General features: G+C 42.4%; 1 protein-coding gene and 1 long non-coding RNA gene across 4 annotated transcripts; both read right to left on the bottom strand.

The window, feature by feature from the left end:
• Positions 1-16,040: 16,040 nt before the first annotated feature.
• Positions 16,041-53,604, bottom strand: TSC22D2 (TSC22 domain family member 2). Of its 3 annotated transcripts, XM_083739424.1 has the most exons (4): positions 50,573-53,604; positions 35,211-35,282; positions 20,702-20,753; positions 16,041-17,704 (listed from the first exon to the last, which is right to left on the bottom strand). In XM_083739424.1, exons 1-4 carry the CDS (start codon positions 52,525-52,527, stop codon positions 17,453-17,455), a joined length of 2,331 nt encoding a protein of 776 aa, XP_083595550.1. In that variant the 5' UTR covers positions 52,528-53,604; the 3' UTR covers positions 16,041-17,452. The 3 variants fall into 3 exon arrangements, 2 of the variants coding, with proteins under 2 accessions (XP_083595550.1, XP_083595551.1); XM_083739425.1 differs by lacking the exon at positions 35,211-35,282 and having other exon boundaries at positions 50,573-53,566; XR_014564333.1 differs by lacking the exons at positions 35,211-35,282; positions 50,573-53,604 and adding an exon at positions 20,950-21,177 and having other exon boundaries at positions 17,619-17,704.
• Positions 40,440-49,866, bottom strand: LOC310845159. The gene is made up of 2 exons (XR_014564527.1): positions 43,507-49,866; positions 40,440-43,454 (listed from the first exon to the last, which is right to left on the bottom strand). It is a non-coding gene; the product is annotated as an uncharacterized lncRNA (long non-coding RNA).
• Positions 53,605-64,813: the final 11,209 nt, after the last annotated feature.

Here is a 64,813-nt window from a genome sequence, read left to right as displayed (position 1 = left end):
CTCATGTATCTTTGCAAGTTGCTTGCTCGGCAGTTGCGAATGCAGTGTGGAGATGGCACAATGGGGTAAATGACATCTAAGCTGCTGTGGAACTTTCAAGATCACAGGAATCCTAAACTAAGAATGTTGACAACTCTTACGCCATGTGTCTTTCAGAACTTGCTAAAACGATGCTGTCCAGTAACCGCTGTCCACTTTGTTAGTGAGGATCAGCAGAGAGAGATCCCTTCTATCCACCAAAGTTCTTTCTTGCCTTCTCTTACCTTGAGATATGACTCTGGGAGGGATGGGGTCTTAACTTAACCTGCCATAACTTAGGGTAACTATCCTCTGGTAAGCTGGCAGGTCCTTCTGAGTTGCTGCTGCCGCAATGAATGAAGCATTTAGTAGTTGAGGGGCAATAATCAAAGGAGCATGTGGGAAGGTCGTACAAAGGACCTGTGAGCTGGCAATCTGACTGCGCTGCTACCTCTCTGACACCCCTCAGATGTGTCCCTATTTGAAATGTCTCCCTGTCTTTTCTGTTGTGCCATCAAAAGCTTGATTACAGTCATGGAAGTCGAGCAGCTTAGTTCCTGAATGTTTTTGCTCCCTAACGTCGCAAACCCAGAAGTGACTGTTCCGGTTTGCAAACGATTTTTGGAAGCCGAACATCTGATGGGGCTTCTGCGGCTTCCGATTGGCTGCAGGACCTTCCTGCAGCCAATTGGAAGCTGCGCTTTGGTTTTCGAACGTTTTGGAAATCGAACGGACTTTCAGAACAGATTCCATTCAACTTCCAAGGTACGACTGTATTAGCAATGGTTGTGTGATACAGGTGAATTTGAACACCTATTTGTAGAGGGATTTCTAGACGTTCCTTATTGCTGAATTGCTGCTTGCCCTAGGGGCTCTTTCAGTAGTGACTGGTGGGTTGCCTGTTGTGTATGGCTCGGGGGTGAGGTCTTGGAGATGTTTCCCTATTGCTGGGTGTGGAATGGGTCAGTCTATGCATGGCTATCGGGACATTGTTGGCATGCTACTCTGTGATTGGTTTGTGCCAGTGGTGTTGCCTTGGGCGCTGGGGGAATGAGTAGCATTGTAGCTCTGGTTTTTATAGTTCTAACTCTTCCCCCTCCTCCAGACTGGTGCTGGAAGTACATAGGGATCCTGACTAAATTATACTGGTGTAGCTAGGGTCACAGGAATGCTATGTTACCCTGCAGTTACTTGGAAATAAGTTCTACTGGATCTAATTACTTGTCTTATCTAGTTATTAATTACTAGTCGTCTTCTTTGGAGATAACTCGTAGCTGAGTAAGATTGTCTTCCATGAACATGGTTTTGGCAGTGAGTCCGTAAGTGACTGTGGAGACCAATTCTGGATCCACACGTCCTCCCACAGTGGGGACATAGGTTTCCGGCAGGGAGTTTATCACGGTGCCAAGCATGCCTTCCTCTTAGCACATTTTTCCTTTTCGTCCTGAGTTCAAGCGTCTTCAAAGCCCATAACACCTTTGGTAAAGGCTGTTCTCCAATTGGAGCGCTCGCAGGTCAGTGTTTCCCAGTTGTCGGTGTTTATACTACATTTTTAAAGAGTCTTTAAACTTCTTTTGTTGACCACCAGCATTACACTTTCCATTTTTAAGTTCGGAATAGAGTAGTTGCTTTGGAAGATGATCAGGTATGCACACAACGTGACCAGTCCAACAAAGTTGATGTTGAAGGATCATTGCTTTGACACTGGTGGTCTTTGCTTCTTCCAGTATGGGCAGTTATCCTTCCACAAGTGCCAACATTGATGCTGAAATCCAGCATCGCCTCAGCTCTGCGAGTGCGGCTTTCTCCTGATTGAAGTGCAGAGTGTTTGAGGACCCGGACATTCTCAGGGAAACCAAAATGCTTGTTTACAAAGCTATTGTACTACCAGCCTTACTGTATGCTTATGAAACATGGACCATTTATAAACGCCATCTCCAGCTCCTTGAAAGATTCTGTCAACTGTGTCTCTGGAAATTTTTATTACTGGTGCTCCACCCATCTGGTTAGGTTGCCCCAGCCACTCTGAGCAGCTCATAAAAAACAGTGAAACATCAGATATTAAAAACTTCCTGATACAGGGCTGTCTTCAGATGTCTACGGAAGGTCAAATAGTTGTTTAGCCTTTAGACATCGGATGGGAGGACGTCCCGCAGGACAGGCGCCACTACCGAGAAGGCCCTTTGCCTGGTTCCCTGTAACGTCACATCTTGCAATGAGGGAACCACCAGAAGGCCCTCAGAGCTGGACCTCGGTACCTGGGCTGAACAATAGGGCCATTTAGGACTTTAAAGGTTAGCAGCAATACTTTGAATTGTGCTCAGAAACATGCTGGGGCGTAATAAGCACCTTGTCCCAAAAGATTTATTACATGCCTTCAGCATGTAACAAAAGTGAGGATTAAGGCTTGTGAAATCCTAAGAGTGAGTGCCTCATCTGTCTGCAGGAGTATTGGCATTGTGATCTTGGACCATATTCAAACAGAGAAGGAGAAGAAATTACAACCAGAAACTGAAGGGTCTGTTGGTTTTATGTCTGATCTCAGTAAAGTGGGTTCGCTTAAGATAAAGTCCTATTTTAGTTTTCTGCTATGTCTGTTGAATGATACGGGGAATTTTGTTATTGAGATTGCCCACAGTCAATGAATAGTCTTGAAAGTATAGTCGTACCTTGGTTTTCGAACCGAATCCATTCCGGAACTCTGTTCGACTTCCGAAAGCATTCGAAAACCAAGGTGCAGCTTCCTATTGGCTGCAGGAGCTTCCTGCACTCAATCAGAAGCCATGTCGGACATTCGGCTTCAAAAAAGTTCACAAACCGAAACACTCCTGGGTTTGCGGCGTACAGGAAGCCAAAACATGAGTTGCAAGGCGTTCGAAAACCAAGGTACGACTGTTTTATGAGGTTTTATGAGCCTTGGACAAGAGACTATTTCAGCTACTCTGATCTCCTTGAAGGAAGAGGGTTCAAGTGTAAATCATATTCCCCCTACATCCCAGTAATCAATTTTTAAAAATAAACTCAATCATATTCTCCCACACCACAGCAAACAAAATATTATTTAGGAAAAAAACATGCAGTTATGCTAGCCGGCAATGGCTCCAACCTGATAAGCAAACCAGTTGAGCTTGAATAGTTATTTTGATTGGACAATGTCACCCCTTCTAAACCTTTAAAGTAATATTTGTTGAAACTTGCCCTTTCCAAGTGAGATGAAATACTTTGAGCAAGCTTCTCCAGCGTTCCTTCTCAACTCAGAAGGCACGGTTAAATTTCTGTTCCATACAGGGTCAAACAGTATCAAATGCATGACATGCAAGTATTAAGGGATAGTAACTTATTGCATCAGTTAATACCAAGATATACCCTGATGGTTAATAAATCAGAAACATATTTTGATTAAACAGGTAGAGCATTTTACCGTATTTTTTGCCCTATTGGACGCACTTTTTCCCCTCCAAAAATGAAGGGGAAATCTGTGTGCGTCCTATGGGGCGAATACAGGCTTTCGCTGAAGCTTGGAGAGCGAGAGGGGTCGGTGCGCACTGACCCCTCTTGCTCCCCAGGCTTCAGGAAGCTATCAGCAAGCCCGGGGAGCCCGCAGGAGTTCCTGCAGGGCACCCTAGGCTGTGGATAGCAGCCTGCTGCTGGGAGCACGGGGCGCGCTGAAGCAGAGCGCCTCGCACTTTGGGCAGACATCAGCCAGCCCCACAAGCTTGGGGGACAGCGGGGAGGTGCAGCGTCGCCATCCCGCTGTTCCCCGACCTGGTTTTTTTGGGGGGGAAATAAAGGAAAAAATATTTTCCTTTATTCCCCCCCCCCAAAAAAAAAACCTAGGTGCGTCCTATGGGACGAAAAATACGGTATATTGTAGTTCAGTACTGAATTGGCAGAAATATGTCCCACACTATATAAATCTTTGCCTTTTACTTCTTTTCACATCAATATAGAACTAGTATTTTTAAAATCCTAAATTTATTGAGGGTAGCCGTTAAATTTCATGCCCAATATTGATTTTTACGTTTATTAGGTAGCCTGGCAAGTACATGACCTTATCTTCAGGTGGAAATTCCTAATACCATTTAAAAGCCTCAATCATAACTAATTTTTCGGCCCATAGGACGCTCCGTCCCATAGGACGCACCTAGTTTTTTGGGGGGGAAATAAAGGAATTCCCCCCCCCCAAACCAGGTCGGGGAAACCGAAACAGGTTGAGGAACAGCGAGATGGCGGCGCTGCGCCTCCCTGCTGTCCCCCGAGCTTGTGGGGCTAGCCGATGTTGGCCCAGTGCGTGGGGCGCTCTGCTTCAGGGCGCCTCTCGCGCCAGGCGGCAGGCTGCTATCCGCAGTGTGGGGAGCCCTGCGGGGAACTCCTGCAGGGCTCCCCACGCTGTGGATGTGTGCCCGGCGCCAGGGGCGCTCTGCTTCAGGGCACCCCTCGCGCCAGGCGGCAGGCTGCTATCCACAGCCTAGACAGCCCTGCAGGAACTTCCGCAGGGCTGCCTAGGCTGCGGATGTCTTCCTGAAACCTGGAGAGCGAGAGGGGCCGTGCGCACCGACCCCTCTCACTCTCCAAGCTTCAGCGAAAGCCTGCATTCGCCCCATAGGGCGCACTCAGATTTCCCCTTCATTTTTGGAGGGGAAAAAGTGTGCCCTATAGGGCGAAAAATACGGTAAATAAATAAGCAGTGAAGCAAAGTACAATCTATCCTGAAAAGATGCAAACAGCTTTTCACGTATGCACCTGTTAAGTTTCAAAGTCAAAAATGCCATTGAATGCTTTGTAATGAATTAGTGTGCTTATGTGGTTTCCAGTAACTGGTATTCAGAAGCATACTACCTTGACATGAGCCAGCAGGGTTAGGAACCATTGGGCGCCTTATTCTCCATGGAGCTGTTGAGTTTTCTTTTACAGTCATCAAGGTTGTTGGCCATTACTGCTTCTTGTGATGCAGATTCCATAGTTTAACAATGTCTAGTAGGGCTGGGAAACACCTGGTTTCCAACACTGTGATATATCACCAGCTAAATGCTGCGATATACTGATATATCAAAATGTCTAAAATAAGGGTGGATTTTGTCTGGCTTCACAGTGTTTCCCACATTGTGATTTTTGCATAGCATGCGCACGCACAGATCATGATTCGCAATATATTGCCGGGTGAAACTGATATCATGATATGGACTTCAAACTGGTTTTGGATGGCATAACGATATATTGCCCAGCCCTAATGTGAAGGAGTACTTTCTTTGTCCGAATCTTCATTGAATGCTCCTGATTTCTAGTATTATGAGACATTTGACAGAGTGCCTTAGACCCCTACTTTGCTCCTGCTGGCATATGGGATGAGGGAGACTAAAAGCAGGTTGTGGGCACTTGAATACAATGGAACAAACCCTCCCCAACCCCAATAGTTACTGCACTTTCCAGATCTCATATTTGAGCCTGCCCACCATCCAATTATTCAGCATCCAGTGTGCACTCTGGGCATAGCGTGTTAGGTAATTTGTGTGTGGAAATGGCCACAGCACATAATAGCCAAATGCTTCCCGTTCGCATTCGAAGCCCCAGCCTGCTCACTAGAATTTTCCTTGCTAGTGGCTCCTGCTTCTTGAAAAAAACCTCAGGCAGTGCTTGTCTTTAGCAGTGAGAGGAGGAAGCTGTGGGTGGTTTCTTCCCTCCAGCAGGATCAGGATAAGAAACGAGACCAGCAGGATGGCAGAGGGAGAAGAAATAGTAACTGAGAAGAAATGGGTGTATTCTACCCTTGTTTACTTTGGGAGTGAGGACAGTGGCAAGTCAGTCAAAGAGAATCTGATGCCCTTAATTCTATCCCTCTCTTATTCTGTTTTCCCCATGTGCATGTTTATTTAAATTATTTAAATTAAATTTTGCCACAAAGGGAGACAGGGGTGTGTGTGTGTTCCTGGTTGTTTGCTTTTCTAACTTCTCCTATAAATGCTTATCAGCACAAGGAGAAATCATTCAGACAGGTTATTCTCTCTCTCTCTCTCTCTCTCTCTCTCTCTTTCTCTCTCTCACACACACACACACTTGCTAAACTACAAAGCAAGAAGCAAGGCTTGGTTTGAATAAGATGTTTTTCCTGAAGCATGTGCATTACCAATTAGGGAGTGGAAAAGTTTACAGGAGCTTTATAAAAGCATTTACCTGAGAGTAAGCCTAGTTGAACTTGGTGAGGTTTACTTATGTGTAGACACGTATATAATCAACTGGTTATGGTCCCATAGAATTAAAATGGCAATGCAATGGAATAAAATACAATATAAGAAATAAAAGAAGCAATGAAAATGCAATCAAAAATCAATGAGAAATCCACAGAAATGTGGTGGACCACCTGAATGAAGATTGTTGACCAGCTTGGGCACTCCCATCATGGTGTATTCTGATTCACTACTTGAACCTAATTATGGACCTTGAGCTTGTTTGGAGCTTCTGTCGGGAGTGCAGCTATCTTGACTGAAGAACGGTACAGTCCTTCTATCTGGGATGATGGGCCTCTTCCACTGAGCATGCAGGTTTGGGAGGGGCGGGTGGCACCAGCCTAGCCAGTCAGATCAGCTGAATCTACCCTGGTGATCAGTGGGGTGGCAGATGTTACAGTCAGATCACCCTCACATCCACTTGAACCTAATTATTAGACTCAGATAAAGACTTGTGACTTGGTTGATACGAGCCCTTAAAATCACACTGAAATCCTGATAGGGACTAGTGTTTAATCATTTTTAACATCCACCAGGGTGCAGTCTGGGAGCTGTACAACAAAATCCCAAACTCTATTTGGGATCCACAGTAACACAAACCCTGAACAAAATTTATGTTGACCAACAGTGCCCCCTGCTGGCTAGATCAGCTACGTAATGGGGACACAAATCATCATGCAGCATAATCGGGAGAATAAATATCCAAGGCTGAACAAATCTTAACCGCTGCAACATTTTCAGCTCTTTGCACAACTGATGCTTACAGATTTGTCTCTGGTGCTTGGGGAGTTGAAACAGGTAGATAAATATTGCTACCGTTAAGCTTTGGCAAAGCAGCAACTAGAACAGCTAAAATTTCAGACAATCAAAATAATTGTATCATGTGTAACGCAGAGCCTACCCATGGAATGTATCCCTTGGGGTGGATTTGGGGCTGTGGGGATGGTGCACACAAGGGGGCGCCATCTCAAAACCCAGTAAGTGAGGTGCTGGGCTCTGATGGGGTCCTGGAGTCCTTCTGCCTGTTTCACATAGCCTAGTGAATGCTTTCTCAGCTTTTGGAAGGAGGTAGGTGGGATGCGGGTGACACTGGGTTAAACCACAGAGCCTAGGACTTGCCGATCGGAAGGTCGGCAGTTCGAATCCCTTGACGGGGTGAACTCCCATTGCTCGGTCCCAGCTCCTGCCAACCTAGCAGTTCGAAAGCACATCAAAGTGCAAATAGATCAATAGTAGATCCAGCGGGAAGGTAAACGGCGTTTCCGTGCGCTGCTCTGGTTCGGCAGAAGCGGCTTAGTCATGCTGGCCACATGACCCGGAAGCTGTACGCCGGCTCCCTTGGCCGATAAAGCGAGATAAATGCCGCAACCCCAGAGTCGGCCACGACTGGACCTAATGGTCAGGGGTCCCTTTACCTTTACCTTTAGGAGAGCTTCACAACTCCACCAGAGCCCTTGCCCCTCCTTCCCAAAGCCAGGAGCCTCTTTACCTGCCTTGGGGAAGGCTGGGAGAGGAGCGCCAAATTTTGGCCTGGCACAGGGTGCCGTAGTACCCATGTCCGTCACTGTTCCCTTTGGAGTGGGGTGTGTGTGTGTAGCATTTGAGCTTAAATAAGACCTGAATCTCTCTCCCTAGGGAACTCTATACACTTAATGCACTGCACTGACAATTCACTGGAGCGGGCAGAGATGAAACACTTGTCACTTCAGTCACATCATGTGCCTCAAAAACAGGTGCAGTGCAGTGTTCAGTTGATCAGTTGGTTAATTGACTTAAAACTCATTTTGTTTATTTATTTATTTCAATTGGTGTACTGCCCTTCCTCCAAAGATCACAACATAAAAACACAAAATACAGAATAAAACAAAAACAAGCCAAAACAAAATAAAAAAAATTCCTTCCAGTAGCACCTTAGAGACCAACTAAGTTTGTTATTGGTATGAGCTATCATGTGCATGTGCACGTCAAAGTGCAAGTAGATAAATAGGTACCACTCTGGCGGGAAGGTAAACGGCGTTTCCGTGCGCTACTCTGGTTTGCCAGAAGTGGCTTAGTCATGCTGGCCACATGACCCGGAAACTGTACGTCAGCTCCCTCAGCCAATAAAGCGAGATGAGCGCCACAACCCCGGAGTCGGTCACAACTGGACCTAATGGTCAGGGGTCCCTTTACCCTTTACCTTTAAGGTGATACAGGAAGGAATTTTTTTTATTTTGTTTCAACATTGGCAGACCAATATGCCTACCTACCTATAACAAAAACAAGCCAATAACTGCTCCCTCAAAGACATTTAAAAGGCCCTGGAATGTTGATTGGTCAAAGGTCTGATTATAGAGAATTGTTTTTATTTATTTATTAAGTAATCGAGAAAGTGCCCTCATTCTCTCTCTCTAATATTTATACTGGTCTGCTGGCAAACCGTCATGACAGTCTGAGCCACTAGGAGGTGCAAAAGGCACACAGACTGAGCCAGAAACATAGCCCAGAGCCTGAATGAGTCATCTCAGAAGTGGGAGCACCACCGTGACTTGCAGGAGAAAAACTCTCCTCCCTTTTTTTCCCTTTCACCCTGACACCAAGGGAGTCTTTTTCTGTCAGGGGAGGGAGGAGATATTGTTACCCTTTTGGAAGCTGAGGAAGTTGGAACATGTGGTCTTGAGAGGGAAATTGAGGCAGGGAGAGGGGAGATGTCACAGATAGGTAAATTCTAGGAGAGGGAATTTGAGACTGGGAGACGGGAGGCTGGGAACCAACCCCTCCAGTTAAGTAGATATTTGCAGGCGCTCGTTCTGTGAGTACAGAATGTGACCCAATGGGTTGCTTTAGAGCCTGCATTTCACCAGGTTTCTCTCAACCAGCAGCTCTGGCCAAGTAACTGAAGATCTTGGCACTGAGAGAGGAGGAGGAGGAGGGGGACTGATTACACAAGAGGGAGCATTCAAGAATCATCTTAACCCAACGAACCTGCGCATTACTAGATCCTGTTGCAGCTATATTTAAATTAAGAGTGTGGGGAAGTACAGAGGAAGTGCAAATACTGTTTCTCAGAAAATTGATGCAAGAACCCGCAGGCGTGGAAGGCAGCGTCGGATGAAGATCATTCGAGGTTTTTTTTTTGAATGGCATGGAAGTAAAGAACATTTGCTACTTTTTCCTAATGAGGCGGATCCAGTTGAAACTCGTGAGGAGACATACCAGCTTTCTCCTTTTCACTTGTGTTCTGAACAGAGAGAACAGGGGAAAAGAATGGAGGAGGCCTGCCTGTCTTACACGTTAAAAGGTTGTTCTAGGCCTAAGGCAAGCATTTGGTTAATCCCATCAAGTAATACCCCACAAAGTTGTTCTGTTAGCATAATAAATTTAGGCTGGGTCCCCATAGCCCCTAAATCTGTTCAGGGGTTTCCCCCAACTCTCCAGAGCAAATTTGGAGAGGACATGGGAGGCGATGACAGTACCACTGTGCAACTGCAAATCCTTGCATTAAAGCACTTACTTTGTTGGGTACTGCCCTTGTACTTTGCACTTCCTTGAAAGAACTTGGGGCACTACCCTATCTCATTTTTAACATGCAGCTCCTCTATCATTAGGAAGATAGTGGCTTTTTCAAACCCAGCCAGTAAGATCCATGACGTAGTGGGGATTTGACTTTGCAACACTCTCATCCTAGCCCAACAGTTTTATCCTGCTCAGTATTCAAGGCGAAGGTAATAGATGCCATAATGACGTGTTAAAAAAAACTGCTTGTTTTAAACCCTTCTGGCCAGCAGGTGGCGATACAGCACAAGGCAGCGTTCCCAAGTTAATCATTCTCAGAAAGGAAAAGTTTCACAAGAACCCATTACCCGGTATGCTGCAAGGCTCCAGAATTAGATTTGTGCATTTCGTACCATTAAAAAAAAAAAGTGGTCTATAGGAAACGGCAACAACATCTATATGACTCAGATCTCTAAGTTCTGGAAATCGCTGCTGTACTTAACAACTGGGGTGTTGCGGGGCTATTAATGACTATATGGAAATGCTGTGTCCAAAGGCATTTATGCCACTAAATCACAGTTGCTGGGAAGCAGGAGGGGGAAAGGACTATTGACTCTGTGCCCTGTTTGTAGGCGTCCCAGAAGCATCTGGTGGGTCACTGAAAAACAGGATGAACTAAATTGGGAAAGGGGAGCTGTGTTCTAGATTTTGTCAAGACTCCGAACATCTCTGATCACTGGTTTCCCCATCCCTGGACTATGTGGGCCTAAACACTATTCCAGCAGCATTCTCCACTCCCTGGGGCAATCTTGTATCAGATCATGGCATCTGTTGATTTATCAGTTTTATTATGCTAGGGCTTCATCTGTTGACATTGGTGGAAAAACGGGTTTCATTGTTGACAATTGCAAACGTTCATCAGTATGTTTAATAAACTATTCTTCTATTTTCGCATTGATTTTTTTACAAGGCTGCTGAACTTTTCCACTGTTTTGGTGAGCTGAGTGAATTAGATGTATTATAGCAACAGCGGGTGTGGGGAAAACTCAAGTTCAAATTCCTGCTTGACCCTGAAAAAACAAGTCACTCTCCACCCACCTTACTCCTTAAAGGTAAAGGGACCCCTGACTGTTAGGTCCAGTAGTGGACGACTCTGGGGTAGCGGCATTCATCTCGCTTTATTGGCCGAGGGAGCCGACGTTTGTCCGCAGACAGCTTCCAGGTCATGTGGCCAGCATGACTAAGCCGCTTTCTGATGAAACCAGAGCAGCGCACGGAAACACTGTTTACCTTCCCACCGGAGTGGTACCTATTTATCTACTTGCACTGGCATGCTTTTGAACTGCTAGGCGGGCAGGAGCTGGAACCGAGCAACGGGAGCTCACCCCGTTGTGGGGATTCGAACCGCCAACCTTCTAATCGGCAAGCCCTAGGCTCAGTGGTTTAGACCACAGCGCCACCCGCGTACCTACCTTACTCCATATAGGAGACTAAATTGATGCTCTGAGCTCAAGGTGGGGCAACATATATGTGATGTGTAAGCAGTGAGATTCGTTCAGATTCTAACACAATACTGAAGGGGCCTTTTAAAGGCCTACATGGTACATTAACTTGAGAAGCAAGTTTAATTTATCCTTCGCCCATGTCTGAAAAGTTTCTGCAGTGGGGATGCCATTGATTCAAAGCACTTTTGCCTTTATTAAATGCTTGGCCATTCAATTCCAGTGGAGGATCCTAGGCTCCCCCACCTGTGAGCTTTCGAAGAATCATCAAAATTTGAATTGGGGCAAAAATTCAGGAAGAGGCAGGGAAATAGTAGTGAAGCAGAACCCCCTAATATGTTTCTTCATGCATTTGCCTGGCATGGGGCCTATCTGCCTAATCCTAGTTCTCTCTCTCTCTCTCTCTCTCTCTCTCTCTCTCTCTCCCCTCCCTCCTCCCTTTTGGTTTGGTTTGGCTCCTTTCTTGCATGTGCAGGCACCTATGTGGTATTGCTGAATAGTGCTAAAAAAAGACCCAACTGGCAGGCAGACCCAATAAGCAGGGAGCAGCTGGCATGGCTCCTCTGCAAGCATTCATAGCGTTGAAAACCCTCCTCCACCCCCCTGTTCAAAAGGTTTTGTTTTCTTTGTTAGCGGCTATCATGTGATGCAAACACAGACTGCAGCAGTTGATTGACTAAGCTGGTGCTGTCACACAGAAAACAAAGAGGAGGCTTTGCAGGATAGGATAGGGAGCTGCTGGCTGATATAGCCTGTAAAGACTAGCAACAGCACATATAAACAAACAATGGTGTGTTTGGCCCCCGTCCCCTAACTCCACTCTCACCGACAGACCCAAGCAAAGAAACTTTGCAAACATTCCCGGCCTGCAATGTAAATCTTCAAATTTTTTATTTCTCTTATTCCTGTCTCCCACCTCCACTTTCGCTGGGTTGACGACAAGGACTCAGAAGCAATTTCGGCCTGATCTTAAGGAGTTGCAGTAGCATGGAAGAAACAAACCCTTCAAACATTATTTTTTTTAAATGAGAACAGGAAAAGAGCAAGGGGGAAGGGAGGGGGGGGGGGACACAGGCAATTCCTACAAAGTCCCGGCAACTCAGTGACAACTTCATTGTTTGTATTTCCACCAGCCGTTCAGCCACAAAATGGACCCCTGCAGCATCTCACACACACAAAATAAAGAGGCTCTGCAGCTTTCAAAAACGCTAACAGAACGTGGACCATGCAGGCCTCTAGAAAGGAAGGCATTCCAGAATGAGTGCCAAAACAGAAAATGTGCTTCTCTTTGTTGCCACCAGCTGGATCTCAGATGGTTGCAGCACTCTTGGACCACAGACCCATCCGATGATCCAAGAGCACAGGGGAGGGTTTTAAGATACAATTCCAGATTCAGAAGCCCCAGTGTCTGTAGTCTGAGCCGCTGATGTCACCAGCTGCCTAAGTTCTTCAAACTTATTGGAAACACCTATCTTCTATCTGCTGCGGGATGAAAAAGCAGCAGCTGGCCTGAGAACAAGTGGGACTCAAATGCACAACATCTGGAGGGATTAAGTTGGCCATCATAATCGGTTGGCCGTGAAATGTGAATGTTCCACAATCCAAACCCAGCTTGAACTCCTCGTTGTGATGGACCAAGCCCTATTCTTCAGTCACTTGCTATAATAAATGGCTTTACGAGCTGCCGAAGAAATAGAGCGAAACAATGGAAAGACTACGTTTGGGGGAAGAATGTAGCTCAGTTGTAGAGTACCTGCAATGTTTTCAAAAGATTCCAGGTTCAACCCTAGGAATCTTCAGGCTGGGAATATCCCATACGAAGCCCCTGAAGAGATGCTGCAGTGTCAACAAAACTGGCCAAGACTGACCAATTCTGATTTGGTATAAGGCAACTTCCTAGATTCCTAAACACCATGGAAATTCCAGGGAATAAATGTTTGTGGCAACCTGAAGAACTTGAGGAGGAAGTGCACAGTACAGACCAATGATTAAATAATCATAACCTGTATTTTCAATTTTTATGATCAATTTGCCTAAACATCTTTGGAGTCTCACTAAATCAGTCAGATGTTGCCCACTTTGAGTTGTAGCCAAGGATACTTCTACTCAGAGTAGACCCATTGAAATGAATGGATCTAAATTAGTCGTGCTCCGAGTAGAACCTAGCTGGATGCAACCCTTGGGTTTTGGCAGGAGAAAACTGGCAGTTCCAGCTAATTGTCATATTGCAGCATGACAAGCTAAACTATTTGCCAGATCTGTCAAAGAGTTTCACCCAACTGTGAAAACAAAATGACGGGAGTATTTTAAATGTTATCATCTGCCATTTCATGCCATCATGCTTGTTTTCAGTATGTTCCTTTTCCTGGGTGATCTCAGCAATGCCTTTGACCTACAGAAGCTGTTCTGCTTTCCTCATTTCCTTTCTGAATCTTCCATTATACAAATGGGCTAAAATGATTATCCCTAAAATGGGTTATGTCCACACACACACATTCTTCCTGCTATTAAAATCTGCTATGCAACATACAAGACACGTTAGCAATTCTAATGTGCAGGAAGTTTTCTGTGAAACTTGGGATGTCATATTTAATCTAAAATGAACTTTGAGGATCTGTTTTTTTTTTAAATCCACTAAATAATAATGAATTAAACACTATAAAGATGAGTTACCATTCAAAAGTTCCACCAAGAAGAAATACTACAATGTATTGCTGTTTGATTTTCCAGGATTTCAGTTCTTTTTTGTTCAATGTGCTCTTAGCAATAGGCAGGAGAGGAGAGGAGCCTTGCCAATAACTCCTATTCCTCAACATGGCTTAACCTTCCCATATACTTACCCCTAAAGTCATTCCCCTCCACAGTATTCTCATCCAGGGATAGATACACCAATTCTTCATACACTAAGCTGTCCAGCAGGTTTAACCCTATCAAACACTCCAGATCGCCATAATTATTCATAGAGGTTAAGGTTGTCAATCGCTACTATGATGGCTTTGATATGTCAGCTGGCAATACACAGCACACAGACCGAATATAGTTAAGCCATTGAAGCATCCTGTAATTTGTCCCTGAATTCACAAGAATTGTAATTTCTCTCTCTCTCTCTCTCACACACACAAAATCCTTTGGCAAGCCAGACTTGGCCGTGTGTCTTGTTGCCTATCCAGAACTAAATAACTCACACATAAAATTATAAAGTTGTTTCACTGTGGTCATTTGATGCTGTCCAGAATGGCAGAAGCCATTATAGTTCAGATCCTAAGGCTCTATATTTACCACTCTATATACTACCACAGCTATGGGCCCTTGTTAGGGGAATAGACCACTGAAGGATTAAGCAAAGTCATAGCGATATATTTTCTAGGCCGTGGGCTTAGTTGGCTTGTTAAAACATTATAATCGCCACTGTTGCTTACAGGAATGAAGTGTGGGCTTTTCAAGAGACTTCCTCTTTCACCAATACATTTTAAGTATATCTGTTTACTGAAATGGTGCCCGAAATAACGTTTAAGAGGGGGAAAATAGTACATTCTCCAGGGCTTGGTCACATAGATCACTGGGTGGCAACACAGTGCAACATCATCACTTTGTGTTGTGGTCAACTGGGAATAACGCTTGCCAGTTCTGCAAGGCCAATTTAAGTAATACACTGCAAGAGACACATAATTGTCATATTCTTTTCCCTATGAAATGCACCAGACTACAGGGAGTTTATTGGTGCTATTTTATGAGACGTCTGTGTCCTACTAAAGCCAGAGTGTGCTTGGGTGGTCTTTGGTATTATAAACAAGGGCAATGTTGTACCACAGAAGTGCATTGGGACGTTTGCTGGTGATGATCCACATCCAAACACTTTTAACGGGAGCATTTGCAACAGCATGGTGGTGTAAAATGCATAACAAAGATTCCATTTTATACCCCCAAGAGCTAGTAAAGTGAAAGACGACGTTAAGTTGCAAAGCAGTCTTGGTTTACTTTGCAGAACGAAACCTTGTTCTTGCATGAAAACTAAAAAGACTGTGAAGTTGGGTGGAATCCAGCGAGTATCATTCCACTGACAGAAGGCATCTGCAATGGGACAGGGAGGCAACTTTTGAAAATTCCTTCTGCCCCCTGAAGCTGCCCACCCCCCAAATAAAAATCTGCTCTGGGGAGAGGTTGCCAAAAATTGCCTCCCCTTCCATTCTGTTGACAGCTGCCTTCTGTCAGTGGAGACACTCATTGGATTCCACCCATTCTACACTAATTACCTTAAAAGCCTATGTGGCCATATAAGTGACTCTCTTCTATATCCCTTAAAATAAAAATTTAGCTTATGACTAGATTCACACTAAATTTCAAACCACCCGCTCTATAATGTTTCAGAATTGTGCAGTGGTAATTGGCTTTGGTTTAAGTGACGCTTTGTATGTTCCTAAACTCACTTTGATATCCTGCATTTTAGCAGGGGAAGAATTTAGGACCATATTGGGGAAAAGGTGTGGGTGATGGTTATCCATTGCATACTTTCTCTCTAAAATGAGGTTTCAGCTTGTGTGAACCAGGCATAAAATCATAAACTATGAAGGATAAAGTTGAAACACTAATTCCAGTTACTTTGCTGAGAAAAAGTTGGTCCTCAGCCAAAAGGGCTAAGAAAACAGGCAGCACAATCCTATGTGTGTTCATTCAGAAATAAATCCACTACATTCAAGGGATTTACTCCCATGTAAGCCTGTCTAGGATCGCAGCCTTGGTGTTCTTAATTTGCTCTTTTCAAGCTAACTCTAATCACTGACCTAAACCCTCATCACATTCTGAACACATGCAGAGGCAAATCTTTCAACAAAACTGCAGTTTAATTTCAGAAAGTGTTAAAATATACTGTACATCAACTTCTGACATACTACGTTAGTATACACAAATGGTCTCTTGAAACTGTATTTATGAAATGTACATTTTAATTTAAATACTCAGTATACACTGCACTTAATCTGCATGTTGCATTTATTAAATACATTAAAATCTGCAATGTAACAAAACGTTTTCTGCATACGAAATTCAAAACACCATTTTAAATGAACAAAAGATGGCTCACTTCATTTTTTAAACTAGTGCGTAACACACCAGCTCAGCTCCACCAACACTAGCTGTTCTTTCTTTTTTTTATTTGACATTGTTCACAGACTATTACATATCACAATAAGAGTGCTGGATAAAACATGAGGTACGAAAGTGGTTCAAAGATTATAGGTCATGCAGATCATGCTAGACAGCAAAGAAAAATGTGAATGAGAACACTAAATAAAAATACATAAAGAATGTGCATTATAAAATAAAAACTCAATTACACAGCTTTGCTTCTTTGGTTACAAAGTAGGTTGAACAATTTCACAGCTTTTTATTCCCACCCAAAAAATAATAATAATCATACGAAATGTCAAAAAGCAGAGGAATCATGGCAATTTCTCTATTAGAAAGTAGAAACAGAAATGAGCAAAGTTTTCTTCATCAAAATAGCCCATCAATTATCTCACAATGACTGGCGACTACCTGTACAGACGCACTATGGTCTTCATACTTACAATATACAAAAATTTACATTCAAGCTGGGTCTTAACTACTGAAAATAAATACCAAAAGGTAAATTGCCATTAGTGTTAGAAATATGCCAGGATTCTTTTGTTCAATTATTGCCTAAACATTTTATCTATTAAACTCAATCCTGCCTATATCAATTTTTACTGATACTTACATTTATTTTTTTTAAAAAATTAAAAGTTCTGTGACATTGTTCATGTACATTATGAATAGCAGCCCTGTAATAAATAAAAACACAAATAAATGAAACTAATGTAGGCAAATGTTACTTATAATTGAAAGAACAGTGGCTCTAAAGATGAGTTTGTTGCTATGTGAAAAAGCAAGGCTCAAAGTAATCCATGAGTAATGGAAACCTTGAAGAGCCTCACCAAAGCTCTTAAAGACCCCACTCATGTGCACCAAATAAATGCAGACTTTTGCATTATAACTCCTTCTATCATTTCCCTTTTGCACCGATGGCATAATTGAACACCAACTGTGCTGCATGACATCTCAGTGAGGGAAAGCTCTTGTAGAATGATTGTCTAATACTGAAAAGGCCAAAACACACAACTGAAGCATGGCTACTCGCTTTCATATAAAGTGGAAAGAACACCAGTGGCACACAAGGACAGATTGCTTTCAGTTTCTTAATGAGGCAAGAAAGCTTTATGCTGAGGAGACATTCGGCTGCTGCGGAGGTTGTGTTGGCTGTACTATCACTGTCTGCTGTTGAGAAGTGCTACTGGGGTTGGCCTGTTGGGTTGAGAGCTGGGATAACTGATCGTTGTTTGAGAGAGATTTTAACAGTGCATTTTCCCGTTCAAGTAAAGAGTTTCTTTCGACTAATTCTTTTATTTGTTCCTTCAGTACTTCCACTTCTTCTCTGACTGCGTACATCAAATGGCTTTTCACCAGATCCTGCAAACGGCAAATTAATCGTTAGATTTAATTTCTATAAACAGACTTTTACTTTGCACCAAATTCTTGGGCGTAACTTCATTAACAGTTAAATTTGGATGCTAGCACCACAAGTTAAATAGAAATATCTAGAAATCAAAATACACAGGATTAACTCCCCAGCATTGAATTCACTTGCTGTATTATGGCCAACCTCCAAAGCACTCAAAAAACACCAATGCTACATGTCTATATGTTGCTTTCAGGAAGGTAACCTAAATACAGGGATTTCTTACTCTCAAAAAGCTTCATAATATTTTTGTTGACAGAAATAGATAATAAGCAATTCTCTAGTTCAGAGAGCTCTCCAAAATGGTGGCTGAAAACCCATAAACATTAAAAAGGTAAAGGTACCCCTGACCATTAGGTCTAGTCACAGATGACTCGGGGGTTGAGCGCTCATCTCGCTCTATAGGCATTTATATGCAGACAGCTTCCGGGTCATGTGGGCAGCATGACTAAGCCGCTTCTGGCCAACCAGAGCAGCACATGGAAACGCTGTTTACCTTCCCGCCAGAGTGGTACCTATTTATCTACTTGCACTTTGACGTGCTTTCGAACTGGAGCTGGGACTGAGCAAAGGGAGCTCATCCCGTCGCAGGGATTCGAACAGCTGACCTTCTGATCAGCAAGCCCTAGGCTCTACATTAATATCTCACACCTCAAGGAGCTCAGATAATTATTTTTAAGCTTCAACACCCCTATGAAGTAAATCATAGTTACTATCGCCCATCAAGCCAGCATCCTGGCAAAACAGGGACAGAACTTGTCTGTGACAAGTAAACTGTTGTAAACTAGATGAAAATGGTCTCTTTTCTCATGGACAAATGTAAGAAAACAAACGCTGTGACCAAAGCTTCCTATTTTGGCTAATTTTTAAGAAATTCTGCTCTTTTAAATCTGAGGATCACAACCACAGGCAAGTTATTTTTACAGAACCTATATTGTATGTATGATTAGATTGATTTTGTGTGCTTCTGAAGTAACCCCCAATTTTGCCATATTGCTTAGCTTTGAATTCTGTACATTCTTTATGATTACGTACAAACAAAATCTTTGTCTACTCTTGTTTGCAGCAGTGACACTGAGGCAAACAGAGCTGGTACTCTGGAAACTAATCCACTTGCACCACAGGGATCCCCACCAGCTCTCCATCACATGACCATAAATACTGATTAAAAATATGGGGCTTGCTAGCCTTGCCCAACTTGAACTGACGCGTTTTGAGTGGCAACACTTTTCTTTTCAGAAAACCCATGGAAAGACTGGAGGATCACATTCCCCTGGATGAAGCTGACCATTCAGTTCTATCTTCAGAGAGCCTGTTCCTGCCTTTAGAGATTAAGTAGGTGGCAACTGATCACAGGGCATTTTTCACTGGCAGGGCTGAGTCTTTGCAACACTCTCCTGAGAGCAGACCACTTAGCATCTATTTTTCTGCCTTTCACATATTAAGAGGAAGGCACTCCATTTCCTGGGCTTTTTGCAGCAGCTGCTTTTTTACTTTTTCATTATGACTAAGCTAGTAAAAACAAACCAGTTTTACCATTCCTATAGTGATCTGATGTACATTTATGAGGGAAGGCAGGTTATAAAATGTTTTCAATAAAGAATTTCAAGCAACTTGGAAATGAAGCTGTTTCCGGAGCCCAAAAGTATCTTTGCATAACTGGTGGGAGCCAACACAACAGGAAACAGCACATTAGTTTGGAACATTAAAGTAGACTACTAACTTTAGCGTTTCATGGAATAGAATAATGCATTCGGACCAATATTCGCTTAGACTCAGGGCAGAAAGAAACACTGTTTTCTGTCCATGGTTTGCCCTACTATTTTTTTCAGTAGAATTTGTTCTCCCTTCATTTTTTTCCTCCAAAACTGGATGGCTGGAAAGCATGCAGATGTAACAGCTCTTCCTCTAGCTCCCAACCCTTTTGTAAACTAAAATCCTTACACGTGCTATTTTTTAAAATGTCTGGATGCAGTACTGAACAGGCCCGCAGAAGGGAAGAGTGGCAGCCAAGTACACTTGCCCTGGGCCTCAGAGGGCTAATCCAGTCGGGGAGCCCAGCTAGGAGCCAGCTGCCTTTTTGTCTGAGCATAAAACTTTATTCTAACAAGACTCCCGGGCCTGAGACAAGGTCTACACAGGCCTGGTACTGAAGCAATGGCCAACAGATCAAAGATTTTGGATAGCAAAGCAATGCTTTTGATCATACCAAACAATGACGTGCTAAAGTAACGGCAGTCCTACTAGAGAATTAGCATTGTCTTGGTGTAAGCTAAAACTTTTGGACCTGGGTATGATGTGCAGTGGTACCTCTGGTTACGTACTTAATTCGTTCTGGAGGTCTGTTCTTAACCTGAAACTGTTCTTAACCTGAAGGCCCACTTTAGCTAACGGGGCCTCCTGCTGCTGCCACCGCCGTGCGATTTCTGTTCTCATCCTGAAGCAAAGTTCTTAACCCAAGGTATTATTTCTGGGTTAGCGGAGTCTGTAACCTGAAGCGTATGTAACCCGAGGTACCACTGTACATTAACTTCACTGTAGTAATATATCAGTTTACACATGGATTCTCCCACCCACCTCCCGAAAGTGCATGAACACATTTGGAATAGCACTACATGAACTTCCAGATGACTTTACAATTGGTGCTTCTTTGCTCATAATTGCATAAATGGCATGGCACAAGGGCACAGTGCCGGCAAGCAGCAGGTTGAAGCCTAACATGTTCATGCTATACATGATACTGTATTATCATGTAAACTGCTGTTTTCCACCTATATGGAGTCCTCAACAGACAAACAATTGTTTGTGTCTGCTTTATGATTTTCTACCTTTAACATCTCTTCCTGATGTGGCCTTACAATCCATCAATGTAGGTTATGCAAAAATGACGACAGCAGGCTACAAACCCAGCGCTCTTTAAGAATTAAACAGTTCAGTTCTCTACTTACCATCGCCTGTTCTATTTTGTTGTCAATGGCTACAACACTCGCACCAGATGCACTGTTTAAAAGAAAAGACAAAACACATGTACATGAACTCCAGTGACCTCTGGAATATTGTTCAGCAAAACTGATTGAAAGGCAAATTGCTCCTTGTGTATTTTATTATGGTTTCCCACAACAAAATTGCAGCATTTATATATAATGCTTTTCAGTGCTCAAACTGCTTCTTATGTATCTCAGCAATAATTACAAACCTTTAAGGATGGTCAGTCGGATCTCCATATACTCAGGAAGAAGATGGAAAAGAATTATATCCTCAGATCATAAAGATTCAATTCCAGAGAAAGTTAGACATATTTAAGTCCCATCAAAATCAATGGGTGTTAAGCATTTAAGTGCTTTCAATGGGACTTAGACATGGCTAGTTCTTGCCAGAATGGGCCCAAGGTGTATCTACGCAAACTGTGGCCCTTGTTTAAGCAGTGAACAGGCCTCTCAAGAGAGTACAATGAGATAGTGATGTCATTGTCCTATTGGTTGTCATGGTTTGGTACCCTGAGCACCCTTTTTGTGTAACTTAATAGTTCACAATTATAACCAAGTCAACCGCTTTGGTGCTTTTGTGTATGTTAAAGTGGCATTTGGATGCAAGTTTGTTTTGTTTACTGTGACAGCCAGTATGTACAGTATATACCTAGATATTATCCAATATGACGGAAAGCCAACATTTATGTCTCAATTCAAATGATACTATAAGCAGGATGTACTGTAATTTGGACACCTCCAACATGTGCTACACAGAAAAATGAGACCAATTTTGTTGGGCTTTTTTTTTTAAGAAAAACCTGGATGTTTGTATTTCAACTTTTTTCAGTATAACACCAAATGGGGCACAACTGTTGACCTGGAGCATGTGATAAAACTTAAAAACATATAGTTCCCAAGAGATCAGAGATCATCTTGAATAGACGACTCTTGAATCCATTTCAAGATGCTCAGTGTGTTGGCCCGATGAGGAGCTTTCTTCAAAAGCCCAATGTGGCCTAGTTTTGTAAGCAGGAGATGTCATACCATCAACAGCACAACATGAATTTGAGACCCTGTGCTCACATTTATTTATTTATTTTAAGTTTAAAAATAAATAAATAATTCTATGCCACTGTTCTGGACAAAGACCAAACAAAATGGCTTATAACATTGTGACTAAGTCTACAAGCGTTAAATTAGAGGCACATCACCCTGGCCCTTATTGATCAAAACAAATGAAAGCACATTTCTGTAATTAGAAGAGAATTTGCAACTTACTATTTTAAATTAGTATTTATTCTTTCTAAATGCTACATAAATAAAGTAGGCTACATGTATGCATTAGGCAAGTGGAAGAACTGCTAGGTATCACAGATTTCCCCTGACCTCTGCAGTCCCCCGCCCAGCTGCTCCTAGGGGCAGGAGGGTCCTCCTGAGCATTATGGGATGTGGTGCAGAGGGCTGCCATGAAAGATCAGTGAAAATTGGATGGGGAGATCAGTGAAACTGGGTGCCTTTCCTTGCAAGAGGAGAAGTGTTTCTACTTGCCAACTAAGAAATTCTTATCTTAAGCGTTTAGTAAAGAGATTTGCAATTCAATAACTGCCAATTTTAAATTTTAAAGCTCAGGTTTACCATGGAGAGAAATTCATTTTGCCATATTTTAAAATGTGGCATTTTGTATTCAGCAGCAGACAACTCAAACAAGTTTTATCTACTTGTCATTTCTGACACCCACCCTACTTTTCCCTGCTGAAAAAGTTTACATGTGATTACTCCTTTTTCATAATCCAGCATTCAAGCAGAAGACAAATTTAAATGGTCATAATTGGATTATATATTATTACAAACCCTGTCCCAACATTGAGAACTTGTTTCTCTTTTCAAATGATGCCACTGCAGCTCCAGAGGTCAACCTCAAATGTGCAGTATTGCTTAGTTCAGAACATATTTAATATGTTATGTAGAAATACTCATTTCGTGTATTGCAAGAAGAGCAAGTTGACTACATTTAAGTAATGACTACTTAATATATTGATTTGTATTGTACCACACAACTTCTAACGCCAGTTTCTTGAGCATTTTATTAATGTACACTTAATGTATTTCAAATAAAAGCGGGGGAGCAACAAGACAAGACAGGTTGCTACTCTCAAAGTATTACTAAACAACCTTCATAAAATGTTTAAAATGAAGTAATTAAACAGGGATAACTAGAGTCCAACTCTGAGAAAAGAAGCAAGGACTCTAAGTTTTAAAGGCTTATATGTGTTCTATGGCCTAATCTGAAAAATGCACTTCTACATGGAGACACACCTGCTATTCATGCAGGGCTGTTTCACCCCTTATGCTAGAATACTGTTTGAGAAAAGTTTGACTATGCTCAAAGCCTCTACCCTTTGGACTAGCCCTTACAAGAAGCAGCATAAGAGCTATTCTAAACCTATCTGTCTTCCAGTCACAGCACTCCAATCAAGCTCTATCATTTGAAAATAGTTCCCCCCCCCCAGTTTGGCCATTCTTAAAGATTAAGGTAAAGGTAAAGGGACCCCTGACCATTAGGTCCAGTCGTGGCCGACTCTGGGGTTGCGGCATTCATCTCGCTTTATCGGCCGAGGGAGCCGGTGTACAGCTTCAGGTCATGTGGCCAGCATGACTAAGTCACTTCTGGCGAACCAGAGCAGCGCACGGAAACGCAGTTTACCTTCCCGCTGGATCTACTATTGATCTACTTGCACTTTGACGTGCTTTCGAACTGCTAGGTTGGCAGGAGCAGGGACCGAGCAATGGGAGCTCACCCCGTCAAGGGATTCAAACTGCCGACCTTCCGATCGGCAAGTCCTAGGCTCTGTGGTTTAACCCACAGCACCACCCGCGTCCCACTTAAAGATTAAGCTAAGCCTATTAAAAGTGGTTGTTCCAACTAGAAGTGCCAGCATTAGCTAGCAGTAAATGGTTTTCAGTGAATGTAGGAACTGATACCAGCCATTTTTACTACTTGAGAGCTTAACTAGATAGCAAACCAAAGAAATGCACATTTCCAATAAGAGTGCCATCTCAAAAGGCTGCTCTTAACATTCCCAACTATTTCAAAAGTAGTCTGCCTTCTGCCCTGGGACAGAACTGCGTACAAGACACGCAAGTCTGAAACACAAATAACTAGTTGTGTGGTTCTTTGATCCTGGCCAACCTTTCAAGGTGAAACACCATTACAATATATGAATAGCTGGTTTCCTTGTTCCAACTTTCCTCAAAAGTGAAAAATAAGTGTACAGCAGAAATTAATTTCACCTTTCCTATGTAATGTTTTCCGGAAACATTTAAATGTTTATTCTAATAAATGAGAGAAACACTGAAATTAGTCTTCCTTGGATATTCAAAAAGAGCCAATTTAAAAGATCACCTGTATGATTTTGGAATTAGTGTGCAATGTTTACTCATGTTGAAAGACAAAACAAAAATCAATTTTGTATTGTCATGGAGCAGTGTTCACAGATATGCAAAGCGCATATAGGAAACAAATGACCCATTTCAATGGATGGAATAGTTTTACTTAAAAGTCCTATGTTTTCATCATAAAAGATGTGATTCTTGAAGAACCAATAACTATGTCCTTCCCTTTGAGTTGGTAGAATTATTCTGAACATGTCTAAAATAAACCTTTCAGTAATATAAACACTCAAATATTGTTGAGCATAGTGTTTAAATATCCATGTTTAAATATGGACTTCTATATTTAGGAGGCTGATTTAGGGGGCTAATTTGAATTTGGAAGCAAAACTAAGTTTTACCTCCTTCAAAAGCAGACAAGGAAGGAAATTGGCTTTTATGTTTGAGAGGTTTCATACCCTATTAAAAAAGGAGCCTTTTAATATTTTGCATGTTGACATTTTCAAATAGTCTTCACACACCTTGCGTATCAAGAGAACATTCCTCAGATCTTCTATGGCCCTTACATTCTTTTTGTTTGTTTGTTTTTTGTTTTAAAAATAGTTGGCACACTTAATGGGTACTGTAAGAAATAGGAGCTTTAATACTGAAAATGTGTTTTATTTTTCCAGAGTCCCGCACACCCTTGACAAGGGAAACTGTAAGTGTTTACACACTAGTGCTGGAAGCCTCTGAGCCTAAGTGGGCAAACTGGAATGCCTGGTCTTAGAGGACAGTGTTGATACAGCTGGTGCAATGGATAACCAGTGGGACCCTGTTATCACTGGATATGGACCCTATAGGAAGGACAGAAGGGGACTTAGCGGAGGTGGTGTTGCTCTTCATGTTGAAGAGGGCACTGAGCTCAAGAAAAAGAACTCTCAAAAGGGCAGACCCCTCCACATAATTGCTATAGGTGGTGATATCAAGAATAATATAGTTCTGCAGGCATGCTAACAGCTCCCTGATCAAAAAGTTCATGAAGATATTGCAATGAAGAATGAAATCAAGGAAGCACCCAAAAGAGGAATTGTTGTACTAATGGACGACTTCAACTATCCTCAGAAAGACTGACTACAAAAAAAGGCATAAGCATAAAATTTCTATTCTATTATTTTTAAATGAAACTCAAAGAGACTTAAACATATGAACATTATGATCATAGAATCATAGAATTGTAGATTTGAAAGGGTCGTCTAGTCCAGTGTTTCCCAACCTTGGGTCTCCAGCTGTTTTTGGACTACAACTCCCATCATCCCTAGTTGGCAAGACCAGTGGTGAGGGATGATGGGAACTGTAGTCCAAAAACAGCTGGAGACCCAAGGTTGGGAAACACTGGTCTAGTCCAACCCTGTGCAATGCAGGAATCTTAGCTAAAGCATCAATGACAGGTGGCCATCCAACCTTTGCTTAGAAACCTCCAAGGAAGGAGACTCCAGTTTAGAAACAAGTATAAAGCAACCTGAGACCAGAGGTAATAAATTCATAATAAATAATAACAACAACCTAAATAAGCAAGTATTTATATCTAGATATCCCAAATGAATGTGCCTTAGAACAGCTGGTCAAGGAACTGACCAAAAGGATGGTGACCCTTGACTTAGGTGGTGCCCAGAACCTGGTATGAGATATAAGTGTTATTGAATCAGCTGGGAATAAGTGACCATATTGCTATTAAATTAAATACACATGTAAACAGCTAATTGTCCCCAAAATCCAACGTGGTCACATTTCAAAAAAAGAACCCCCCCCCCCAAATAAGCGATTGGTAAAAAGGAAGGCAATGTCAAGAAGATTGAATCTTTCCAAATTGCTTGGGAGGTAATAAGAAAATAACATTAGAAGCTCAACTGGAGCGCATATGGAGATTAGAGCTGGGCGATATATCAATATATCGTCCAACACCGGTTTGAAGTACACATCGTGATAACTGTTTCATAATATTTGAGCTGGCAATATATCACAAATCACAATGTGTGTAAGGGCTAAGTGATATCTGGGTTTCAACATTGCGGTAACTCACCAGCTAAATGTTGCAAATGTTATCAGCAGCTAAACCTCACATCACCAACTAAACATCACATTATCACCAGCAAAACATTGCAATCTACCACAATGACTAAAATAAGGATGGAATTATACATACGCAAACAGGACAACATCCTGGCAACTGCTACTACTTAGGGGTCTAAAATGGATAAATGACAATATTATCAATCACCACACACTCAGTTTCATCAGCAGGCAAGTCAAAATGGCCTGCTAGGAGGCAGAAGCAGCAGTGGCAGAAACAGCTTGCCACGACCACGATACGTGTCGGCAATAGCAGCGACAGCCTGGCGGTGGCGGCACAATCAGTGGTGGCCTGCACATCCTTATGGTGGCAACTGGAGGGGGCAGCAGTAGCAGTGGCACAAACAGTGGTGGTCTGCGAGTGATGACAGGGAGTGGCGGCGGCAGCCTGCGAGGACTCGCAGCGGCAATAGCAGCAGTGGCCTGCAAGACCATGCAATGACGGCAGGTGGAGGCAGTAGTGGTGGCAGCCTGCAAGGCCTTACGGCAGTGACAGAAAGTGGCAGTGGACTGCGAGGCCTCACAGTGGCGATGGGAAGTGGCAGCAGTAACAGCATTGGCCTCAGATGCCTCATAGTGGTGCCAGGATTTGGCAGAAGCAGCAGCGGTGGCCTGTCGCGTCAGTGACAGGAGGTGATGGCAGTAGTGGCAGCCTGTGAGGCCTTGTGACGACACAAGCAATGGGACTTGCGAGGCCTCGCCGTGATGGCAAGAAGTGGCTGTGGCCTGCAAGTCCTCCTTGCGGTAGTGGGAGGTGGTGGTAGAAGCTATGGCAGCCTGCTCCAGCGAGGTCTTGCAGGCCTCTTCTGCTTCTGCCACTGTCTCCTGCCACCACTACAAGGCCTCATAGGCCACCACCACTGCCGCCACCACAAGGCCTCGTAGGCTGTTGCCGCTTCTGCCACAGCTGCCCACTGCCGCGGCAATGCTTCTGCTGCAGGCTGCTGATTATTGTGCCCCTGCTACCAGGCTGCTGCCGCTTCTGCCTACTAGCAGGCCTGTGGGCAGTCTCAGATTATTTGTATTCACTATGACTCATCACCGTACTTTGGATTGTCCAGACTATCACCATTGGGTAGCCAAGCTCAAAATCAAAAGTCCTGATGGGCTGGATTTTGACTTGCCTGCTGATGAAACTTAGTGTGCGGTAATTAATAATATTGACATTTATCCATTTTAAGTCATTTATCCCCTAAGTAGTAGCAGTTGCCAGGACATTGTCCTGTTTGCCTCTGCGTAGTTCCTTCGTTATTTCAAATATTGTGATATATTGATATATCATGATGTTTAGCTGGCGATCTATCGCGATATTGAAAACCAGTTATCGCCCAGCCCTAATGGAGATCAGGAAAGGTACCACAAGGATGAAGAAGGTGCCGGCATGGTTAATTAGCAGAGTCAATGATGCAATTAGAAACAAGAACTTCCTTCAAAAAAAGAACAAAAGAGGAACGCAAACTTTGGCAAAAGAAATATAAGCTGACAATAAGGGATGCTTTAGAAAAGAATTTGAGGGGTACGTTGCTAAAAACATAAAAACCATCAACATTAAAAGACAACATTAGTAGCAGTGGTGGTTGAACTCTGAATGACAAGGAGCTCAGAGGTGTGGTAAAGCAGGAGCAGATTTCAGAGAAACTAAATGAATTATTTACATCTTCCTGTCTGAACTAACTTGGCCAGGAAGGGAATGTGAGAAACTGAGGCAAAGAGTGGCAATGAGAAATGAAGTTCCAGACCTAACAGACAGAATAAAAAGACAAATTACAGGGTCCAAATGGCATTCACCAAGAATTTTCAAAGTACTCAAATGTGAAACTGGAGATTAAAAAAAAAAAACACTAAACACATTTAACTTGTCCCTTAGAACAGTCCCTGTATTTGAGGCCTGCAAAGTGCCCAATGTTAACACCTAATTTTTAAAGAGAGACCTGGGAGGATCCTGGAAATTACAGGCTAGTTAGTTTAACAGCTGTCCAAGGAAAACAGGTGGAAAGTTTCGTTAAAGATAAAATAACCAGGCATGTAGAACAACAAACCTTGCTGAAGCAGCACAAGCATGGCTTCTGCAAGGATAAGCCTTGCCTCACTAAACTTTGTTCTTTGAGAGTGTCGACAAGCATATAGACCAGCTGACCTAAAAGCATCTATGTACAGCAACTTCAGTAGAACCCGAATATTTGCAGAAATACAAAAAAGGGAAGAAATACAAAGGGTGGGTGGGGATCTCAAGCAATGGATCCAAAACAGTCCAATGCTCAATGGTCACATATTGTGGCTACCTGCTGGCAGGGGGAACGGAAAAATTGTTTGGTTGAGGAATGGGATGGAGTGCCCTATACAGAAGTCATTTTTGTAGAAGACAAAGCAATACTGAATTAGACAAATGTATTTCAAACCGTATCCAGCTCTTGGGAGGAAAATCTGAACCTAAATAACAAGTAAAAAGTGAATTATTTAGCTTTGATTTGTACTCCACTAGAAACTTGTGATGCTGAAGTTGTACCCTACTCCACCATTCCATAAGATAGTAAAGCTCAAAAATTATACTCAGGACTGGTACCAATTTTATAGCACCATGAACTTGTTTTTCAAATATTATTTATCATCATTTATACTACACCTTTATACTACTATGCTGCTCTAATGTGTTACGAGTTGATGTGACAGGAAGGTCACAAGGAGGGCTGCATGCGTCATAATTCTGCAGAAAGTGATAGCAGGAACTGAATTCAGCTCTCTCCTCCCACAGCTTTCCAAAGGAAGTTTTTAGCTTTACTGAGTGAATATATTCTTGAAAGTGTGTGTGTTTACTGTCTCCTGAAATCCTACAAACCAGAAAACTGACTATTTCCACTTATGGTGGGAGTGTCATTCAGTGGCAGCTTTGGGGAAGCTGGTATTCTTAGAAATTAATTTGACAACAAAATAAGCAATGAGACCAACTCCCTCACTGGCATTATTGGGGATATAGAATACGCCAGATGAAGATGATTTTGATAAAGAATTGAAATTATATTTTTTATTAGCTGCGAGGATGGCTATTTTAAGACAATGGAAATATTTAGAAGGGTTAAATAAGGATTTGTGGTTACGGTCAAATCTGGTCTATAACTATTGCTGGAAAATTAAGGTATACTGGGGGATAAACAAAACAAAAAACAAAGCAAAACAAAAAGATTCATTTATAACTACCTCGCAAAAGTTTATTTTATATATAAATGATGAAAACGATTTTCAAATGCCCTTTGTGAAATATGTTACTATTTGGAATACTTAGTAACTTTTCAGCTTCATGTGAAAATATCGTAAGATGCAGAGGACAATATCCTGATTTTTATCAACAAAAAGGTGGGCATGTTATTACCCTCCAATAGACAATGCTCATTGTTCCCAGAGATTGTGAAGGCAAGCCCAAAATTGTATCTTTTGTGTGTTTCATTTTTAAGCAATTTATTGTATTATCTTTATTTTTAAATTGAATAAATAAGAAGAAATGCCTTTTAAAAAAACAGTGCTGAGAGCAGGACTGCAGCATTATTTCTCCACCATGACTAGTAAAGGTGGAATACATTACGCAAAACACCAAAAATGTCAGAATTATGCAAATTCAGAGGAATAATGCTTTTCTTATGCCTAAGTGCATAATGTATTTTTCAGTGCAGAAAACAGAGCCTTGTCCATGAGCTCTGGGGGAAGGAAGCCATTTGCTGCCCACCAGTTTTCTTCTGCTGCAGCAGCTGCTGGAAGTTAAGAGTCCCAAGCCAGTTGTACCTGGATGCAGAAAACACAGGGAGAACAGGCTTTGCCTTTCACCCCAGGTGCTGGGGGAGATGAAGAGGGCTCCAGTTGTGCTCCTCCTTGACCCCAAACAGCTGCCGTTCTCCTCCAATACCTAGTCAGCTTACTCTGCACACACGCACCAAAATGCACACATTTGTTTTAACATTTGTGGCGTTATCTGTAGGAAGTATGAGGACTTTGCTTTATGCCGGCCTAGTAAAGATTAGCCACTTTCCGTTTGATCAGCTACCAGAAACACTTCTCTTAGACCTGAGTGCCCACACCAACGCACTCCAATTTCTGGAAAGATAGCGTCCCTCACTAGAAAAGAGTAGAGTGCAAAAATGAATCACTATTTAAGATTTTATTCTTCATATCAGTTTACTGCCCCCAACTTGAAAGTTAAATTCTGTGAATAACTCTTGAGAGGTTTCTGAATATACTGCAATAATCAAGAGCAATGAAAAAGCACATGGAATAAGAAGTGGAAAGCAAGAATGGGCAGATAATATCCTCATTCACCACTGAAAATGCTTTAACTGCAGTTTATAATAGTAACGTTTTCCCTACAACATGTAAATCACTTTGTTAAAGGGGTGGCATAAAAACGCATTAAGTATCACAAAATATCACTCTGGGAAAAGTGTACTAAATTCCATACTAAATGCCTAATAAGACACTCCACAGTCACTAGAGTAAGCTACTTTAGTGACAGGTATCTTAGGCAACTGACAAAACTGAGTTTTCAACATGCAAGTATGCAGTGTCAACTGTCTTCTCAATGTTTGATTTAATTAAGAATGTGTTAACAAAAGAGTTGCACATGAAACAAAATAGACTGAAATTTGATAACTGAATGCAAGTGTAATTTTTCATACAAAACAATACTAATGAGCCCAAATGCATTTCAGTTACATGTAGGTATCTCAAATGTAAGGCTTGTAACTGATGTAGGGATTTCTTAAACCAAAAACAATTTTAAGCCACGCAGTACCTGTAAGACTTCAGTCTGTACCTTTTGTAACTGCGGACTATTCCAGAAGCTTCAGTAGCACCGTTTGCTGTGCATTCTTTTTGTAGTTGAAAGTTCCTGCAGGAACTAAGAATGGCAGCAATGTCCTTATTTAATATGGGGACAAACTAAAATCAGAAAGCTGTCTTCAGAGAGCTTTAAGTTGGTGTTCCAAACTACTTTAAGTTGGTCTTCCAAACTACATTTGTAAAAGCAGTTTGGCAAAGATTCTGACAAATTATTAATAAAATCTAACTAATATCAATGTGGTGATTAATTTTCAATTTATTAATTAGTTAAACTTATTTTTGGCCTCTATATAGGGCTGTCAATGGCCCAAAGCTGCTGCCTCACTGCACTAGTAGCCTCCATGATTTTAAGTGCCAGTAACCAAATTAAAAACTTGGTTTTAATACAACTTGAAAAAAATAATGTTCAAGAAGTCTGCTTTCAGATCACCTACTCTATGCCCCTCCCCGATCTATTTTGAGTTATTTAAGATGGGGAAGCCTCCTGAGACTAATGCACCTAGCAACAAGCGTTCAAGTGGCGAGCTGGAGAAAACATGGAGGCTTCCCAAAGGACGCCTCGGTAGTCATCATCTTCAATTTTAAAAAGATTAGAACTATGTAGCTATCGCAGGTATTCTTGCAAATATTGATATAAAAAGATTAAAGAAAACACAGGTTTCTTCAAAAATGCTCCTTCTGCTGCATGGTGTTTCAGTCTCTTGCAAATAACTATTCGTAATTTTGTGGGTTTCAAAAAACTCCCCAGAAAATTGCCAGACACAAGAGAATAGACCTTATCCATTGACTAAGTGTAGCTGCAAGGCAGTTTACTTTGTGACTCCGACCATCTAAAAGTATAAACATGTCAAGCTTTGCACTGCAGCACAATCATTTTTACTGAAAATGTACTTTGCATGTTTAAAGAAGTTCAGTACTACTCCACTGACCTGTAAGACCTGAAAAATAGCTCTAGCAGCAGTTTCAAATGACACCCTCATGGAAACCATCAATACAACCGCAGTAAATCTCTTTTCAAAAGGAAGGCTAAAAGAAAAAGTTCTATTATAGAGGTCTGCTATTAGGCAGAGACCAGATTGCGAAAGTTACCACCCAATCTACCAAACCAAAGATGGCCTGTTTCTACTGTTCCCTATGCTGTGTGGCTTTCGACGTCCATAAAAATAGTGGAAATTGGGAGATTCTAGAATACTATCATGCTACAATGTCAGAATAGTTGTAAGAATTGGACAACTCTTGCCCCTGCACACCACCACAGCTTCAGGAAAGTAGTGATAATGTTTAAGCTACAATACTTCTGGCAAGCAGCAAAGGAACTGTTAAAGTGTGGAAAAGCAAACATCATACCCTTCCCCCTAAAATTCAGGGAATTTTTGCATGTGATGAAACTGTTTTCCTGCAGGCATCTCTTATTGTCCAGGGGGCCAATCTGGAGCAAAACAACCTTGTAACCAAACAGATCCTCAAGGGAAGCTGCAGGTTTTTAAGGCAACTCCCATTTAGCCCACCACAGATGAATTAAGAATTAGCTTGCCTCAAACTGGGAACAAATTGTATTGTAGAATATTGTGTTGCAGGCCCTGCTTCCGATGGCAACTTGCCTTCATTAGTGATTTAACAGGGTGCATTGTCTAGCAGTAGCCTGTTTTAATTTACGAACTACTGCTAGTGACCTCTTTTCAGTTGAAGTTACAAGGTAAGAAGCTTTTTGTTATATGAATAGTCCCCTGCTGTTATTGTGAAATAGAAACTTGTTTGAATATATCCCAAATATATAGGTCACTCTTTACATTTAAACTTATGTAGAAAAGTTATCCATTTATTCCAGAAGAGATCAAACTGGATGACTGAAACAAAATAAGAGATCAACTGAGAACCTTGGCAGGTTGCAGTCATTCAACTTCAGTATTATGAGGCTTATACACCACTCAGTTCTGCCATGCATTCAGTTATTGCTTTCCAAGTCATGCAAGGCAGTAAAGTGAACAATCAAAACACATCATCCTGTTTTCACGTTCCTGAGCTCCGCTCAATACTGCTCTAAGAACAGATTCGGCCAATGGGGCAACTTTCATATATGGTAACATCCTGGTGCAAAAGTTACAAGGCTGGAATCTACCTACACTGCAAAAGCTACTGAATGACTAGAAATGAACATAGGATGCAACCTGTTTTTCTTTATAACTGTAAAACATGCTCTTGATTTCCAATAATGTGCAGAAAGTCATAAAAGTGTACTTGAATCTACTGGTAGCTTTGGCATGAAAATACCTAAACTCTGCTTCCAAGGCAAAGCCCTCTCCAGAGTCCCTTATAAATGTTGGTCAACAGGTATCTAAAGGTATTGAAAATAATATTGCAAAAGTGTCACAGATTTACTGTTACCAGTTAGGCCAGTCATTCCCTCCTGCATGATATTCCATTACATTCCCTGTCCCATCAGCACCCTATGGCTACTAAGGAGGGGTCAGTCCTTACTAGCCTGTTTTGAGGACTCTCTCACTTTATTTTTTTCCCCTCACCCGATTTTTTTTGTACTTCTGCAAACCTTGTGTTTTCCTGAGCCTTCTGATCTCTCTCTCTCTCTTGGGTGGGCATGGGTGGTGCCATTTTGGATAAATAAGCAGCATCACTCAGTCCTAAAGGTTGGAAATGTTGGAATCATGGCTACATTGAATTAAATGCAGGGTGTTTTTTTAAATATTCCTTAACATAAAATATTCATATATTTGAAACTCCAATACTACTGAAATACCAAACATTTTCTAGTTAAATTGGTAAACTTAACCAGAAGTCTACAGGCTGAATTCAAAGCTGCTCTTTTACAAAAAGAGAGGCTCTTTCTATTTGTGGAATTTCAGCAGAGGCTCCTGCTAGAAAAGGCTATTTTCACTAACCTTCATTTCAATCCCCCAACAACAGCACACTACACATTGTGGGTCCCCCTGTCCAAACTCCCACGCCCCACTGAACCAAACTCCGTAACTCTAGATATGTTATAGAAAAGCTATACAGAAATGAACTCTTGCTGTTCCTGAATCCCCTCTTTAAGTGACATGTTTAGATACAGCACTTAAAACCCTTAAATGTTAAGAATTCTTCTATTAATTCAGAAGATGACAGCATTTCAGACTACTATTGTGATTTTAAATCCTGTAATTCTTCAAACTAGAATGCGTTCCTTCTGAAGTGAGCAAGCATGTGAAAAAGCAAGCTTTAGAGAAGCCATTATGTTTTCTTTGCTTCAGTAAGGCAAATGCAAACAAATGATGGTGTTTCATGTTCAAATACAAATGTCTGAACACACTATAGAAAGCTATAGCAGTAGAAAACTTGCTGTAAGCCAGAAAAGCCACCAAGCTTTCTATCTATAATATTAATATTGTGAGAACGCCAAACTGCAGATGTTGAATTAGTAATGCAACTTTTACAAGTGATGTCCTCCAAGTTGGAATTTGTTGCAGTTTCTCGCCACATGTCTAGCTTTGCCCAAATCCTTACAAAGGTTTTCCCTATCTATATTCCAATTTATAGCTGCACAATTGTAATGGTTTTCTATCAAAGTATTCCCCACATATACTGTGTTTTTCATTCTTTCCACTGATAGTCTCCAAAAGCCAGGTTGGTGCTGCTGATCAACAGCATTTCTTAGGCTTTTTGGTGCTGGGTGAAGACTTTTCTATTCATCCTGGTCTTCTATTCATACTGGTCCTTTCAAATTTTAAATTTGCATTTTAACTTTGGGGTTGCAGCAAGTTTTATTTTCAAATTGTGTTTTAAGCTACTTTTGCTTTTATGTTTTATCTTGCAGTTAAATTATTTTTATACTTATTTATTGTATGCCATTCTTTTTACTGGGTGGCATACAAATATAACAAACAAATCAATTACTACTACTATTCTGCCAACTACAGAAGAAAAAGAACATGATGCATGGAACAGGGCCAGAATCCACATGGCCCAGAAGCGAATAACCATTTAACTGACATTTTTGAATACTATGGCTGCTCTAGTCAGGTTACAGCAGCTAAGTGAAGGACGTAGGCAGAATAGGTATGTTGCGGTGAACATACTACTTGATGACGAGAAACCTGCACAGTGCAAAGCCATTCATGCATACTTCAGCATGTATGCTTTTTTTTCCATACTTAAGTATTCATACCTATCCCAGAGGTTCTTTGATTCCCGTAACTTGTTCGAATGGAACACTTGGTAGAAAGTAGCTGAAGGATTCCTATGAAAGCCAGGAAACGAAACAAGATTGAGAACAGATAACAATTTGCTCGAAGGAAAATATCAAGTTTTTAGGTTTCAACATGTAGAGCTCCCCACACAAAGATCTGCAACAGCTCGTAGAGTATAGAGTAGTACAAAATAAGAGAGTTCACTAACACATGTAGCAGAAAGTGTGTAAAAATATAAGTTCCATAGATAGGAAAAGAACTGCCTTGCTGGATCAGCCAGCAAGCCCATTTCCAAATGTGGCTAGCTAGGTGCCTGTGGGGACTCACAAACAGGACACAGTGAGAGCATTTCCTGTTTTTACTTAGCATCTAATGTTTAAGAAGATACAACCTCCATACATGGTGACTCCCTTCTAGCTTTCACATATAACATACTCTAGCTCACAAACAGCAGGCTCTCCTCCTAATATGTTTTCTTATATAAGCGTGTCTTTTTACAACTTTTAATTTATAAAGTTAAGATGACATACACAATGGAAATTCAAGCAGTGAAATACGAAACCATAAACTGAAGGATTCATATTTGCTCATTTGGAAACAAACAAGTCTGTCACACTGGTCAAATATTTTTGACCAAGAATATTTATAGTCTTAAACGGCAAGGCACACTTGCACATTTCACAAGTCATTTCACAAAATAGCAAGAGAAAGGAGACCCTAGAAGTCAGGTATACTGTGTATCCATCTTCCTAAAAGAGTCAAGCCAAGAAATTATTCATTTGAGCTTCAGTGTTCCATAAAGAACCTCTCTAATCTTGATATAAAGCCTGCAAAATACTCACAACTTTTGATACACCTGAATTCAACAAGGTAACCTTTTCACCATATCCCAATTTTCAGTGGGCTGTTCCAGACAAAGTCATATACAAACGTTTCCGCACTTAACACACGTTCAACTTAAGTGTGACTGCATATTTGAGCAGTGCCAGGAAATAATTAAATAAACTGATTCAAACTGCAAAAAGGCATTAAAAGGGCAAAAATGGCCCCAAAAAGTGGGGAAATGGCCAGCAATCCCATGATCCTTTGCACCAACCTTTGAGGCCTGTGGAGAGTTGGAGTTTGAGAAAGGAGGTTTGGAGGGAGCAAGTATGGTGGAGTTTTGCGGATTTGTGGCAGAGTCTGGCTTTTTTATTTTGTGTTCCCCACTGTATGTGGTTTCACCTATACAAGTGGTACTCGGGAACATAACCCCTGCATAACTAGGAAGGCAACTGTAATAGCATTATGAGAACAAATGACTGAAAGTTCAAAAGCACTTGCTTCTGTTTAAAATTAACTACAGTGTCAACACAAACAGATGCTCACTTTAACTATGGTTAGGGGAAGCGAGTCAATTTCACACCAGATTTTATGAAGCTAGCTTGTTTCCATTAGCCACAGTTAGTATCAGCCACAGTTTAGGCACTGGGTGGCACAGCATACTGTAATTAAACTAAAATGATAGTACTGAGCTCCTTTTCTTGCAGCCATATTGAGAGAGGAGAGGGAAGGGTGCATGCAAGTCCATTGAGACTTATTTTCATAACTCTAAAGCATGGTATATATAAAAATGCAGTTGTTATCTCAAAATTGAACATTAGAAGTGGGATTAAATATCATATGAAGGTGACTGTTACATCAGCTTGCCAGGTGGCACAATCTCCCCTCTCCTCCCCCTGAATGCTGTTTGGGGGGATTCTTCAGACCCCCCCATCCCCAAAAAAGCATATCTTGGGCTTGATGTGCTTGCTTCCACTAATGCAACAACTTAGCAATAGCTTGAGAGAGAGTCAACTACGAAATTCACACATACACAATGTTAAAGCTTCAATGTAATCACGCTACAAGGCAAATCCAAAACAGAAAGCAAAAATATAGCTCCTGAAATAAAGCAAAAATTCTCTCTCGTGTCACGTCTGTAACAAGACTGACATTTTCTCAGGAAGAACTAGCTTGTAACAAAATAGTTGTTAACCACTTTCCCCAATATTTTATGAGGCTTGGGTGCGGAAGGGATGGTATGCAGAGTTGGGGATAAGAGAGAGTGTACAATGTTCAGTTAGCACAATAGTGTGCAGAAATGTCTAAATGTATTTCAATAATTACTCAACATTAATTATCAGTCACTGAACTTTTGATTCTTAGTCTACAAAACTGACAATTGTTTTCATGAGTTACTAATAATTCAGCTAGTCCACTATCCACATTCAGATTCATTCCAAAATTCCTGCCAACTAACAGCAGAAGCAGAAAATAAAACTTTTGTTTTCTCGACACCAGCTACAACTGCCAATTTTTCTTCAGCTACGCATATGTGATTATTTTTATTATGTATGAAAGGTGAAGGGCTGTTATCCTAATAAAGTAATCCAAAAACAAAATATTAACCACAGAAACTAAATTAGGGTTGCCTCTAAAGAGCATTTCAGAATAGCTGGAATTCAGAGAAATGTACAAACAGCTGTACAAGCCCAAAGCCCTCCTGACATGAAGCTTTTGGACAGGAGCTCTCCAAGAAATGTAGTAAACTGCTTTTGGAGCCGAAAGAAACTTACAAAAACTGTTTGCAATATGGCACAGATTTATGCAATTATTTGGTTGCTCCAGAAAATTCTGAAAGGGAACTTTTTCTACTGCCACAAAGATCAACGTGCTTGACTTACACTTGTAAAAGGAAAAGAATGCCATGCAAATTTTATGTGCAGCACAAATGAGTTTTTCCAGAAATAGTTGAATAGAAATTTTCCAGGGAGAAGATTGATAAAGCAGTATAAACATCACATTCAAACAAATGTTTACTTGATTTTTCTTTTAAAAAACAACTTGTACGGATTTTAAGGAATGGAGCCTTAATAGCATACAACTCATTTTGGAATCTAAACTTAATTTAAGAGTAAGAAAAAAATATAAAAGCACTCAAAATTTTAGCACTACTGAAAAGCTGTGTGAAAAAATCATAGGGATAGTCACTTGAAAAAAATATGACTTTAAGATTTGCTTAGTATTATGTCATTTGTCCAATTTTATGTTGCACAATGTTCATTCATTTTCATATTAATTTTTTTCTGGACAGATGCATTTCTAGAAGTGGAAAAAATTTCAACCCAAACCGCAGGTTGCTCCAAATTTAAGTTGGAAATGCCACTGCATGCTCAAACCTTGAATATAGCTCAGGTAGCATTTGGGATCACTTTGATTAAAATATGCAAACACATATTATGGTGCAGCTGTTGTTGCATAGAGGAACAAGTTTCTCTCTCTTTTTTTGTCAATGCTTCTAGGTTTTCAGAGGATTTTAAAAACATTTTTTTAGTTCATTATGGATCATTTCCCAGTAGTTTTTAATTATACTACATGTCCACCACATATGGTAAAAGGATCCCCCTACTGTCTTACATTTCAAAAAATTGCCCTTGGTTGATTTTGACATTTTTACTACTCTATTTGGTTTCAAGTACCACCTATGCAGCATCTTAATAAATGTTTCTCTTAGTGTTTAGCATGCTGTAAACTTTATATTTACTTTGCCCAGCTGCTCCCATAGTGCAAAATCAATACTGCGTCCCACGTCCCTGGCCCAATTTATCATTGAAGGTTTAACCATTTCCTCCATTGTACCCCACTCAAGTAGTAAGTTATACATTTTTAATAATATTTCGACCCTGGATCCTAGTATTATATTTTCAAACTGTGAGACCTGCATTTTTAACAAGATACAGCATTCAGTGCTTCAAGGTTGGCAGTTTTAGAATATGAAAGAGGCAGCTGATGTATATCGCACTAGCAATTAAGCTAAAGGAAGGGCCTGGGTCAACTGGCATAGTTACTTTTTTAATTATTCTAGAAAACAGGTGTAGCATACCACATTCCTAATACAGTCTTAGTAAAAACTTATTCAGAATACAAGTCAGAAAGCAGTGCAAGTATGCCCCTGAACAGCTGGCTACCTGCTACTGACAATCCTTTTAAAAAAGAAAACAATACTGTCAATGTTCAACCAGTTGGGACTAAAGCCAGCTTTGTTTTCCCTTTCTTCTTGCCTCCCCCATCTTTGGACCAACTTACCTGCTTCGGTCTCCTCTTTTCACACCATTTCCTTGTTTTATACGTCTCCTCCCCACCTCTGTGCTTTTTCTCTTTTCATTTTCCTCTGAATGCCTTGAGTGGCTAGCACTTTCGATCTATCGCTACCTCTCTGGATAGATCACATTTAATATAAACACTTTGTACCTATGATTTAAAGGGGTTTTAAATTAAAAACAAGAAAAACAATACAAAGAAAGCAATGGATAATAGTCAAGATTTTTAAAGTTTTAAATTAATTTAGTTGTTTCAACAACATTTCAAAATGCCTGAGTAAATAAAAAAAGGAGTTTGCTTGGCATCTAAAAGATAGCAAACAGGCATACACCTCCCTGGGAAGGGAATCCCATAGCTTGGGTACCACAATGGAGAAAGACCTCTCCCTTGTACACTCCCTTGTAAGTTTCCCCTGTGATGCAGATGGTATTCAAAGAAGGATTATCAGTCTCTGCCAGTCAAAACACTGGCTGCTGCCTTCTTATGTGATATGTTCAGCCCATGCTGAACTACAAAGTGTCATGCATAAAGCAAATAGCCATTTGTGGAGATGGTAATTAAGGCATAACATTGATAACACTACTAGTTGATGTGACATTCTACCTTAAATATGACTACAGTTTCTTTGAATCCAAATTCTGAAAGTAAGCAATACCACTGGTGTTCATTCACATATTTCTATTAATGAACTATAATGAACTGAAGAGCAAGTTGTGAAGAGATTAGAAACAGTGGGAGTGGGGTTAACAAGCACTCAATGAAAGTACTCAAGGTACTGTTTAAATATTATCTGTTCAACATATAATTATTTTAGATCATACATGTGGGTAAACTGTGGATGTATTGAACTGCTGGTTGGAGAGAATAGAAAGCAATTCTTTGACTCCTTTATTAGATAGCTGAATTAGCAACAAACCTGGAAACTTATGTTCAGGACAAAAGTATGCTTTTACTATGCTAAGTTTGGGAGAGAAAAAACCTTAGCTACTGTGGAAGTTTTAACAACACTTGTTGGCTCCCATCTTTTTCGCATACAATGCCTACCCAGATATGTAGTATGTTTACTGTGCTTAGCTTATTGCTGATTTTATTTATTATTTGACTTTTTAAAATGACTTTTTAACAGTTTTACTAATAAGGTTATTGTTTTGCTCTTTTTATCATAACTTATTTTGATCCAGAGTTTTAACTTGTAAAACACATTTTGGGGTGCCTCGGCAGAAAGACAGTACAATGGACCCTCGGGTTACGTACCTCTCTGGATATGTAATCTTCGGACTATGAAAGCGGCAAACCCGGAAGTATTTTTCCGGGTCTCGCCACTCGCACATGAGCAGAAGCGCTTTGTGCGCATGCACGGAAGCGTTCTATCACACTGTGTGTGTGCGCAGAAGCTGCGCCTCTGGTTACGGATTTTTTGGGATGCGCACAGACCCCCCCAGAATGAATTAAATCCGTATCCAGAGGGTCCACTGTATATGAACAGCTCACTATACTCTATAATGTATATTTCCAAATATAGGCCATCTGGGTTTGGAAAAGAGGGAAATATTATAGCATTTTCCATAAAATAACACACTTGAAAGTTGGATGCCTTATGTTCCAAACCTCCTGAGTGACTATTAAAGCTTACAGAAAATCAGAGTCAATCAACATCAACACAAAACCCTTGGTTAACATTATAATACAGAACCAGATTTTCAATTATGCCTTTCTAATGGTTTTTTCTGACACTGTAATAGCAGTACTATCTTTAAATTCTGTTGGTACTCATTATGTATAAAAACTAATTGAATGTCTATGCACATAGCTGAAAAAATGCAAGTTAATCAACCTCATGTTTCCATCAAGCACCTTGAGTTCCAGCCATGATGCAAAGGAAGATCCCAGGAAGGGGTTCAAGCCCGAATCTGCACTAACTTCAAGCACCGTTTTGGCAGGGACTGGGTCCGGCTGGGAGCTCCTGAGTGAAGAAAGATCCCAGCAGGGCTTGCAACCGTCAACTAATTTAATAGGCACTAACTGCATGCCCCACTTGGCAAAGAAAAAATTTAAGGTTCCTGATTGTTCCCTTACAGTCCCACAGCTGATGGCATAGCTGGGGGGGGGGGGAGAGGCTTCATAGACCCAAGATAGGGCTCCTATCGAGCCAAACTAGGCCTTTGGGCAAGAAACTCCACACTGCTGTGCTAAACCATAGTTTAGTGTTACATCTGAACAAAGACATTCATATCCATCTGTTTTTCCACTGACACTCTGAATTCTATGCCTTTATTCTTTCAAAAAATGCTCAAAGCATCCTACAGTCTAATTATGGGTGGATAGTGAGTACTCTGTCCATGTCTCATTTCCTGCAACCAGTGTCTGTAATCAGGAAAAGCAGTCTCTTTTCCAGCTGGCTGACTGTTCTATTGTTTTTATGAAAGCATAACTCAAGAAGCCAGATGTTCATAGTTGTCATCTCTTGATTTGGGGAGGGGGATTTACCCCATAAATAATTCTACTAACAGTGATTACTGAAAATGCTGGGGAACTACTCACCAAAATAGCAGAGGAAGAGACCATTTAACCTTCCAGCAGAAAAATCATGGGATTCATGGGAAATGGCTAAATCGAGTATGAGTACAAACTAAGTTTAGTTTCTATCCAAATAACCTGTATCTCACTGCTTTTTCATAGAAAGCTAAAATGGTGTTTCAGTGTGCATTCTCAATTTAAAATGAAAAGGGCTATCCATATTTGTATTCTATTTGTGCTTTTGGTTTCACACCCAGTATTTATTAGAGGAACAAAAACCTAAGCATATTCGTTCTTGTTGCACTTCCGTAAGCAGTCAGCAGAACACTTCAAGTAGAGATGGTATTACTACACAACGCACCGGTTTTTGTTTTATTTTACTTTTAAAATTCCCACGCCAAAATACTTTCCATTGCCTGATACTGTTGTTGTCCAAGCTGTGTTTCATAGAATAAGATGGACAGTGAGCTACTGGTTTAGAAGGCCTAATAATGTAAGAGTCCCTCAATAAGCTATAATGTGCCTGAACATTAAGTTCACATGGTAAGAACGTTTATGGCACAGAACCCAAGGTCCTGGTTTTGACTTTTGAAGTCATAAATAATTTGGTAATAGAACTCCTGAAGAGGTCCTAATTATTTCTCTCCAACTGAGGGGAGGGCATGGAAATCCTAATTGGTTGTTGGCTCAAGTTATGAGATTTCTGTACCTATAAGATTTGGGAAAACCAGGGCCTGGATCTCCCTTCTTTGGGCTGCACTGTGGTAGCAGGAGCTAAACCTGCAGAAGGGTGGCAAAAGTAAACATTTGGTCTTGAGGCTTTCAAAAAGGAACTAGTAACCGAGCCCTCAGGGTGGTTTAGGTAAAAATAATATCTAAACCAAACAGAAATATAATCACCTTTTTCTACATGTCTGCTGCAATAGCTGTTTTGTTCGTCTGGAGGAGACTTTTCTGGTCTGACCTTTTTTTCTTCCCAATGGGGTGGGTGGGAGAGAACACATAATGCTCCCTCTAATAGCAAACTCAGGTGGTGAGCACCCACTGAACTGGCCACAGAGAAATAATAGGGAGGGTATCAGCACGCTTAGGGAACCCTGAATTTGCAGAATTATATGTTTTTTACAAAGTCTAACCATAACTTCAACTACACATGGATTTCAAGGTGGTGTACACAAAATACAAGTATTAATACAATGTTAAAAACAATAAAAATTAAAACCTGGTGGAATATAAAATAACAGTCATTCAACCAGCTACTAAAACAATGCAATAAATATTACAAGTCTGGTAAAATAAGCAGTCTTAACCTGGCACTGGAAAGCTATTAATGTTGGTCTTATATCCCAAAGCCAGGGTGTCACCACCAAGAAGGCCCTCTCCTTTGTGGATACTTAACACACTTACAGATGGAACTTTAAGAAGCGCTTCATCTGAAATCAGTGAAACATAAAGACATGTAGGCCAAAACCTTGGAATCAGCTACCGGTCACACAGATTTTAAAATACTACTGGCTCCATTGCTCTACCTCTAAAACTGATTCCACACATGACTGATACGGGCACATGGCATGGCCTCAGGCCTTTCCTATGCAGCATCTTAATAAATGTTTCTCTTAGTGTTTAGCCTCAGGCCTTTCCTACAACCCCAAAGATGTAGTGTGCCTCCCAAGAATTGGCCAGTGCAGAATATTGTAGAATTGCTGCCAACTCTCAAAGAGACAGGACACACAGCAGGCTACTGGCTGTACTAACATTCTAGAACATACATGTTCTATTAAGGAAAAGGTCAAAGGATCAAGAGAGGGTAAAGTGAAATACCAATTACTAGTTTGTTAATAGTACTAGGGGGGACAGGAGGCCTAGAAAATGTGAAATTAGTCTTTACTTGTGACTTGCTCCTAAGTACAATATCCTCACAAGCTTAGGACATGTCTTAAAGGCCTGCCGGAGACAGACACTGCACACTCCTATTGTGAAGTAATGAATCATTGCAATCTTTTGTTGCAAGTCTCACTTGCATCTATTTGGTGATGATGCTCTTTGGCATAAATCAAAGAGACACATGAAAAGAATACAACAGCAATTTGAGGGAAGGGTTCTAGTAAAGGGTTGAAGCCATTCTGCTATACAGCTCTTTAACCTCCTGTATAGCAAAATCCCATGGCATCTAATGGGACCTGCCCCATGTTACGCATGCCCCAGTATTTTGATTTATTCTCATCAACAACAGAATGGTTATAAACGCAATCCACACAAACTGCCTACTTGCCAAGGCATACAGGCTCAGACCCACCCACAAAGCATTTATTCACCAAACCTGGATGTCTTGGGGACCTTTTTTGCTGCTAACTAATCACACAGAATAAGGTCTGAAAGCAGGCCTATATCTTTTTGCTGCTGTTACTGTTTCATTTCCTCCTTCAGCTGTTTATATGGCTCTGCATTTTCTGCAAACACTTTTGTGTTCTAGCTTGCCTTTCATAAACTAGACTGGTTTTCCAAATGTTCTACTCCGGAAGGCATACACAACACCTTAGTGTGTGAATAACACTCCTAGTCACAAGTACAACAGCTCTCATGTTGGTGAGCACTAAGCCACTGATACTTTTGGGGGGTACCCTGGAGTTGGCTCAAAAGCTTTTCAAAAATGCTTCAAGAGCAGCAGTAGCTTTGAAATATAGCTAAAATATAATGGCCCATCAATATTGCTAACCTTCCACTGCAATGTGCAGCTGCCAGACTGCTGCCAACTTACTAGGTCACGCTCAACTCAACTGGGGCAGCAACAAGGCATAACAAGGCCTGCCTCACGCCTCACAAAAAACAACTAGGAGCTGTAAAATATGCCCCAGATTATTTTTTTACAATGTACTCATAGGTTTCATACAAGGTTTCATAGCAAACATGCAGTAGGCTCTCAGCAGTCAACAGAAAAGCTTTCCCTGAAACTAGTTTTTAAAATGCTGCTTCAAGAGATCCTGCTTCATTTAAAGTATGCATGTTGACACCCAAGATCCATTTTTAAAACGAATATAGAAAAATTGGTCTGCCAAGTCAAATAAAGTATTTTAAATATACAGCAATATTCCCTTGTTCAAAAAACCCCGAGAACAGTCTTAACTATTGTCTGATATTGAAACACTAGTTATGTCTTTATGTTAGGACATAGATGGCTGGGAGAAAATAGCTACATAGTTGTGGCACTGGTACCAAATGTTATTAGATGTTCTTAAAATAAAAGGCTCAATGTGTGCATCTGAGCTGCACAAGATGATGTTATTCTAATAACCTGAAGATAATATTTCTCCCTGCCAAAAAGAAATCTGACACAGCTTTAGCAAAGGAACCATAATACTACAAGACTTCCCTTGTTTTGCTGCTTGAAGTTTTCATTTCAATGCAGAATTAGCTCACTAAAGTCTGTAAAGCAGAAAAGGGAAAAAGCTTCTAGAAAGTTGGCATTACAGGATAAGAATATAATAATTTAAACTTTTATTTTATACCAGATTACTTCAACACTTGCAAACATTCTGCACGCTTCTATTTGATTCCATCGCACTCCCTTCAATCACTCCCTCCACATAGGCCCCAGAACTGAGAACTAGAACCTCTGATACTAATATTTCAGACCACCCATTTTAATAGTGAGACTTTTAAAGGATTGCATTGCTCACGGTGTGCATTCATACTAATTGCCCTCACAGATCAGAAGGTGATTTTAAAGGAAGCAGTCTTTAACTGCTATAGAGCTGAATTTACATAGTAAAATTAAGAATTTGTCATCCACTACAGATTTAATTACCTTTGTTTCTATTTTACATCTACACTTTTAGATGTGAAAGAAGAATGAAGCAGCACTGCATATTGTGGGAATGCTTCGGGTCTATGCAGGATTCTCACTTGCATTTGTTTCTGGTCCACATCCACAAATCACTTCAACATGGCAAACTGCTATTTTAGAGGCTGAAATTATGAAAGCCTGTAGCTGTTCTGAGCATGCTCAAGAACACAACTTTAAAGGATGAAATTCAGTAACAGCAGGATATGAGCAGTACCTACTGTTTTCAATTTGCATAATCCTTTTATTCCCCCTCCCTTCAAGTAAAGCATATAAGAGCAATGCATAAAGAGACCCTTATCAATGTTGATGCTAATGCAAGGTTTTGTTCTATTATGAAAGAGGCCTCAAGAGCTCAGTTTTACCATTTATAATACTTTATCAGCAACAATTAGCACACTATACAAGTAAGCTTTTTCATAGAACAGAGATACTCTATGAAGAAATCCTTACAATCAGGTTTTCAACAATCCAGCGGCTGCTGTGGAGACTTCACAATTGCAGCTATTCATTAGAGTGCTGGACTACAGCCTGCACAGTTCACACTGGTCAGTTATCTATCCCTTTTCTAACCAGTCTGGTAATATTTGCACCGGGTATCTGCCAAACATGTAGGAGGCTTAAACAAGCTTTCCCAGTGATGTATTCTTTCAAGAGTGGCAACATATTTCTCAAGAGCCAAAAGTATAGTAATCAGCTAGTTATGTTTTTAGAAGTCTAGTGAATGTTTGGATTTAACAGGATTAAAAGATCTAAGGTTTCATTTTTACCAGTTTAATTTATGCCAGTTATTAAAACACATCTAAGGATTTTGTCATCTGAAATGCATTAAGTATTTACTAAAATAAACTCAAAATGGTAACTACAGTATATATTCTATTAATATGGCATCATCTAGCAGTTCACATTCATCGCTTATTAGTTTCTGAGTCCAACATGGAGAACAGATTCTATATATTGTGACAGCTCTGCAGCTTAAAAAACAGTCTGGTTTTCTGGATGTACAATATTGCCAGAATATTTTGTATATTAGCAATTTGGAACCCTTACTTTTATACTAGATACAGTAAAGGACCCCTGGACGGTTAATTCCAGTCAAAGGCGACTTCAGGCCGAGGGAGCCGGCGTTTGTCCACGGACAGCTTTCCAGGTCATGTGGCCAGCATGAGTTAATTGCTTCTGGTGCAACGGGACACCGTGACGGAAACCAGAACGCATGGAAACGCTGTTTACCTCCCCGCTGCAGTGGTACCTATTTATATACTTGCACTGGTATGCTTTCGAACTGCTAGGTTGGCAAGGGCTGAATCATAGGGATGCCAATCGTAAAGTCGGCGGTTCGAATCAGCATGATGGTGGTGAGCTCCAGTTGCTTTGTCCCAGCAACTTGTTTACTACACAGGCACCAACTAATTATGAATTATTTCTGGAATAAAAAGGAGAACTAAAATACAGAGGCACCAAATTACAGCATCTCCAAATGTAGCTTTTGAAAACTTTGATTGGAGACTTGCTAGAAACAAGTAATTTAAAGAGAACATCCAATAACACTTACCAAGTCACATAATCTAGCAATGTTCCCAGCAGGACCAAGGCCTTGGGCTGTTTCATACCAATTCCCAAGTTAAAGACTACTATTCACGTTTTGAAGGTCCTAGCTGCACCACATTCCTGATCCATCCCAATATACATTAGTTTACTATATAAAAGTACTTAGAAGCAGTTCTTGAACTGGTGCTGGAGCAAGGAAACAATCTGTTCTCCTGGACAAAAAATATTAATACAACACCATGCATTAAGAGCACAGTTTGAAAACTTGATACCGTCCTCACCAATATTAAGCTGCTGATATGTTCTGTATTGTCATTACAAGCGCTACTTCATTGTAACACCTTTTATGACTCATACAGAGGTTAACTGAACTGACAGCTAAGTAATTTAATATGACTACAAGAACATCAATAAAAGAGGCCTCACATTGAGATAATGGGTTTCTCTTGCACATTCCATGTTGATAGAATCCTCGTGGAGGCCAAATCCAGAGTTAATCTCTGGTACCCATACAGTAACTAATTTGAAATCCAAACACAAGCCAACTCCCCCTTTTTATAATTTTCTGCAAAATGTTTCTGCCTAACATTTCTCCTGTATATTTTATCTCAATTATCAACACACAAGAAGCTGGCCGAAGGGGCCCAGCAAGCCACTCTTCTGTTGCTGAAGAAATAAAAGGGGGGAGTATTTGAACAGTATGTGAACACCCTCTTAAGCATGCTGTTGTTTCTTGGAAGAGGCCTGTCATAAGACAACTGAAGTGTCCCACAGACATTTCTAGTTGTACACAATGCCCCACAGAACTAGTTTATTTGCATTCGGTATAGCCCAAGGAATTCTGCTATACTGTACTGGTCACTGACAAAATAATCCATGTATGTGTGTCAGCTCAAAAATTTTGCTTCAAGTAAGATTATTTACACACATTGTTCCACAATACCATAATAAACGTAACTTGCATACAGCCTTTAATCAGTACCACCAACTGAAGAACAAAGCCTACAATTTGAAGCAAGCATACTAAGACTAAAAATATCCTCAATAAATGTGATTAGGATTGTACTATACATACATTAAAATTTCTTATCAATACATCAGATCCAACCAAATTTAGCACACCCACTTAAAAAATAGTATGTCAGTGGGTTGCATTCAATGGCTGCACAAGTGGAAGGCAGACCATGCAAGCACTCTTATAGCTTCCCTTCCTCGCCCCTGCAACTCTTGTACTCTCCAAAACCCCTGTTCAGAGGGAACTCTGTTGTATGGGGCAGCGGTGCAACAGAGAGTATTGCCTAAAATCAGGAAGAACTGTGCACCAGAGCAACTCCCCAGATCCCTCTGCACAATTTCAGGCTAGTTCCCCCTCACACAGCATAGTATGCAACACAGATCCACTGTCTGAGAGAGGCAACTCTCCAGAGGTTTCTCAGGGAGAGGGGGAGAAGAGAAAGATGGATTGCACAAGTCCCTTTTCACTCACACTACAACTCGATATTAGCATCAGGCTTAATACCAAAGCTATCCCTTTCCCCCTTACCAAGTCCACTTCCTTTATCTTGAAGTTGAAGCGAGGATGTTTATTTAATAAAACAAAATACGATATATACCTCCATTAGCGGTGGTTTCAACTTCAGTAAACCATAGCAAAATCAAGTTAGATGTAATACCCAATTGCTAATGCTGTATCAATTTCTGCAAAGCGGCAGGTGCCTGTTCTCTTCTGTATTTAATCATAAGTAGATTTGTTGACAAGTAGAGATCATACCTATACTAGGTTACAATTTCCTCAAGTTGAGAATTTCTACTTGATGCTTACAACTCAAATGTATTGGAATACTCTGATGCACAAGGCAATTTCATATGCTATTTGAAAGACTTCAAGAAATAAGCACATTTTAGGGAAAGTTACTCTACACTTTAAATTAGCACCAACAGTGCAATCCTATACACATCTACTCAGAATTAACCCTTAATTGGGGCATAGTCTCAGATAAACAGGTATAATAAGATTGTGGCAAGAGATGACTAAGGATTTCCATCCCTATGCTACTAAATTTACAAAGAGGAACTCTTACAGAGCTAGGCCAGAGGTTAATAGGACAGTCCTCTCACTTCTACGAAGGAAATTCAGTCATTTCCCAAGGAAAGTGTTTGCATCTTCTGCCCCTCTCATTGTGCTACAGTACTGTTCTACTTATTTCCTTCTACTGTGCTTGTACGAATAAACATTTTCATGTACAGTAAGACTCTTAATGAAGTGGTATGTTTTTTTTAAAGTTATCAATTATTTATAGAATGCTTAAGGGCTACATTTCCAAATTTGGTTCTTTACCCAAAGAAATAGAGCCCATATGAAATGTGTTACCCACACAACTTTCCCTAAAGAGAGGGAAAACCCTGTCTTTCGTTCTGTCCACAGCAGCAGTTGTTAATAAGAATTGTGGAACAGCACAACTTTCCTTGAAAATCCTGAAGCCCTTTACGATGCAATTCTATACATGCAAACTTACACCCAAACAAGTTGCTTTATAACTCGCTTCTTTTCCGTTTAAGCATGCTAAAGCTACAATCCCAAATACACATCATGAAACAAGTCTCACTGAATAAATATCCCAAGTTTATACTGTAATTCACCAATCTCTCAAAGCTTGTTCCCTTTATAATAACCGCACACCTAACAATGATAAAGCAAGGGTTCTATTTAAAAACAAGTAATGTGATGCCATGGCTAACTTGCTTACTTTTTCCTATGAAGCACATTTTGTTAGTAAGCTTTTGCAGCCATTACACTGAAACTGCTTAAGAAAACATGTTACAAATCTGCCCACTGAATTACACACACCCATTGATAACTATGTTTCCATTGCTGTCATGTATATGTATTCAACATTAACAGAGAATAGGTCTGGATTTATTCAGCTAACATAGCTCAAGTTAAACAAGTGCATAGCATAAAGACTAACTATATATCCAACTTGTGCTTTAAACAATGGAAGAGAGTAACCTTACTTCAAGTTATCAATTGTGATGGGCTTGAAAGTCCTTGTAACTGTTTTTTCAAGACTACGGAAACAGTGATTTGCTTTTTGTATTCAGCTTAATATTCATAGTCTCATTTCCTTAAGTTCTTCCTTACGGTGGTTTACACATTTTTGCTACACAAGTAGTTTAGTAGTGAATCCCCTTTGTCACATCGTATGTCACATCTTTGGAAGAGATTAAGACACTTAAACTTGATAAATAAATGCTGTAAGAGTGTCTGCAACTAGACACTTGCATAAAAAAAAGATAGAAGATAAATACCTGTCTTCATCACCATCAACAGGAATAGATATGCCAAAGACAGAGCTGGCAAGACTGTTCATTGGAGTAGTTGCAGGTAAATTAAGAGGGTTTGCTAAAGTGTCCGGAATAGGTGGCTTCACAAGAAGTTTATTTTCAGCAAGAGAAAGTGGTGGTTGAGGTAGGGGTTCAGATTTTCTTCTAGTATCATCAATCTGGCCTAAAGGTTGATTTGGAAATTGTCCAATGTTAGATTGTGGCAGATTTGCAGGTACATTGGTTGTGCCTTGCATTAGTGGAAGGCCAACATGTTGCTGGACAACACTGGAGCTCCTACTGACAGATGTATGGCTGGTCAGCTGGGACTGGACTAAAGTAACAGGGGCATTTGGCATAGTAACAGAAGTTGTAGACACACTGGGCACACTAGTACCCGGTACAGCTGCAGGCACATTCTGAACTCCAGAAACTATACTGTGAGGAGCACCGGCCACTTGACTGCTTCCACCCATTTGCTGCTGAGTCATAGATTTCTGTTGCACAACCCCCGCATGGCCAATGCCTTGCTGCACCACACCTCCTGGCTGAGGAATGACAGTCTGAATTGGAGTTGTCAGGCCACCCTGCAATAGCCCAGATACCTGTCCTACAGTTTCACCAGTTTGCGAAGAAACTCCCATCACTGGTGCTATGGGTGAGGGATTTGGACCAGCTATTTGTGCTGCTGGAAGACTGGATGTTCCAGTGCTTGGGACAGAACCTGAGATGGCCTGTTGAGTAGCTCCTTGAGACTGCATGACTGTCATATGTTGAATGTATTCCGGCTGGGCAGGAGTTTGGGCTGGCACCAGATGCACTGGTGGAATCTGCGACTGAGAATAAGCAAATTGCTGAGTCTGAGCCACAGGTACATTAGCTTGCTGTACCTGCTGTTGTGGCATAGGCAAACCTGTCTGGGCTATCGCTACATTCGAAGGTGGCATGCCTTTCCCATTAGGTCCAGCCTGTCCCATGTTCTGTGCATTTACCTGTGCCTGGGTCTGCAGCGGAGGCCCCATCATTTGCTGGCTCGCTGCTGTAGCCCCTGAATAGATTGGCTGAGCATTACTGTGAGGCACAGCCCCGCCTACGGGCTGCTGCCCAATGACAAAATTGGGTTGCTGTGGAGAGGGTTGGTTTATTTTCTCTGGCTGGAGTAGCTGTGACACAGCAGCAAGAGAGCTGTCAGCCAGGGAGTCGGGGCCATGTGCCGAAGTTGCAACCCCCGAAACTATCAAAGAGCCACCAGTAGCACCTAGGCCACTATCCCTATCTTGAACAGCTTGTTCAAAAGTACTGTTGTGTCTAATGCAATCCCCAGTCCTGGCTAAAACGGCCCCGCCCTCGGAGTCCCGGTCATAGTATTCCATACACGTCCATCGCCCCCGTCTATAGGGCTCTCCTGTACCGTGGTCCAGCTTAATCACCCTGAAGCGGGAACTGCATGCGGCGGCAGCCGTTAGAGGCATGGCTCCAGAGCCAGCAGCTGCCTGCGCAGTGCTGCCTCCTGCTGCCGCTGAAGAGGCCGGGGCGGCAGCCGCTGGGAGCACCGCGGAGCTCCTGGGAACAGCTCCTCCGTTGGCGGTCGGCACAGCAGGGGAAGGCGGCGGCGGCTGGATCCCTCCGGAGGCCGCGGCGGCGACGGCGGCAGCAGCCACTTGCCCATCCAGGAGCAGGTTGGGAGAGACTGTCCCCGGGGTCTCCGCGTCGCCCACGTTGTTGAGGGTCTCCTCGGAGGAGCTGCGCTCGCAGACATCTTCGGGTCCGTAGTCGGTGGCGCGGGACACGTCGAAGATCTCGGAGGAAACGTCCTCGGTGCGGGATTCATCCGGGTCGTCCAGGCTCTCGGTGTCCTCGGTGATGCTGCTGGCCACCTGGGCCGTCGTCACGCTGGTGATCTGGAAGCAGCTCTTCTTCTTGGCCGGCATCTTGGACATGGTGCTTCCCCCGGGAGAATAAAAGAGGATAAGTCGTCGTCGGGGGAGAGAGAATGAGGATGGGGGGTTCCGCCCACCTGCCCTCGCCGGAGGAGAAGAGAAAAGCAAAGAGCCGGAAAATGAAAAGGCTCGGTGGAGAAGGCAGAAGTCTGAGCCGGCCCTGGCGCAGCGGAGGGGAGGATCACGTTCTGTCTACAGCGCAGTCGCCGGCGGTATCGCACATTCCTCCGGCCCTCGCGACGCAGCCCCGGCTCAGCAGGCGGCCACCACCAGGCCTGGGGTTGGCGATGGGGGGAAAGGGAGAGCGAGGCAGAGGAGAATGGAAGGGGGGCGGCGGCCGAGCTCCTCCTCTTCCTCCCCCCGAGTAAGGCTGCGGGCCCCTCGGCGGGCGGGCGGGCGGCGCCACCTCCTCCTCCTCCTCTTCTTCTCCTTCTTCCCTCAGCAGCGCCCCGCCGTCCCCCTTTCGCAGCCGCGGCTCTCTTCACACAGCCGGCTGTGGGGCTCCCAGGGCCGGGGTGGCGCTCTCCGCGGGGGTTTCCGGCGAGACCCGCGGTCCCCGAGGCGGGCCCAAGGCCGCTAGTCCGTCCGCTGTCCGTCCGTCGGGTCTCGGGGAAGAGGGGCGGCGGCGGCAGCCGGCAAGTGAGGCGCAGGCCGCCCTGCCTCCGCTGTCTACCTGGAGATCAGCACCAGACGCATCTTCTCGGGAGGAGGGAAGGAAAAGGGGGGAGGAACCAGCCCGGCTCACAGCGGCCCCCTCAGGCAGGCGGGCCTCCTAGACGCGGCTCTCTCTGCGCCGACGACGGAGGAGCCGGCCGGGCCCTTTTCCCTCCGCCTCACACTCTCTTCTTTCTCTCCCCCCCTCCCCCTTCTTTAAAGTCCGTGCGCGCTGCGCTCTCCAGCGCTGTGCCGAAGGAGCTGAAATTCAAACTGCTCACTCCCCTCGCTCAAGATGGGGCTCAAATGGAGCCGCGAGGCAACCTGGGAACTGGAGCTTAAGCCGCTGCTACTGCGGCAGCCGACACGGGGGGACCGCCTCTTACGCACAGGCGAGCTGACGTCACCGCCGCCCGGGCGCGCCTCCCATCCTTCCCCCCGCCCTCCCCCAGGATGAAGAGGTTCTGTCCTGGCCACGGAAAGGGGGCGGGCGGAGGAGACGAGGCGGCCGAGGAGAGGAAAGGGGCGGAGTCACCGCCGAGGGGAAAAGAAAAAACCCCTCCCCCCTGAGATCGTCATTTCAACCGTTTGGAATGTTCCACTCGCCCCGTAGCAGCCCCCCTCCTCCTCTTTCTTCACTGCGGGCTTGGTACCTTCCGTCGAAGGAGAGGGTGGGGGAGGGAATGGCGGCGTGACATCCTCCCCCCGCCTCAACTCGCTCCATTTTGGCGAGGAGGCTGAGGTGGTACTTTGCTCAGTCTTTCTCCGTGCGAGGCCGAGGGAGGGAGGCTCAACCGCGGCTGCCGTAGCTTTCGCGTTACGAGAACGTCAATGTGGCAATGACAGGAACAGAATTATTTTTATATATTTATATATTTTACGCTGAGATGCACGACGCGCCCTATTACTACAAACCTTTTGCTCCCTGAAGGGTTTTCTGAAGGGCTTCGCTCCTCCTCCCTTTGCCCCGCCCCTACAGAAAGGCCACGCCGTTGCGTTTCGCCGTCTTTAATCCGAATTCACGACCAGTTCATCTTGCACACGGTCGCCGCAAGATTCGGATTAAGGTCTCTTCGTTTCCTACAAAACTTGTCGACAGTATTAAAGCGGTGCACTAAAACACGCCTCAGAAGTGAGTAGTCCCGTGGACTGGCGCTGGCCACGCATAAAATAAAGCTGATTTGATGGCCAAATGAACAACTTGCATCTCAAATCCTCTTGTGCGTTTTTGCTTGAAAGTATGGCATGTAGGGACGCAGGTGGCGCTGTGGGTTAAAGCCTCAGCGACTAGGACTTGCCGATCAAAAGGTCGGCGGTTCGAATCCCTGCGGCGGGGTGCGCTCCCGTTGCTCGGTCCCAGCGCCTGCCAACCTAGCAGTTCGAAAGCACCTCCGGGTGCAAGTAGATAAATAGGGACCGCTTACCAGCGGGAAGGTAAACGGCGTTTCCGTGTGCGGCTCTGGCTCGCCAGAGCAGCGATGTCACGCTGGCCACGTGACCCGGAAGTGTCTCCGGACAGCGCTGGCCCCTGGCCTCTTAAGTGAGATGGGCGCACAACCCCAGAGTCTGTCAAGACTGGCCCGTACGGGCAGGGGTACCTTTACCTTTACCTTTTATGGCATGCCCCTACCGAAGGAGCTTGATGCTGTTTTTACACCTAGGTTCTAGCACCCTCAGAGTGGCCCTTAATTTATTCAACTTTTTAATAACACTGGGTTAGCTGAAGCTGTACAAGGTCCAGCTGATTGAGGCCCGTCTAACGAAACTGGTTTTAAATGGCACTTGCCCATAAACAGGCATGGAGAGTGTGGGTGTGTCTTTTACAACACTTCAACCATGCTGCCTGTGAGCACAAAAGAGCAATTAAAAGTGTTGTCAAGGTAACTCCTCCGCACAAGGACCCGCCTTGTGGGGAGCCCAGGGAGAGAAACACCTCAGCATCACAGGACCCTCGCACCACTAAAAAAAAAAAATTGCCCAAAGGTAACGGCCTTTGCTCACACGTGCAAGCAAATTCTAAAAAGCGTTGCACTACTTTTACTAATTTTGTATATGAACAGCACCAGTCAAAGTTATAGGACCAACTAAAACATCACAAGAGTAAGCAGCAAGCTTTTCAGCTCCTGTAATGCTCAGTGAAAACAGGAAAGGGAGATGGAGAGCAAAAGAGGCTTCAAGGCATGATGAAACCTTTGAAGCTGGCAACAAGCTGGAATGTGGGAAGAGTTAGACAGGCAGGTAAAGCTGCAATCCTAAACACACCTAACTGAGTAAGGCCTCCCACTGGACACAAATACTCCTGCATGGACATGTGGAAGATTGGTCCTGCACATTCTGTTAAACCACTTTAGATGCAAAGCAGTTTCTTTTCTTTTTTTGGCTAGCCTACTGGGAGAGAGAAGGAATGACCATTCGTCCTTTGAAAAGATAAAAGCCATGAATTCAAAAGCTTCCTCACTACTTTGTGGTGTTACAGTTGGTCCTAATAAACACAAGGTGTGGAACCTCTACCCTTCTGAAGTTTTTTTTAATTCAATCTGATAGCAGCAGCCCCAGCAGAATTGGTCCATTGTTAGGGATGATGGGAGTTGTTGGCAGAAACATCTGGACAACAACTGGTTCTTCCAGCCCTGCAATAAATTATATTACTCTTTTGTGGCTTCTGAGTTTCCCCCTCTAATGAATCAGCACAATTGCATTTTTGACCATAAAACAAGTGGGTATGGCAAATCCCAGTTGACTGTGTTATAGCCAACAAGCTAAATAAGTCTCAACAATTTTGTGTAGCTCACAAAGCTTGCAGACTGAGTTAGGAATACAAACCTCTATGTCTCTTGAGTTTCATGAGAATGCACATTAAGATTGCAAAGTCTAATACAAGACATGACTTACGTTTACAAGGGGAAATGTCAACAGGTTTATATTAGCCCACCTCTGGAACATGGGCAATATCTAAGGCTGGTCATCCATATATTTAATTCTATTGATTTCAATTAGCAGAAACAACAATTCGCTTTTCTCTGGATTGACGTCTGCTCCGATTTAGCACTTAAAGAGGGAGGTTTCCTTGGGAAAGGAGCAGGGCAAGGGGGAAAGTGCTAGAAACGGTGTTTAGAAAGCACAGTTGGAAAGCCCCTTGGACCCATGTTTTCTAAGCATGGAACAAGTGGAAGTGTGAACAAGTCTTATAGTCACTGGAGGTTATTAGGAAGTAATAGAAATTCATATATCAGGGACCATGGAGAAAACACATTGCAAGAGAAAATGTTACATGCTGTATACATCCCTCATTAAATGAAAATATATATATTTGCATCCACAAGCAATATTTGCATCAACAAAGTGCATTCTGTTTATACTTGGTTTGAATAGTTTGCATGGTTTTAAGTATTTCAATCTTCCCACTGTCCACATTGAAAAGGAAAACCAACATTTAACTAAAGTGCTTCAGGGGCATAGCTGTCAACATTTTCCTTTTTTAAAGGGAAATTCCCTTATTCCAAATAGGATTCCTCGCAAGAAAAGGGAAAAGTTGACAACTATGTTCAGGGGTCAGCAAACTTTTTCAGCAGGGGGCCAGTCCACTGTCCCTCAGATCTTGTGGGGGGCTAGACTATATTTTTTGGGGGGAGGGTGAATGAATTCAAATGCCCCTCAAATAACCCAGAGATGCATTTGAAATAAAAGGACAAATTTTACTCATGTAAAAACACCAGGCAGGCCCCTCAAATAAGCCAGAGATGCATTTGAAATAAAAGGACACATTCTACTCATGTAAAAACAAGCTGATTTCCGGACCGTCTGCAGGCCAGATTTAGAAGGCGATTGGGCTGGATGCGGCCCCTGGGCCTTAGTTTGCCTACCCATGGTGCTCATGAAAATAAAAGGTAACATTGTATTTGCATTTTCTGCTTTGTAGGCTCAGAAAATGTAAGTAAATCCCAAATTGCTTATCTCAAGGCACTAAGAATCGGAAAACTAGGGCAGGCATAGACATGGCAAGTTGGCAGGACAGATGGACCTGCTGTTTTACTTGTCTTCGACATGTTGGCCTAGGCCTCTTACCTGAACCTCATAGTCCACCTCAGAATGGATAAACAGCTACGTCCTGAAGACTGCTGCTATGAATCACCTTCCTCAATTGGCCTTAATGGCCACTAGGATCTCCAAGGATGTTTCCTCCCAGGAAGAAACCATCAAAGAAAGCTCTCAGTTCAACAAGCAAAGTAAGCATTTCATTAAACATGGTCCTCTGGGAATCTCAATGGCACAAACTGCTCTACAACACCCAAACTCACAGGATGATAATTCAGGAAATAACTGCAGCCAAGGTTTTGTTCTTTGCGTGCATGTATAAGTAATTATCAAGATTCCCTTGTGCTAACAAAACTGTACAGGCGACTCTCAACTTACGCTGGGGTTACTTTCTGGGGCTAGTGTATAAAGCAAAAAAATCACATATACAGTACATAGTCAAACACATTGGGGTCAGTGGTGGATGGGATCGCCAAAGTCTTCCCCCCCTCCCAGACACCTGTCCACTTTCTGCCCCCTATTGATTTATTTATTGCCAAGCATGTAAAACTGGATCTGCACAAGTTAAAGGTGTGAGTTGTGAGTTATCTATATTAAAGTTGTACCTTAGCTCCTGGTTATAATGGAGCCAAACCTCTTGGGCTGGAAATTTCTGCTACTCTGCGGTCAGGTCAGGACACTAGTCTTGTCCAGAGTAAAGATAATAAATTGATCCAGGGCCAAACCATTGTATGTCTCTTTGTTTTGGAACCAGGGACCTGATTCCCAGTTAAGCCCTCCCTTGGTCCTATAAGCTGTTTCTCAACACCAACTACATATCCCAATATACAGTATGTGTGTTTAAACTGGAAGAAATCGATCTGCTCCTGTACCATTCATAAATATTTCGGACTAAGTCTCCAGGAATTATATACTGAACCAATCACTTCTGGAGGGACAATAGTTGTGACACAAAATCCTGCCTAAAGTATTCCCATCATCCTTTTATACTCACTGGTCCACAATGCAAAACATCCTCATCCAACACCCCACATTGGCATTGTGCAAAATGCATTGTCATTTGACACTTAATATTAGGACATTCCAAATCCTAGCGTGAAAGAGTTAATCACTAAATGCTCCATTCAAGAGCACTGTTTGCACAAGGATTTTGGTGTAACTTGAAACAGCCCTGTAATGAGGCCCTTTTCAAGCAGGCTATAGTTAATGAGTGTTCATCAACATGGATTATTTGGCTGAAATCTGGCGTGACCCAAGGAAGGGGGAATGGAACTTGACAAGAGATGGAAGAATGGAGGGGGTGGGCAGAGAGTGGTAGGGAAGGCGAAGAACCAGAATGAACAAGACGCACTGATTCATTAGCAAAACGGAAAGGTTTATGAAAAGTCAAATATCTATGTAGTTACAGCCCCTGGGTAAGTTGGCTGAAAGGTTCACAAATAACCCATACAATGGCCTTGGCAGCATGACAGGGATAATATTTTTGAAAAGTTAGACAGCTATTGTTGAATTATGCTCTGGTATGCTGGAAACAAGCCTGCCGGTACTGTTATTCAGTGTCAAGCATGCATGTATTCCTTTTTGTTCTTGGCATGGACAACTACTGCTGTTTAGAGAGCAGAAAATCCCAGGTAAGACAACTCACATTGGGCTAACTATGATGGACCAGTGATCTTAAAGCAGGGGTGTCTCTCAGGACATGATTGGATTCTAAGTATCGTATCCAACACTAGATTGAGCAGACCCACTGAAATTGATGGCTATGGCTAACTTGGCTAATTAATTTTCGTGGGTTTATTCTGAGTAAAACCTAACTGGATGCAATCCAAACTCTCAGCATCCCTGAGCACTGCCTGGGCCACCTAGCGCAGGTAACATCTGGAGGACCCAAGTTCCCTATCTCTTTTTTAAAGAATTCCTCAACACAGTCCCAGTTTGCCAAACTTTGTATACCCATTGTAGGGTCTTTTGACGAAACTCCAAATGCTGCCTCATATTTTGAACCATTAAGATTTAACGTTTAACACCTCTTTCCTAAAACTACCGTAACTATTGAAGTGGTTACCTATGCCCATGAACACTTTCAGTTTTATACCTCTGTAATCCATCTCCATGTATCCCATCCACAATAGTGGGCAGTGCTTGATGGGATGTACTAATACTGTGTGTTGTTCCCTTCCCTCAATTAGTACTTCCCTGTTCACCATAAGTTCCAGAAACCTGTGGTTTGTTGTCAGCATGCGCACAGGTATTTGTTTATCTGAGCATGCATCTTTAATTTTTTTATTTTTTAAAAAGTAAGTTTTGCACATAAGGGCAATTAAAAAAGAATTTTTAACAAATGCGTGTTTCACTCCAAGCCAGGAAACTGAAGTTTGTTGCGGGTAAGCATGCAGGTTTTCCTTTATCTATGAGCGCACAGCTTTTAATTAATTTTTTTTAAAAAATACATTGTTTCTGATATAGCAGATTTGCTACAAAGCAGCCCAACATCACATTAGCAACTTAAAACCTGAGCAAGGTTGTCCCCCCCGCCCCCACGCTGTGTTTCACGTAGCATTTGCATATTGCTGTACACACCAGAGTGGGGGAGAATGTCTTTACCAGAAGCACATTACTTGTTTGGCCTTGACCAGAGCCAGGGCCTTTTCAGCTGTGGCCCCGCCCTGGTGGAACGTTCTCCCACAAGAGACTAGGGCCCTGCAGGATTTGACATCTTTCCACAGGGCCTGCAAGACGGAGCTGTTCTACCTGGCCTTTGGCCAGGGTGCAGTCTAACCTATTTTCCTTTGTATAAGGAACAAGCATGAAGGAGGCCTCTCAGCCTTTTCACAGGTCCTTATATGACCAGTGATTGTAATTTGTCTGAATTAATTTTAAGATGTATTTTAATTAATTGATGCCTGTTTTTATGTATACTGTGTTATTTATATGATGTTAGCTGCTCTGAGCTCGACTCTGGACAGGGAGGGTGGGGTACAAATAAAAATTATTATTGTTAATTACTACTACTCCTACTACTACTACGACTACTACTATTCCCTGTGCCTGTGACCACCACCCAAATGCCAATGAAGCCATCTTCTGAACATGCCCTGTGATCTGCACATGTGTAACAGCTTTCCTAAATGGACACACCTCAGCTTAACTGCAGTTTATGTTTTCGATTGGGTGGAAGCTGGTTTGAGAAGAAATGTATCAGACCAGCAGTATCTCTCTGAAGAAACTATAGAACAGATTTGGATTGTGGGTAGTGTCGCATGTTCCTGGCTTCAAATACCCGCCGTGGGAGCACACTGGAGCTAGAGTAATGTGTACATAGCCTCAGTATCAAATCTGCAGAGTGCGTGACGGGCATAAATGCTACAAAGCAGCCCCACACCTCAATATCAGAAAAAGCTAGCAATTAATTTGTTTCTGTTGGCGATGTCAGAGGTACAGTAGCCCTGTCAGAAAGTGGGAACAAGCCTATTCTTGGGCCAATCAATTCTTCTGTTATGCTAATCTTTATTTACTATTATTAGTGAAATAATTATTACTTTCAGCATATGAATCCAGATATGTGGTGCACAATGAATGATGGCATAACATTTCATCATAAAGGCTATGCATTCATTGGATGGCTGCCAGTAGCCCATCCAATTTTAATTAAGGGTACCCACACATTTGGGAGTAAGCCTCATTTACCTTTGTTTCTCTTTTTTGCAAGCCGCTCTGAGACCTATATGTGGTGAAAAGTAGGGTGCAATATACCTTTAAAGCACATTTCCCCGCCTCAAAGAATTGTGGGAACTGCAGTTTACCCCTCATATAGTTAAAATTCCCAGCAACCCTTAACAGACTACAGTACCCAGAATTCTCTGAGGGGGGAAATGTGCTTTGAATGTGCTTTAAAGGTACAGTGTGCACAGACTTGGTGTGTCTTACTTCAGAGTAAACAAGCCTTGGATTCTGCTGTGAGTAAGGTAAGTCAAAGGAAGTTTTGAGGTGCCTTTGTGTACCGCAGACAACAGGAAATGGTTTGCCTGATTCATACTAGACTGGTAACTTGGCTCAGTCGGGGACAACATTGGCTGGCATGTGATTCAAAAGTATTATGTTTGTCCACTACCACAATTATTACTCATTATAAATATTAACTTTTTTTTTCATGTTTAAATTGAAATTGCATACATTAGAATTGCGTTGTAGGGGGTTAGACTAGATGACCCTTGGGGTCCCTTGCAACTCTACAATTCTATGAAAATCCATATTAAATTATTATTATCATTATTACTATTAATAATAATATACTGCCCTATACCAGGAGTTCTCAGGGCGGTTAAAGAACCTTAGCTAGAAGGTTCCTTAACTAGTTAGGAAAAGGTAGTTTTCAGAAACATATTTATCAAAGGTTAACTGAGCTTTCCCATTCATCTGTTCATTCAATGCCAACCAAATCAGTGAACCAACATGCCAAATTCATCATGAGCCTGGATTTTGTCCTTGACAATGAATGTGAGCCAGTGTGTTTGACTAGGAACTGGGTGACCAGGGTTTAAATTCACGAGGGTTCAAATTCGCACTCGGCCACAAAGCTCACTGGGTGACCTTGGGCCAGTCATCATGGAGTGTTGTGTGAATTAAATGAGGAAGGGGAGAGCCATGGGCTCCTTGGAGAAAATGGTGGCATATAAATGCAACAAGCAAACTAACCAACTGCAAAAACATTCATAGGAAAGTTGAGATTAAACAAAATGAATTCAGCTCCGTGTCATTGTTTGGTATTCTAGCAAATGCCCTTCCTTAGAGTCAGTTTATTCAAAAAGGTAAAGCAAACAATCACAATCAAACTATTTTTACTTCTAGAAGGGGAAAATATGTATATGTACAAGACTGAAAAGCCCTGGCAATGTTTTGTACTTTTAGAAATCTGCTTGTTAGTCTCCATAAATGGGAAGTTTGGGCAAGACTGATTACCATGCCGTTCTGCACATTACATGAAGAACTGTTTCTCAATCTGAATTATAAATACAAAAAATAATGGACCTGGAAAGGTGAAGAACACCCTCTAGGCTGAGAAATAAAACAGAAGGCATAACAAATATTTGGGATTTATCACTAATGGTTGACTACTAACCATGGCTACCCGGCACGTCCTCTTGAATTCAGTAGGGCTTACTTCTAAGCAAAGCAGGGTTAGAACTGCAGCCTTACTAGTCTGTTTGAGGTGTGGTTTTACGTGTTGAGAAAAGTGCAAGACCTTTAAAGGTCAGAGCAGATGTTTAATTGGGGCAACTATTTTTTAAAAAAACATTTCTTAAATTGGCTGAGCCCCTTGCCCGGCTGATCTCATTCACAGTTACTTTCATTAGGAAGCAAATATTACCATCTACTTCAGTTTACACAATAATGATCAATAGACACGTGTTCAATCATGCAATAGGAGTCATCCCATTCCCAAAATCCGCCGGGATGAGGAGGGGTTTGGAATAAGCAGGTCTCTGGTTCAGCCACAGATACACAAGGGTAGGCCCTCTATCCTGGCTCAGTCAGGGCTGAGCTGAAGCTGGCTCAGGCAAGGCCAAGGTAAATCTGGGGAAAGGGGCATTCTGGGGGTACACAAGGGCCATGGCAAGTGTGGGATGGAGCAGGGGGGGAACCTACCCCTATTCCAAATTCGATCTAGCTCAGTATTGTGACCTAGTAACCCAGTGAAAGGGATGCGGGTGACACTGTGGGTTAAACCACAGAGCCTAGGGCTTGCCGATCAGAAGGTCGGCAGTTCGAATCCCCGCAATGAGGTGAGCTCCTGTTGCTCGGTCCCTGCTCCTGCCAACCTAGCAGTTCGAAAGCACGCCAGTGCAAGTAGATAAATAGGTACCACTCTGGCGGGAAGGTAAACAGCGTTTCCGTGCGCTGCTCTGGTTCGCCAGAAGTGGCTTAGTCATGCTGGCCACATGACCCGGAAGCTGTACGCCGGCTCCCTTGGCCAATAAAGTGAGATGAGCGCTGCAACCCCAGAGTCGGTCATGACTGGACCTAATGGTCAGGGGTCCCTTTACCTTTACAGTGATAAGGAAAGGAAAATTGCATGGGTGAGTGTAGGATAAACTTGCTTTGATACATCATCTAACCTCATCAAATCAGAATAAATCCTCATTAAATAGCCAGCACCATCTAATCTCCCCTTTCAACTAGTGTGCCGTGGCACCCTGGGGTGCCTTGAATGATGGTCAGGGGTGTAACACTGGCCTCTGTCTCTCTTTCCTTACCTCCCTCCTGTAATCCCCTCTCGTCTCTGCCTTCCAAAGGCTTGCACAGCTGTTTGTTGCAGCAGCCCTGGCTACAAGCTCCCCAGGTGAATGGTGCCTCTGGGGGCTGGCCAGGGGGTGCTTCCTAGGCCCCTGTGGGGCAGTGTGTGGAGGCATCTCTCTTTGGGCCGGGGTGGAGGCAGCTCAGAGACCAGGGCGGCAGCTGCAGCTGCCAGAGGACTCCCAAGGAGAGGGGAGGGGAGAGGAGGCTAAGGGAACACGCCACAAGGGAGGGTGTTCGAAAAGGGGTGAGGGGCTGCCGGCTCTGCAGGCAAGGGGTGACATAACTGGGCTCCTGAGCCCCATAGGGGTGCTGCAGAAATAATGTAGTTGGGTCAAGGGACCCAGGAACCCCAAAATGTTTAAAACCTTTGCTGTAAACCAATAAGGATGAATGCTTAATAAACAGGTTGCCCACAACTAGTGCAGTTGGGTTCTTGGCACTTAAGAAAAATTGGAAGAGGCCAGTTGGTTTGGATTTCTGGGGTGTTCAATCTGAATTATAAATACAAAAAATAATTTCTGGCAGTTTGCACTTGGACAGGAGTTAATTCCTTAAGGGAAACACCAAGACAGCCTGCAAATCACAGGTGTGTACACACTACAGCATGGGTAGGCAAACTACGGCCCAGGGGCCAAATCCGACCCAATCGTCTTCTAAATCCAGCCCGTGGACGCTCCAGGAATCAGCGTGTTTTTACATGAGTAGAATGAGTGCTTTGATTTAAAATGCATCTCTGGGTCATTTGTGGGGCATAGGAATTTGTTCATCCCCCCCCCAAAAAAAATATAGTCCGGCCCCCCACAAGGTCTGAGGGACAGTGGACTGGCCCCCTGCTGAAAAGGTTTGCTGACCCCTGCACTACAGCTTACTGCAGTTCCAACATGCTCCCAATGTTGGTGTTTGCTGCCATGTACGTGGGAACAGGAATACAGGAGTGCCTGGCGTGCTCTGGTCCATGGGGTCACGAAGAGTCGGACACGACTAAACCACTAAACAACAACAACAACAACAACAACGTGGGATGCTAGCTGCAGCCCATCTGTATCCAGTAGACTCTTGAGAAATGCTCCTGTTTGATGCTCCCATCCAACTAGAATACGTAAGCCATGGTTAAGCTGAAGTGAAGGAAAGGGCATAGCATAGCCACATATGACAGCACATGCGCCAATGACAGCTTCAGTGTACTGGAATTCAGCTTGGGGAAACAAATCAAGCCATGCACATAAGTTGGCAACCTCCCTGATCTCCTCTCTGGTGTGTACAGCGATGCAAGAAGGCAACTTGAAATGCAGCATGTGGG

This window comes from Podarcis gaigeae (assembly GCF_964106915.1).
Source record: "Podarcis gaigeae genome assembly, chromosome: 5".
Taxonomy (NCBI): domain Eukaryota; kingdom Metazoa; phylum Chordata; class Lepidosauria; order Squamata; family Lacertidae; genus Podarcis; species Podarcis gaigeae.
This window is presented reverse-complemented; position numbering and strand designations above follow the sequence as displayed.

Excerpts from the sequence above, each read along its gene's own strand:
- TSC22D2 (XM_083739424.1), bottom strand. The coding sequence starts at position 52,527 with ATGTCCAAGATGCCGGCCAAGAAGAAGAGCTGCTTCCAGATCACCAGC. Across the intron at positions 35,283-50,572 it reads GTTGATGGTGATGAAGACAG|GAATCCTTCAGCTACTTTCT; the intron begins GTATTTATCTTC and ends TGGCTTTCATAG. Across the intron at positions 20,754-35,210 it reads TCAAAGAACCTCTGGGATAG|TGCATCTGGTGCGAGTGTTG; the intron begins GTATGAATACTT and ends TCTTTTAAACAG.